Source organism: Acomys russatus, chromosome 5 (assembly GCF_903995435.1).
Source record: "Acomys russatus chromosome 5, mAcoRus1.1, whole genome shotgun sequence".
Taxonomy (NCBI): domain Eukaryota; kingdom Metazoa; phylum Chordata; class Mammalia; order Rodentia; family Muridae; genus Acomys; species Acomys russatus.
The window spans coordinates 28427269-28495438 of record NC_067141.1 but is presented as its reverse complement, the minus strand read 5'-3'; the positions used below and the strand labels follow the sequence as shown (position 1 = coordinate 28495438).

General features: G+C 50.7%; 5 protein-coding genes across 6 annotated transcripts in view; 3 read left to right on the top strand and 2 right to left on the bottom strand.

Moving 5' to 3' along the window:
* The window catches only part of Batf2 (basic leucine zipper ATF-like transcription factor 2), a 7922-nt gene extending 239 nt beyond the window's left edge, over window positions 1-7683 (bottom strand). The window contains exons 1-4 of one of the 2 annotated variants that reach the window (XM_051145958.1): window positions 7409-7683; window positions 4782-4886; window positions 70-500; window positions 1-15 (exon numbers count right to left, since the gene is read on the bottom strand). The exon at window positions 1-15 is cut by the window's left edge and continues 239 nt beyond it. In XM_051145958.1, coding sequence (XP_051001915.1) covers window positions 1-15; window positions 70-500; window positions 4782-4886; window positions 7409-7447 — 590 coding nt within the window. In that variant the 5' untranslated portion in view covers window positions 7448-7683. Of the gene's footprint in view, window positions 16-69; window positions 504-4781; window positions 4887-7408 lie in introns of both variants that reach the window. The other variant, XM_051145957.1, reaches the window with a different exon arrangement.
* A 17919-nt stretch (window positions 7684-25602) lies between these two features.
* Arl2 (ADP ribosylation factor like GTPase 2) lies at window positions 25603-32672 on the top strand. The gene is made up of 5 exons (XM_051145956.1): window positions 25603-25896; window positions 29028-29138; window positions 29227-29389; window positions 30771-30851; window positions 32245-32672. The coding sequence occupies exons 1-5, from the start codon at window positions 25832-25834 to the stop codon at window positions 32377-32379; spliced, it is 555 nt and encodes a 184-aa protein (XP_051001913.1). The 5' UTR covers window positions 25603-25831; the 3' UTR covers window positions 32380-32672.
* Window positions 32673-35736: 3064 nt separating this feature from the next.
* Snx15 (sorting nexin 15) lies at window positions 35737-45198 on the top strand. The gene is made up of 8 exons (XM_051145955.1): window positions 35737-35951; window positions 40021-40056; window positions 40290-40410; window positions 42277-42392; window positions 42478-42625; window positions 42907-43053; window positions 43789-44046; window positions 44787-45198. The coding sequence occupies exons 1-8, from the start codon at window positions 35853-35855 to the stop codon at window positions 44876-44878; spliced, it is 1017 nt and encodes a 338-aa protein (XP_051001912.1). The 5' UTR covers window positions 35737-35852; the 3' UTR covers window positions 44879-45198.
* Window positions 45199-45553: 355 nt separating this feature from the next.
* Window positions 45554-48303, top strand: Sac3d1 (SAC3 domain containing 1). Its single transcript, XM_051145953.1, has 2 exons — window positions 45554-46521; window positions 47724-48303. Exons 1-2 carry the CDS (start codon window positions 45606-45608, stop codon window positions 48218-48220), a joined length of 1413 nt encoding a protein of 470 aa, XP_051001910.1. The 5' UTR covers window positions 45554-45605; the 3' UTR covers window positions 48221-48303.
* A 6-nt stretch (window positions 48304-48309) lies between these two features.
* Naaladl1 (N-acetylated alpha-linked acidic dipeptidase like 1) lies at window positions 48310-59954 on the bottom strand. The gene is made up of 18 exons (XM_051145954.1): window positions 59755-59954; window positions 59498-59670; window positions 59300-59421; window positions 58858-58980; window positions 56397-56680; window positions 56211-56315; window positions 55406-55491; window positions 55173-55292; window positions 52494-52579; window positions 52314-52377; window positions 52166-52233; window positions 51929-52020; window positions 51750-51840; window positions 49609-49690; window positions 49350-49523; window positions 49183-49273; window positions 49006-49098; window positions 48310-48774 (listed from the first exon to the last, which is right to left on the bottom strand). Exons 1-18 carry the CDS (start codon window positions 59952-59954, stop codon window positions 48591-48593), a joined length of 2238 nt encoding a protein of 745 aa, XP_051001911.1. The 3' UTR covers window positions 48310-48590.
* Between the last annotated feature and the right edge of the window lie 8216 nt (window positions 59955-68170).

The following is a 68170-nucleotide window of genomic DNA, read 5'->3' as shown; positions in this document are numbered from 1 at the left end:
GGTAGGGAATCGAGCCTGGAGCCAGAGGTCAATGCAGACAGGACGGTGCTGGGCGGTAGGGAATGGAGCCTAGAGAAAGACTCTAACACGCTGGAGCCAGAGGTCGATGCAGACAGGACGGGGCTGGGTGACAGCTGGGCTATAGATGTCCTCACCATGAGAGGGTCAAGGGACAGTGAGGGCACGGGGGAAGGGAGGAGGCCAGGAGACTCATGATAGTGTGGCCCTGGAGAGAGTTGCTGGGCTCGGGGAGAGGAGCCAGGAGTCTGGAACAGGCCCAGCTGTTGCTGGCAGCCATGGCATCCATGGGGGGCAGGCTGTCCTGAGAGTTGCTTGACCTGGCCTGGGCATCCAGAGGGCAGCAGAGCAGGACAGGAAGCACAGTCCACTCCACACAGGCGTTCATGCATATGCAGTGTCTGACCCCACTGTGCCAGCTCGGCCTTCAAAGCCTGGATCTCCTTCCGCAGGGCATGGTTGTGTTTCTCCAGGGACTCGTGCTGCTGCGGGGGAGAGAAGCGGGTGACAGAGAGGGACTTCAGCATCAAGACCCTGTCCAGGGTACCTCAGTGCTGTAGGAGATGCATGTCCAGATAGTGGATGGCTACTCTCTGGCAGACTTGTCACAGTCCCCTACCCTGCCCTCCACAGAGCTGGGACTTGGCTCTCTGCTCCCTATGGCTCCTCTGAGAAGTACCACTTACCACCCAGGATCTCCGTCTAGCTTCTAATTGCCTTGTCCCCCACCCCCACCCGTCACTTCACTGGTCCGTTCAGTGACTGGACTTTGTTTGATAGATTTGGACTGAGGGGGCCACCGTACACAAATGAGGAGGAAATAGGAAGGCAAGTGCTATCTTCCTCTCTCGCTCTCTGACTTACAGGCCCTTGAGCCTGGATCTCTCACGTTTTGACCAGCAAGCTCTTGGGACATGTCTGTAGCGCGGCAGTTAGAGGGCCCAGGTGGCCACGCGCCACCTTTTTATTTATTTATTTATAAATATATTTTTTATTATTTATACAGTATTCTGCCTGCATGTGTACCTTCCCGCCACTGGATCTCATTACAGATGGCCGTGAGCCACCCTGTGGTTGCCAGGAACTGAACTCAGGACCTCTGGAAGAGCAGCCAGTGCTCTTAACCTCTGAGCCATCTCTCCAGCCCCTTTTATTTATTTATTTTTAATTTTAATTTATGTGCATTGGTGTAGGGGTGTCAGATCTTGGAGTTACAGACAGTTGTGAGCTGCCATGTGGGTGCTGGGAATTGAACCCAGGTCCTTTGGAAGAGCAGGCAGTGCTCTTAACCACTGAGCCATCTCTCCAGCTCCCTTATTTATTTTATTTTATTTACTTCTGGTTTTTTGAGACAGGGTTTCTCTGTGTAGCCTTGGCTGTCCTGGACTGGCTTTGTAGACCAGGCTGGCCTCGAACTCACAGCGATCTGCCTGCCTCTGCCTCCCTAGTGCTGGGATTAAAGTTGTGCACCACCACCGCCTGGCTTGTATTAGAGATTTGAAATCTGGTCCTCATGCTTGCACAGCAAACGCGCTCACCTGCTAAAGCATCTCCCCAGTATCCAGGTTTTTAGAGACAAGGTCTTCCTCCATAGCCCAGGCTAACCTCAAACTTGCTGCAGCCCTCCCTCCTTGCCCCAGCCTCCCAGATTCTGGGGTGGTAGGCATGCATGCCTACCATGGTGCTCAGCCCCTGGGTCCCCGGAAGGCACCAATAAGACACTAGAAGGGACTCAGGACGCTGCTGCATAAGCTGGCAGGTGCCCCTGAGTCAGCACTTTCTAAGCTCTGTTCTGCTGAGCACTGACCAATCATCAACATGCAACTTTGTTTTGTTTTGGGGAGAACAGCTATAGCCCAGGCTGGTGGCCTTGCACTCACAGTGACCCACCTGCCTCTGTCTCCTGAGTGCTGGGATTAAAGACGCGCACCACTACACCCAGCTTGGCCTTGAACTCTTGACCTTCCAGACTCTAGCTCCCAGACCTTGGGCACATGCCAACTTGCTCATCCACCTCTCTTCTCTTGGTAAGGCTGTTGATCCTCTTGGAGTAGAGCCTATCTGGGCATGTGCCACCAAGCAAGGGTTGTGCGTGTATGTATGTATGTGTGTGTGTATATATATATATATATATTTTAAACACTTTTGGGTAAGTGTCATATGTAAAGATCAGAGGGTAACTAGTGGCAGTAAGTGCTTTCTTCCCCCAACATGAACGCTGGGCTTTTTGTCCTCTGGGACACCTTGCCTCCCTCTACTCCACACTTGCACTTCTGAATGCCATCTGTGGTGACAGTAATGGAAAAGATGCAGAGAGAATTTTATTTCCATATCTTGTAAGTCTGAATAGCTCAAACAACTTCCTTCAGTCCCCTTGGTGGGAGCACTTTAAGAGGAGACATTTCAAGGGCACTTTGCATAAATGTGGTATAAGCCCTGGGCTTGCTTCTGAAGGCCTCAGAGCTATTAGTGGTCCCCATTTGCACAACAGTTTCTGCAGATGGAAAGGCCGTTTCTTTTTTCTTTACAGATTTTTGTTTTGTTTTTCAAGACAGAGTTTTTCTATGTAGCCTTAACTGTCCTGGACTTGATTTATAGACCAGGCTGACCTCGAACTCACAGAAATCTGCTTGCCTCTGCCTCCCAAATGCTGGGATTAAAAGTGTGTGCCACCACCACCTGTCTCTTACAAAAGTTTGAAGTAAGCTGGGCATGGTGGCACATGCCTTTAATCCCAGCACTTGGGAGGCAGAGGCAGGAGGATTTCTGTGAGTTCGAGGCCAGCAACTGTTCTACAAAGTGAGTCCAGGGCAGCCAAGGCTACACAGAGAAACCCTGTCTCAAAAAACCAGAAAAAAAAAGTTTAAAGTATATTTTATTTATGTGCATATTTAGTGTGTGTGTATGCATGTGGGCACATCCATACCATAGTTTGAGTGTGGGGGTCGGAGGACAATTTTGGAACTCTGTTCTCTTCTTCCACTGTGTGAATCTTAGAGGTTTGACTCAGGTCCTTGGACTTGGCAGCAAGTGCTCTTACATGCTGAGCCCTCTCTGCAGCCCCAGAAGGGCTCTTTCTACAGCACTGTGGCTGGGGACACAGCTCAGTGGATAGAGGACTCCCCTAGCATAAATGGAGTCCTCAGATCAACTCCTAGCAGCACATAAGCTGCACATGGAAGCAGCACTCACCTGTAACTCTAGCATCAAAGAGGCAGAGGCAGGGCCTCAGTGGTTAGGATAGTGAACTGGTCTTCCAGAGGACCCAAGTTCATCTCCTAACACCCATGTCAGGCAGCTCACAACCACCTGTAACTCCAGTTCCAGGGGATCTGACATCTCTGGCCCCTGTGGGCACTACACGTAGACACACACATATACATAACAACAACAACAGTGCAAAAAAGCCAGGCATGGTAAGGCAAGTCTTTAACCACAGCACTTAGTAGGCAGAGGCAGACATATCTCGGAGTTCCAGGCCAGCCCGGTCTACATAGTGAATTCCAGGACAGCCAGAGCTACACAGAGAAAGCCTGTCTTAGAGAGACAGAGAGACAGAGAGACAAAGAGAGAGAGACAGAGACAGAGACAGAGAGAGACAGACAGACAGAGACAGAGAGACAGAGATACAAAGAGAGAGACAGAGAGACAGAGAGACAGAGAGAGACAGAGAGACAACGAGAGAGAGAGACAGAGGCAGAGAGAGAGACAGAGAGAGAGGGAGAACACCCCAGTCTAATGAGGTGGCTTAGCAGGTACAGGCACTTTGCCACACAAGCCTGGTGACTCAACCCTGATCCCTGGAACCCAGCTAACATGAAAGGAGAAATCTGACTCTACAAAGGTGTCCTCTGGTCCCCACATGGGTGCTGTGGTACATAGCCGCCCCCTACATTAACAACCAATTAAAATCTAATAAACAAACAAACAATCAAATAAAAACAGGGGCTGGAGATGGAGTGCAGTGATAAGAGAGCATCTGTCCAGCACCATGACCTTGATCTGGAGCTGTGATTTGTAGCATCCGGACACTAGACAGATGCTAAGACACACGTAGCTGAAGCCGTCTGTGGTGTTCGGCATGGCTGTCTCAGTGGGTGAGTGTCGCCCCCACCCTCCCCCTTTGTGTCAAGGACATGTGCTTCCAGAGCTCTTTACCCTGATGCTGTCATGAGGAGCCTCCTCTTTTCTGCCAGGCCGTTGTAGGGGACTGCAAACAGAACGGAATGGGAAGGTTCCCTGCCCTCATGGCACCTGGCGTCTCAGGAGAGAGGCGATGTGGGGGGTGCAAGAGAAGGCCACTGTGAAGGGTAGGCTGATCTACTCATGGATTAGTGGGTTTTGTTTCTGGCACATTCCTTTCTCACGAAGGCATGCCTCCCCAGGAGGCCCCCACTAGGGGCTGGACAGATGCTGGGTCATGCTCTGGTCTTCCCAGCCCCGGAAACCATGAGCTAAATGAAACTTTTCCGGGTCTACAGAGATGGCTCTTTGCTTAAGAGCACTGGTTGCTCTTCCAGAGGAGCCAGGCTCTATTCTCAGCACCCATGTGGAGACTCACAAACATCTGTAACTCAAGTCCCAGGGGGATCTACTGCCCTTTCTGGCCTCTGTGAGCATGGCACACATGCTGTGTACAGACATTTATGCAGGCCACATACCAATACCCATAAACGTAAAATAAACTTTAAAAAGAATGAGAAGAACTCTTTTTCTCTATAAGTTACTCAGTCTTTGGAACAAAAAAGCAAGAGCATCCCTACCTGGTGCAGAGCATCTGCCTTGTCGGTGTGCTTCTGGCGGCTGCGCTGGGCAGCCAGCCGGTTCTTCTGCTGCTTCTTCAGCTGCTTCTGAGACTCTTCAGGGTCCTGTGAGCACGAGGCAGAGCGTTCTGGGGTTCTGGCAGTGGCTTGCCCCTCTGCCCTGATCAGCTATTTGGAAATCTCTTTTTCAAGTCTAGTCCTGAGAACTCCTGTCCTCCCAAAGTCTGTCTCCTCCCATGGCATTCACAATCCTCCTGAAGACACTACACTCCTCACTGTAAAGCCAGGCCTGCCCCAGTGCCCAGCTCCCAGATTACATAAGTAGGGAGGCTGGGATTCGAACCCAGACTGTAGCAACCTCAAACACACATTCTCAAAAGCCAGCGCTGACTTTTTTCTGACTACAGTAATCTCAATGGTAGAAGAGAGGCACATGGCACTTTCCTAGCCATCCACAGCGACGGGGGACAGAAGCTGGGAGTATACACCCCACAGTGAGCTGCCATTTCTTTTTTTTTTTTTTTTTTTTTTTTTTTTTTTTGGTTTTTCGAGACAGGGTTTCTCTGTGTAGCCTTGGCCATCCTGGACTCACTTTGTAGACCAGGCTGGCCTCGAACTCACAGTGATCCGCCTGCCTCTGCCTCCCGAGTGCTGGGATTAAAGGCGTGCGCCACCACGCCCGGCTGAGCTGCCATTTCTATAATCTGAGAGTTGATGATCTTCCTAGCCTAGAACTCCACAGAAACAGGATCAGAGCCTGATGTGGTTCTGTGCACTCATGCCCAACTCAGTCTCAAAGCGCTGGTATTCACTTACTCAGAGAACATTTAATTTTTTTTTTTTTTTTTTGTCTTTTAGAGACAGGGTTTCTCTGTGTAGCCTAGTATGTTCTGGACTCACTTTGTAGACCAGGCTGGCCTTGAACTCACAGCAATCTGCCTGCCTCTGCCTCCCGAGTGCTGGGATTAAAGGCGTGCGCCACCACGCCCGGCCCGAGAACATTTAATTTTTAGTGTATGTGTTATGTGTGTGTGAAGACAGACACATGTATAGAGGCAAAGAGGACAGCCTTAGGCATCATTCATGCTCAGAAGTCATCCACCTTATTTTAAATTTTTGTTTGTTTGTTTGTTTTTGTTTTTTGAGACAGGGTTTCTTTGTGTAGCCTTGACTATGCTGGACTCACTTTGTAAACCAGGCTGTCCTTGAACTCACAGCAATCTGCCTACCTCTGCCTCCCTGAGTGCTGGGATAAATGCCATGCCTGGCATTTTAAATGTTTTAAATCATGTGTGTGGTGTGCGTGGTGTGTGGTGACATGTATGTGCATATGGGTGTAAGTACCCTTGGAGACCAGAAGAGGGTGTTAATCCCCTGTTAGGTTGTGAGCTGCCCCATGAAGCTGCTGACAAGCAAATTCAGGTTCTCTCCAAGAACAGTAAATGCTCCTAACCGAGGGACCGTCTCTCCAGCCCCTACCTTATTTTTTGAGACATAGTCACTCATCGGTCTGGGGCTCACCAATAAAGCTAGGTTGCCTGGTCAGCAAGCAGAGACCTGTTTGTCTGTCCTTCCCCAGTGCTGGGATTACACGAGCTTGACACCCACCAAGCTTTTTAAAGGGATGCTAGGGACCAGACGCCGGTCTCCATGCTTATAGAGGAAGTACTGCATTGACTATGCTATCTCCTCATCTCTTCAACAGACATCTACCATGCACCCACTACATACCAGGCCCTAAGCAAGGAGGGCACAGAAGTGGCAAGAAGAAGGAGGAGGAGGAGAAAGAAAGAGAAGAAGAAAACAGGCAAAGTGTCCAGATGTGGTGGTGCTCGCCTCTAATCCCAATGAAAAGATTAGTTCAAGGCCAGGCTTGGCTACATAGTGAGCTTGTGGCCAGCATGGGACACACGAGATCTTTTCACAAACAAAGGAGGAACGTAGCTTAGGGGAAGAGTATTTGCCTGGCTTAGACAAGGTGAGCAAAGCTCCATGCACACAGAGAAGTGGGGTAGCTACCTAGGATTAGTGGAGAGTCCATCTGACAGAGAAGGGACTGTGAGCCTTCTAACTGCAGGCTCTACCGCTGGGGACCGCAAAACTTAAATGGAACCTTGAAGCCAAATGCAACAGAGCTGGACCCTGCCTCTGTCACTCTGCCTCAGGCAAGCCCCTAGTGACTTTGCTGAGGACTCTGCATTTTCCTTGGTCTGTGGCTACCAGGTGGCTACATTCTCCCCAGGGCAAACTTCAGACCCCAGAGGACCAGCATAGAGGCTGGGGAAAGAGTTAGTGAGAAAAGACGGAAGCTGTCATTAGAGGGATTGAGGAGAGAAGAGAAGGGTCTGGAAAAGGCAGCAAGCTGAGAACAAATGGATCCAGAGTCAGCAGGTGTGCAGAGTCCAAGTACAAAGCCGGAGGCTGCTCTGCCGTGTGACAGCTGGGAAGGCTTCAGCCCAAAGCCCAGGAGGAACTGAATCCAGATGAGCCCGTGGGACCCAGTCCCAGGTCACAGAGACCATGGTGTGGCACTGGGACCAAAGCTCCTCCCTGCATCCTCCCTTGTCTGGGACTTGGGGCCCTCAGCTGCTTTCTCTCCATGACGCCTCTTAGTCCCCTGTACTCACTGTCCCAGTCAGCAGCGCACCACTCCCACAGAGTTGCATGGTTTAGGCAGGAAGAACAGAGAGGTTCAATCCAGTCCTGGGTGTCTGTCCCCTCAGCAGCTGTCCCCTCCCAGTGACCTCTGGAGGCCCAAGGAAGTGGTGGCTCTTTAAATCCCCAGTGACCACTCCGCCCCCGGAACACCCAGTTTCGGTTTCTCCTAAAGCCTTGGGCTGCCCAGAATCCCTGGCTCTTGCTTGCTCACGTGGCTGGAACTTCCTAACATGAGCTGCCTTCCTGCCTTCCGGTTGGGCCCTTTCTCTGGAAGAAAGACGGTGGAGGGTAGACAGGAGGAACAGAAAAAAAAAAAAGGTACCCTGGGGAGGGCTGGCAGGCTGCCAGGGACATAGCAAGGAGGAGAAGCAGGGTAGAGGGTGCAGGAAGGAGCCCCTGTAATCTCTTGGGGAGGCCAGGTTCACAGTCCACACAGAATCCTTGTCTTCTCTGAACTTTGGTTCCCTTCTCTATGAAGGATCTGGGTAGGATGGAGTGAGTGCCCAGGCCTGGGACTCGGTGTGCTTGGTGCAGTGCTTGCACAGGAGAAGCGGATGTAGGAGGGTCATGCATGAGTTTAAGGCCAACCTGGGCTACATAATAAGAACTAAAAATCCTCACAATAAACCGGGCGTGGTAGCACACGCCTTTAATCCCAGCACTCGGGAGGCGGAGGCAGGCGGATACCTGTGAGTTCAAGGCCAGCCTGGTCTACAAAGAGAATTTCAGGACAACCAGGGCTATTACACAGAGAAACCCTGTCTCGAAAAACCCAAAAAAATTAAAAAATAATAATTAAAAAAAATGTCCCCAGGCCAGACAAAGGAACTGAGACGCTACAACCACTTCACTCTGAGACCAACCTGGGAGGCATGACTGCTAACATAAGCAATCAGAGCTGGCCTGGGGCACAGGCTTTGAAATTCCAGCAGAGCCAGGCATGTATGTGTGAGTTCAAGGCCAGCCTGGTCTACAGAAGAGTTACAGGGCAGCCAGTGCTAAACGATGAGACCCTGTCTCAACAATGATGATGATGAATTTAAACTTTGTAAAATTTAATTTTATACACATGAGTGGTTTGCCTGCATGTATGTCTGTGCACTACTTACATGCCCAGTGTCCTCAGAAGCCAAAACAGGGTGTTAGATCCCCTATAAGTGAAGTGGAGTTTCAGATATTTATAAGCAGCCATGTGGGTGTTGAGAATTGAGTCTGGGTCTTCTGGAAGAATAACCACTGAGCCATCTCTCAACTCCCAAAATAAAACATTTTAAAGAGTCCTTAAGTCCAAGTTTACATATTTTTTTAAAGTGCTAAATCAGGGCACAGGGGCAAATGCCTATAACCCCACCACTTGGAAAATGGAGGCAAGAGGATCTGAATTTCAAAGCTATTTATTAAGAGACCCAGAGAGTCCTGGGCTATAAAAGACTGTCTCTTTTTTTTGGGGGGGGGGGGGGAAGTCCTTGTGTAACCTTGGCTGTCCTGGACTTGCTTTGTAGACCAGGCTGACCTTGAACTCACAGCGATCTGCCTGCCTCTGCCGCCCGAGTGCTGGGATTAAAGGCATGTCCCACTAGGCCCAGCTAAGATAGTGTCCCTTAATAAATAAGTAAAATGAACAAAAATAAAAGAAATTGCAATTGATTAGTAGTGTCTGCTATGCTATGATTGATTGATTGATTAGTGATGCCTGTAATGACCAGAATTATGGAGCACAGCCATCCTTTGCCATCTCTAGAACTGGTCCTGAAGCCAGCCTGGGTTAGGAGTTGGAAGATTTGACTGAGCACTGGTACTCTGCCCACTGGGGGAATGGCCTGTAGCTCCAGTGTGCTCATCCTTTTGCTGCGGATAATAAGATCAGTCCTGGTTTACAGAGCTGCTTGAAGGAAAAGAGTGGGCTGAGGAGAAAGCCCTTCCCCTATTAGAAAGTGCTGCCAGGCTAGGTGCAGCCCCTCTTCTGAGACTTGTAGTGAATCTGGATCTAGGATCACTGGTGTATGTTCATAACTAAAAATTGTTGGGGGCTGGAGAAATGGCTCAGAGGTTAAGAGCACTGGCTGCTCTTCCAAAGGTCCTGAGTTCAATTCCCAGCACCCACATGGTCGCTCACAACCATCTGTAGAACTGTAAAAACTGTCTGGGCAGGTAAAATTGGACATGACAGCTGGACCCTGTCACCTTGCTTCTGAGAGCCCTGGGGGCAGAGGCTGAAATGGGATGAGCCAGTACAATGAGGCTGCCCATTTCCTGGAATAATAAAATAATAATAATAATAATAATAATAATAATAATAAAAGTATTATTATATTATTATTAATACTAAAGCAATAAATGATGTTAATAAACAATAATTAATTATTATTTATTCATAAATGTAAATAAATAATAATTATTTGTTGTTATTATCATTTTTTGTTTTGTTCTTGGTTTTCGAGGCAAGATTTCTCTGTGTAGCCTTAGCTGTTCTGGACTTACTTTGTAGACCAGGCTGGCCTCGAACTCACAGGGATCCTCCTGCCTCTGCCTCCCAAGTGCTGGGATCAAAGGCGTGTGCCACCATGCCTGGCTTACTTCAAACTTTTGTAAGAGACAGGTGGTGGTGGCACACGCCTCTGTAATTCCTATCCTGGAATTATTTTTGTTTCCCAGTCACGAGGTAAGGCCGCTGGCTTGAGACAGGCACTTGAGGGGTTCACTGAGCCAGCCTGTGAACTCCACAGAGGAGGCGGCTTGGGCATGATGTCACCCAAAAAATACCTATGGGGGAGGCTAGGCCTAGTGCCCCTTCTTCAGCACCTATGGGGGAGGCTGGGCCTAGTGCCCCTTCTTCAGCACCTATGGGGGAGGCTGGGCCTAGTGCCCCTTCTTCAGCCGGTAGCTCTAACTGGAGGTAGCCTTCCTGGAGCTTCTAGGGCAGTGGCTTCCAGCAGAAGGTGGACAGTCCTCAGGAGCGCCTCCTCCTGGGAGAGCACAGGCCCAGAGGAAGGGGAAAGGGGGGTGTTTATGGCTTGATCTTCAGAAGGAAGGAGTGGCAGGCAGGGGGCGGTTTGGGGTAATATTTAACTTAAATGATTCTCAAGGCTTCCCTGAGAGACAGATGGAACCACACACCCTGACCCCTCAGCCACACGGTGCCCTTTTCACTACACACCAGCACAACACTGGAGCCTGGAGAGCTGAAACGACATTTATTTCCCAAAGCTTGAAAGGCAGAAAAGCCCCAAAACAAAAATGACAGCAGATTCAGCTCCTGCTGAGGGTTATCAGGGAGGGCCTCATTTTTAGCCCAGGCTAGCCTTAAACTTACAGAGATGCTTCGGTCTTAGCCTCCAGAGCAACGGGATTACAGGCTATGGCACCAAGCTCGGTGGTCTGTGACAGTCCTTTTGTTTTTGGTTTCTAGGACAGGATCTCATTAGGTAGCTCTGGCTGGCTTAGAACTCTGTGTAGACCCGGCTGGCCTTAAATTCTACTGCCTCTGCCTCTGCTACAGTGCCTGGCAGCTCCTCCTCCACCTCCTCCTCCTTATTTTTTGGAGACAAGGTCTTAATTATGCAGCCCAGGCAGGTCTCCTGAGGGTGGTGCAACTACAGGTGTGTGACATCATGGCTAACTGAGGGCTTGGTGTTTGGAACGTGAATTAGGCTTGAACAGAGACATTCAGAACGTTCCTGAAGGAGAGGGCTGTAATGCCCAGAGAGCTAAAGTCACCCACCCCAGGGAGGCAGAGCTGGAAGGGAAACAGAATCTCTCTTCCAAGCCCTCAATCCTCTCCTCCAAGCTCCTGGTGGGTGCCAACTGGAGGCTCCCCAGTACCTGAGCTCCAAAGCAAGTACTCCAAAGCAAGTCTTGCTCTCTGAAGTGACCCTATGTCTCAAACACTTTACCCAACAGATGCTCAATCAGCAAATGAATGAGTTTAAGCTGGGAGCCTGTAATCCCAACACCCTGGGAGGCAGAGGCAAGAGGGTCTCTGTGAGTTCAAAGCCAGCCTGGTCTACAAAGTGAGTCCAGGACAGCCAAGGAGACACAGAGAAACCCTGTCTCAAAACAAAAAATATAAAACAACAATAACCAAAAGAAGCAGCCAGCTTTAATGTGGGGCCTCTGCACATCCAGGATCCCCAACATTTCCCTGAGAAAAGAAACTTCTGAGGGGGGCACACACCTTTAATCCCAGCACTTGGGAGGCAGAGGCAGGTGGATTGCTGTGGGTTCGAGGCCAGCCTGGTCTACAAAGCAAGTCCAGGACAGTTAAGGCTACAGAGAGAAACCATGTCTCAAAAAACAAAAACAAAATAAAAATAAAAAGAAGAAGAAGAAAGGGAAGGAGGAGAAGGAGGAGGAGGAGAAGAAGAAACTTCTGGAAGACTAACTTTTACAGGACCTACATATCTAGAAGCCTCTTCTAGGCAGACTCGTCAGTTTGCCACTGAGGAACCGGAGGCACGGGGAAGGATCATTCGGTGATCCAGGATGTGTTGGTGCTTGGTCCCGAGGCCCTGCCACACCTGCTCAGTTGGAACAGATGCTCAGGCCTCCAGCTGCGCAGGACAAGGATCTCTCGTTTAAATCGTCCCATCAAGTGCACTCCTTGTTTTAGGGCTGGCCTTCTCCACCCTTGGAGTGCACAGAAGAAAAAGGGGCTGAGGTTGGGCCCAACTTCTCAAGTAGAATGAAGGGCCTGCTGAAAGCTAAGCCTTAGCTGCTCACAGTCTGTAACTCGAAGGTGTGTGGGTCACTTCCTGTCCGGGAGGCCACTTCCTGGAAAGCTTTCCAGGGACAAAGCTCTTTGAGAGGATATTAGAGAACCAGCAGCCTCTGTGCCAGGCCTGGAATCTGTCTGGGACCAGACATGGAACTAACTTTCATGTCTCCTCAGAAAATAGGTTAATAAGGATTTGATGCACGCAGATCGCTGTGAGTTCGAGGCCAGCCTGATCTACAAAGTGACAAAGGGACTCTAGGACAACCAAGGCTACACAGAGAGTCACCCTGACACTAAACCAAAAAAAAAAAAAAAAAAAGGATTTGATGAAGCAGGAAACGTAAAAGGGCTAGAATGAGAACAGACAGTAAGTCAAACATTTGGGGAAGAAACAGGGTTTCTCTCCCCTCTCTCTCTCTCTCTCTCTCTCTCTCTGGTTTTTTGAGACAAGGTTTCTCTTGTGTAGCCTTGGTTGTCCTGGACTCACTTTGTCACTTTGTAGACCAGGCTGGCCTCAAACTCACAGAGATCCGCTTGCCTCTGCTTCCTGAGTGCTGGGATTAAAAGTGTGCACCACCACACTCAGCCTTTGTTTTTTATTTTAAAAATAATTTTCAGCTGGGCAGTGGTGGCTCACACCTTTAATCCCAGAACTCGGGAGGCAGACATAGGTGGATCTCTGTGAGTTCGAGGCCAGCCTGGTCTACAAAGTGAGTTCAGGACAGTCAAGACTACACAAGAAAAACCCTGTTTTAAAAAACCAAAATAAAAATAAAAGTAATTTTCATTCTCTCCCTGACTACCATGTGTGCCTGACCCTCACCAGCCTGGAACCCACTGGTTAGAATTTGTGGGTGATCCTCCTGCTTCTATCTTTTCAGCTATTCTTTAAGTTTTGAGATAGGCCCTCACTATGTAGCATGGAACTCACTCTGTAGACCAGGCTGGCCTTGAACTCACAGAGATCTGCCTGCCTCTGCCTCTCAAGTGCTGGGATGGAGATATATAGATATAGATATAGATATAATTATGGAGATGGTGCACTCCTTTAATCCTAGCACTCGGGAGGCAGAGGCAGGTGGATCACTGTGATAGAGGCCAGCCTGGTCTACAAAGTGAGTCCAGGATAGCCAAGGCTACAGAGAAACCCTGACTCGAAAAACCAAAATTATATATATATATATACACATATATATAATTATGTCATTTCCCTCTTTCCTTCAAACATCCCCCACATATCCCCCTTGCTCTCTTTCAAATTTATGGCCTCATTTTTAAAAATTGTTGTTATGCCCATATACATATGTGTGTGTGTGTGTGTGTGTGTGTGTGTGTGTGTGTGAAGCCTGATGATTCTGTATAATGTTGCATGCACATATATTATTCAGGGTTGACCACTAGGCATTGAGGAACCAGTTGGTGTGTCCTCCATCTGTTGCAAAGCGTTCTCTTGGTGAGGGGTGTGGACTACACTTACTGGGCTAGACCCTGGAGAAGGATGGCTGCCCCTCTTGATTTGCATGGTTTCGTGGGTCTTCTGGTGAAAAGAACAGTGAGCCACTTTTGCAGGTCACCTCACCCCGCCACTAAAGGAGCCTATTGCACTTTTAATAAAGGACTCAGTGGATAGCTGTCTTTTTGTTCATATCATCCCAGGCTTAGATTGATCCTCTTTGTCAACACCAGTGTCAATGGCCAAGCATGGTGACTCATACCTGTAATCCCAGACTTCAGGGTGCTGAGGCAGAAGGATTATCGGTAACAAGGACACAGACACAGCTCCCAGCCACTGCCTCTGCAGCCTGATAGGTTCCTTTAATCTTTTAGGGACCTCCATACGGGTAAAACCAGAAAACAGGTTCAGGACAAGGCAGTATAAAGCAGAATTGGAGTTTATTAACAGTAGTTTACGGCCAGTGAGATGGCTCAGCGGGCAAAGGCACTCGCTGCCAAGCCTATGGCCTAAAGTTAAGCTCCCAGGACCCACATGGTAGGAGAGAACCAATTGCACAAAGCTGTTCTCTGACCTCCACTCATGCATAATGTGCCAGGCATATGCATCCTAGCCACAGACATTCATACACACAACAATACATACATATATGTAACAGGGTTTTATTGAGAGATTTGTCTGTATGTGCACCTGCATGAGTTTATGTGCGCCACATGTACACAGGTGCCCTCCAAAGCTTGATGAACTGGAATCCCAGGCAGTTGTGAGTCACCTGACGTGGGCGCTGGAAACCGACTCACCCTCTGCAAGAGCAGTAAGCGCTCTTAACTGCTGACCCATTTCTCCAGGCCCACAGCTAGTGTTCTTCCTGCATCTCAGCTGGCACGATGCTTCAACCAGAATCCAGGGTAAAGTGTGCTCTTTTTTTTCATGTCCCCATAATGATCTTTTTCTAGCCTGCCTTTGGAAGATAGTCACAAGTTTAAAGCCAGCCTGGGCTACACAGCAAGATCCTACCCTCCCCCCAATTTTTCCAGAGTGTAAGAACAGAGGAAATATCCATGTTTAATGAAAACGCCCCCCCCCAGGTGGTGGCAGCGCATGCCTTTAGTCCTAGCACTCAGGAGGCAGAGACAGGTAGATCTCTGAATTCAGTGCCAGCCTGGTCTATAGAGTGAGTTCCATCCAGGACAGGCAGAGCTACACAGAGAAACCCTGTCTCAGAAGAGAGAGAAGGTTGGGAGGAGGGGGAGGAGGAGAAAAGGCCCTCAAGGACACATGGCAGCTTAGCTACACTCTCAAGCAGGGGCCCTGTAACACGCTGTCCACAAGAAGGAGCAGCTTAGCTGCCCTGGGAAGGGACAGTCCACCCACACTTTCCCAATAGGTAGGACAAATGCCCCCAGGCTTTTCTCGCCTTGGTCTGACTGGAGCCTCATGTGCATTCCTGATGTCCGTGAACTGGGCAAAGCCAGGGTTTCAGGCTCACTCTTTGGCAGGGGCTAGGGTCAGCCTTAGCTAAGCCACAGGTACTAGCAACTCCCAAGGCCGTCAGGATGCTGCTGTCAGAAGGGAAAGAAGATGCCTGGGTCTGCTGGGAAGTTCCTGGGCTCAGAACAGTCAGACATGAGAGTCTAGGTAGCTTCACTCACAGGACAGTCTCTTTCCCCCAGTCACCATGCCAGGGCAGGACAGACTCTGTTGACTGAAACAGGGTCCCATATACCCCAGAGTGACCTCACATTATCTATGCAGCTAAGGATGACCCTGAATTCTTTTTTACCATTTTTGTTATTTTGTGTGCATTCCTATTTCGCCCGTGTGCATTCGTGTGTACCCCTTGCATGTCTGCTGCCCAAGAAAGCCAGAAGAGGACTCTCTGAAACTCGAGTTAGATATGGTTGCGAGCCATCATATGGGTACTGGGACTTGAACCCAGGTCCTTTGGAGGAGCAGCCGGTGCTCTCCAGCACTGAGCCACCTCTCCAGCCCCCAGCCCTTGAATTCTTGATCTTCCTCCCAAGTGCATGTGTTACCTGTCCCTGCAGGGACTTTTATCCTTACCCATTTCTTCCCATTCCTTGCCCACAGCTAGAGTTAGGAAAAGGGGTCTTAAGAGTAGTCTATGCAAACCGGGCGGTGGTGGCGCACGCCTTTAATCCCAGCACTCAGGAGGCAGAGGCAGGTGGATCGCTGTGAGTTTGAGGCCAGCCTAGTCTACAAAGTGAGTCCAGGACAGTCAAGGCTACACAGAGAAACCCTGTCTTGGGGGTGGGGGGTGGGGGGAAGTAGTCTATGCACAAGAAGGCAAAGGCTTGCCGAAGGGGACCATCCCAGGCAGGGGACTGCTGGCCAAGGGCCTGGGGAAGCCACTCTTGGGGACATAACCCAGGAAGGACCAGTTTCGGTTTCAGCACAGCAGTCAAGGATGGCTAATGCAAGGGCCTCCCAAGGGCACCTGCAGCTCTATGAAGTCACCTCTGTCATCTGTCCTTCCCTGGTGGTGGGCGGTGCCAGAGGAGAGGAAGTGGGAGATGACACGTCCCAAGCCCCAAGTGCTCAGCTCTCTGCAGAGCCCTCTGCTGCCTGGGGAAGCATTGCCTGTGCTTTGCTGCGCATTCCTTAAATCACGTGTGTTTCCAGGAAACTCACTGGAACTTCTGGAGGAAGGCAGCAAGTATAAATAGTAAAGAGTGGAGCTGCACAGGCGGCAGCTGGGACCCCAGCTCCTAGAGTCTCTGTCACCTTTGTGACCTGAGCCAAAGCCTGGTTTCTCTGGGCCGCAGTTCTCTTGTCTATAAAAGGAAAATCCCAGGCTGGAGAGATGGCTCAGCAGTTTAGAGCACTGGCTGCTCTTCTAAAGAACTCAGGTTCAAATCCCCGCACCCATATGGCAGTTGGCAAACTCTCTGTAATTCTAGTTCCAGGGGATCTGACACCCTCACACAGACAGACATGGAGGCAGAACACCAATAAATTAAATAAAATAAAATAATTAAATTTTCGTTCTTTTTTGTTGTTGTTGTTTTGTTTTGTTTTGTTTGAGACAAGGTCTCTCTGTGTAGTCTTGGCTGTCCTGGACTCACTTTGTAGACCAGGCTGGCCTCGAACTCACAGCGATCCACCTGCCTCTGCCTCCCGAGTGCTGGGATTAAAGGCATGCGCCATCACGCGCGGCAAAATAATTAAATTTTTTTAAAAAATGAAAACCCCACTGGGTGGTGGTGGCAGTGCATGTCTTTAATCCCAGCATTCAGGGAAGCAGAGGCAGGCAGATCTCTGTGAGTTGGAGGCCAGCCTGATCTACAGAGTGACTTCCAGCAAAGCCAGGGCTACACAGAGAAACCCTGTCTCAAAAAACCAAAATATAAATACAAACAAAGGAATGAATAAATAAAGGAAGTGAAAACCCTTCTCCTTGCCAGCACTATCGTCATGACTGAAGGTCACCAGGGAGCTCAGGAAGAGCGAGGCCCCCCGTTCTTGGCCTTTGTGAGAAGCCAGCAAGGGTCAAGGAGCACGCACCCAGAGACCTTGCTAGGTTGGAGCAGAATGCAGACTGCCCATTCCAGGGAGGTCAGCACCTCACAGGCCCCAACATGAGAGGCTGTCTTTGGCCAACCCAGCACCTCAGCCAGTGCTAAGAGGGCAGGGATGGACAGGGACACCTGGGCTAGGCAGGCAGCCAGATGGTCACAACCAGAGGATCGAAAAATTGTCTACCAGCACTCGGGAGGCAGAGGCAGGCGGATCACTGAGTTCGAGGCCAGCCTGGTCTACAAAGCGAGCCCAGGACAGGCAAGGCTACACAGAGAGACCCTGTCTCGAAAAACCAAAAAAAAAAAAAAAAAAAAAAAATGTCTATCCAGTCTCCTGGCTTTGTAACTGGAGGGATTGAGGCTCAGTAAGAGGAGGGGGCATCATATATAAAACTTAAAGCGGATGGTAGAATACAAGGTACCAGGCAGATATTATGTTATACAGCATTTATTAGATGAGCACGGGGTGGGGGAGGAAAAGAGGGTAAAGGGTACCCCAAAGAGAGAGAGAGAGTAAAGAGGGGGAGTAGAGGCAGAGAAAAGGGAGAGAGAGAGAGGACATGTGGGAGGTCTGTTTTTTATATGGCCCAGGGCAGGGCCACGCCCCTGTGGCAGGTAAGCAGTGATATCACAGGCAGGCAGACAAGCAGAATCCTAACAGGGGGACCAGCAGATCAAAGTGGGAAAGCCACTCTCAGTGGTGTGTGTGTGTGTGTGTGTGTGTGTGTGTGTGTGTGTGTGTGTGTGTGTAAATGCTCCTGTATATGCATGAATGTGGAGGTCAGAGGTCATTCTCAATTCTCAATGTCTTCCTTAGTCCTCTTTACCTTGGTCAGTTTATTTCATTCCTCCCTTGCCTCACTGTGTACCCATGTGCCATGTATGTGCATATGTTTGTGGAGACCAGAAGCGGGGGTCAGATGTCCCAGAGTTGGAAATACAGGTGGTTGTGAGGCACCCAGCATGGGTATTGGGAACCGAACTCAGGTGCTCTGTGGGTGCAGTCAACACTCCTAGCCTCGGAGCCTCCTGACCTTGGTTTAGGACAGGTGTCTGAGCCTAGGCTTCACCCATTAGGCTAAGAGGAAGACCACTGGGCCTTTGTGTAAGTGTCACCAGGCCCTGTGGGGGTTTTGTTTAATGGTTGGCTGGTTGGTTGGTTGGTTGGTTTCAATTATTGTGGGTTGTGGGGATCCAACTCAAAGTCCAAATGCTTGTCCTGAAAGCTCTGACCTGTCCCCCAGCCCTGGACATGGGCTCATCTTGTTCACTGACCCAGCCCTCACTGTCTCATTTCTATTTTTGTCCTCATCTCTAGCCATGCTAACCCTCTGTCCCTGTGTTTATTACTTAGTGAAGACTCTTTGAACATCTACTACAAGGCAGATCCTGTCCTAGGAGACTGGAAACATCTATTTAAGAATAATCCAAGGTCATCCTTGGCTACATAGGAATTTGATTTGGGGGGATTTTTGGTTTTGGTTTTTCGAGACAGGGTTTCTCTGTGTGGCCTTGGCTGTTCTAGACTCACTTTGTAGACCAGGCCGGCCTGGAACTCAGCAATCCACCTGCCTCTGCCTCCCGAGTGCTGGGATTAAAGGTGTGCACCACCATGCCTGACGTGGCTACATAGGAATTTGAAGCCAGACTGGATGACATAAAACTCTTGTCTTTAAAAAAAAAAAAAAAAAGCAGGAAGCCCTACACCTTTCTCGACATGGGGAAAGAGCCTCCTTTTTGCCAGAGCTGACACCCCTGCCCTGAGATGGAAGATGAGCTGGAGAGAAAAATATCAGGATTGAAGACCTCAATGGCCGAAGGCAGGGTGACTGCCTTGGAAATGATCCAGGTGGCTGGGACAGACAGACAGTGTGTGACATTTGTACTGCACGAGGAGGACCACACCCTAGGAAACGCTCTGCAGTACATAATCATGAAGAACCGGGAAGTGGAATTTTGTGGTTACACTATGACCTATCCTTCTGAGAGCATTTGGGGTGCACTTCCGGCTGTTTCAGAGAGGCCCACATGAGCTGTTGAATATCTGCCAGCGTGTGCTTGTCAAGTTTGAGGCCAGCATAAAGGACTATAAAGACCAAAAGACAAGCAGCAACAAACCCGCACTCCAGTCCCTCACGAAGACACCAGGCAGGGCCCCCATCGTGATGGTGCAGAGCCCAGAACTAGAGTTTGTGATTGCATCTTCTGTCCCGCAGAAAAATGCGGTTCTAACTGGTAACTCATTACAGCTGTTGGAATCTCTCTGCAAGTAGATTTGCCTAATAAATTCTCTTTTGTTTAAAAACAAAAACAAAACAAACAAACAAAAAACCAGGAGCTGGGCACACGCCTGTCATCTCAGCACTCACAAAGGCAGAGGCAGGCAGATTGCTGTGAGTTCAAGTAGGTCAGTCTGGTCTACAAAGTGAGTCCACAACTGCCAACACTACACAGAGAAACCCTGTCTCAGAAAAACAAACAAACAAACAAACAAAACCCAGTGGGGGCTGAAGCGATGCCTCAGCAGTTTAGAGCACTGCGGCCCTTCCAGAGACTTGGGGTTAGCTCCTAGCACCCATGTGGGGCAGCTCACACCTGCCTGTGACTCCTGCTTCAGAAACCCAGTGCCCTCCTTCGGCTTCCACAGGCATCAGGCACACACATGGCGCACAGACACACATACCGGCAAAATACCCATACACATAAAATAAAATAAAAATACATTTAAATTATTATTTACTTTGGTTTTTTGAGACAGGGTCTCACTATGTGGCTCTGACTGTCTTGGAACTCACTTTGTAGACCAGGCTGGCCTCGAACTCACAGAAATCTGCCTGCCTCTGCCTCCCGAGTGCTGGGATTAAAGGTGTGCGTCACCACCACCCAGTGGACTACAAGTTTATTTGGTTGGTTGGTTGGTTTTTCAAGACAGAGTTTCTCTGTGAGGACTACAAGTTTATACTACCATTCCCGACTACTTTAATGAAGAGACTGACTGACTGACTGACTGACTGAGATGCTGGAGACTTAACCCTGGGCTTTACGCATGCCAGGTAAGCACTAGACCATGGAGCTAAAGTCCCAGCCAGTCTGGGACAGTCTGCACAAGAACGTGTATCTTAAGACATTGTACATTTGAGCAAAGAAAGAAGGGGGAGGCATCGGGTGGCGGGTGGAGGAGGGCAGTGTAGTGCAGTCAAGGCCCAGGTGGAATTAAGGTGGAGGGAGGGCAGTAGGCAAGGACTGATCTAAGAGGCCAAACATCCAAGCTCTAGAAGACAGGCTTACGGTTTGGAGACACAAACCGACAAGGTTAAAAGGACCCTATGGAGCCAGGCACGGTGGGCACTCCTGTAATCCTGGCTCCCAGGAGACCGAGGCAAGAAGATGGACAGCCATAAGTCCAACGACAGCCTGGACTACAGGCAAGAAACAGGAGCAGAGCAGTCCCAGCTCTCCAGGTGACTGGTGGCTGTGTGGGTAGAGACAAAAGCTGCTTTCCTCTCAGGCTGCCAAGTGAGGCCCAGCAAGGAGGGACACCTGGAAACACAGCCATTCCCACTGGCAGGCATCATCTGGCCCTTAGGCATCATGAGCAACGGCTGACAGGGACGCTGTGATAGCTCTGGTCTGGGGGAGGTGCTCTGGTTGTTCACTTCTTTAATAGCTTTTTCTGTTGTTGGGGTTTGGACTTACGTTGCTTCTTTTTTAAGACAAGGGGGGGAGCTATGTAGTCCTGGCTGTCCTGGAACTCCCTATGTAGACCAGACTGGCCTCGAACTCACAGAGATCCACCTGCCTCTGCCTCCCAAGTGCTAGACCTAAAAGTGCAGGCTACCATGCCCAGCGTGCTTTGCTTTGTTTGTTTTGAAGCAGGGTCTCACTGTGTAGCCCAGGCTGGGTTGGAACTCACCATGTAGCTCAAGCTGGCCTCCAACTGGTATCAATCCTCCTGCCTCAGCCTCCTGAGTGCTGGGATTACAGATATGCAGTACAGGCAACAGATGAAGGGGCCGCGGAAGTGTCTGCTGGCAAGGCTAAGTTTTGAGTACTTTCCAACTCCTGAGGCTTCGGTGAGGCCTGAGGCTGGCATAAGCTTGCCAGGGTTCTGCTGAGGGTGAGTAATCGCTCCTTTCCTCACCTGCAAGTTGGACAGGATGCTGCTCCTGCCGCCCACGTGAGGCAGCTGGACTGACCCATAATGAAGATGTCCCAGCTCTCTGACCTGTCTTTGGAGGTGTTTGACAGAGTCCTGACTGGTGCGCACACCCGCTGAAGTCAGGAACCAACACCGGGGGCAGGGTTTGCCCTCGGACACTGGAGGCTCCTTGGGGGAGGAAGGGTGGGAGTCTTCAAGCAGGCCAGGCCAGGACTGCTCCGTACACAGCTCACCCGTTCAATATTCAGGTTGCACATTCTACTTTGCTGTTCTTTGTTATTTAACAGAACAAAAAAACTGTATTTGAGTATGCTTCCACCAGGTGCTGGTTGGTACCGCTATTATGGGCGTGTGACAGGAAAAATAAGACAGGCTCACATGTCTTACCAGAGAGAAAACCAGGTTTTTCTTCTTTTCTCTTCACTCCCTTACTTATTATTTCAGCTGGTGGCTGAACAGAGGCCTTAATCTAGGAACTCCACCACTGTGCAAGCCTGTCCCCAGCCCCCGAAGGTTTAAATATGCTAATATGTGCATCACAGTTCTCCCACCCAAGAACTAACCAGGCCTGACCATGCTTAGCTTCCAAATTCAGATGAGATCAGGCATTCAACGTGGTGTAGCTACAGACAGCATTACAGTTCTAAGAAGAATGAAATAGAAAACTTGGCTACGGTCACCTTAAAAATAAATGTTTAGTTTTTTGTTTTTGTTGTTGTTGTTGTTGTTGGTTGGTTGGTTTTTTGAGACAGGGTTTCTCTGTGTAGCCTTGGCTGTCCTGGACTCGCTTTGTAGACCAGGATGGCCTCGAACTCGTAGTGATCCACCTGCCTCTCTGCCTCTCAAGTGCTGGGATTAAAGGCATGTGCCACCATGCCCGGCCCTAATGTTTAGATATTTAAAAAATGAGAAAAATATTTCAATATACTTCTAACACTTAATGATTAGCAATTTTCATTTAAACGGGGATCTTTGTGACTTCATAGTTTTCATTTTTAAAAAAAGATTTATTTATTTATTTATTATGTATACAATGTTTGGCGTGCATGTACAGGTGCAGGCCAGAAGAGGGCACCAGATCTCAGTATAGATAGTTGTGAACCACCATGTGGCTGCTGGGAATTGAACTCAGGACCTTTGGAAGAATAGACAGTGCTCTTAACCTCTGAGGCATCTCTGCAGCCCCTGTAGCTTTCATTTTTGTTCCAGAATAAAAGGTTGGTTATATTCACTTCTGACTTCAAAGATGACAGAGGAGTAGAGCAGCTCTTTGAAATGTGACCCCTGCTTTACTGACTTAAAGTTTTGGGAAGTCTCACTCTAGTCATCCAGATAGTCCTGAAACCCTGTTCAAGCCACCTCAGCCTCAGCAAGCCCTTGAACTGCTGGTTCAAGACACTCTCCCAGCAAGCAGCAGCCACTTTATCCAGCAGAAGTCGAGCTAAGCTGCTTCCTTCTTTGGGCAAACTGAGCCCTCACAGGACCCTTAGCTCACTGCCCTCTGATCTCAGCAGCTCTCACAGCTGTGGAGTTTAGTTAGACTGTTTTGTTATCTGTTTTGAGACGGTCTCAAATAGCCTAGGGTAGCTCTTCATTCTCTAAGCAGCTGAGGGTGGACCCTGGAGTTCTGACTGTGCGCCCACCTCCAAGTCTCCTGACTGTGTGCCCACCTCCAGAGTGCTGGGACTGGAGGCATGCATTGGCACACTCCACTTGGCTATAGTATTTAGAACCTTGGCTGTCTTGGAACTCACTCTGTAGATTAAGCTAGCCTTGGACTCACTTGGGAAGTGAGAGGAAGATCAAGAGTTCAAAGTTACTGTCAACTACACAGTGAGGCCAGCCTTGGCTGCCTGAGTCTCTGTTTCAACAAATCACAACGATAAGGGGGGAGGGGAGCACTGGGAAGAGAAGCTAACTCTTTCGGCCAGTGAGAAGTCTCTGCTGGTAAACGCAGTGGCTGAGCAAGTCTAACGCCCTGAGCTCACTGCCCGGAACCCACATAAAGGTGTGAGGAGAGAATCAGCTCCAAAGTTGCCCTCTGACCTCCAGTGGTGTGTGCAGGCGCACGCACATAGTCCACACATGGAGCCGGCCTTTCTTTTCTTTTCTTTTTTTTTTTTTTTTTTTTTTTTTTATTTTCGAGACAGGGTTTCTCTGTGTAGCCTTGGCCATCCTGGACTCACTTTGTAGACCAGGCTGGCCTCGAACTCACAGTGATCCGCCTGCCTCTGCCTCCCGAGTGCTGGGATTAAAGGCGTGTGCCACCACGCCCAGCGAGCCGGCCTTTCTTATACCCCTCTTTTTCTTCTCTGTCAGTCCCCTAACACTAGATAGAAGAGAAAAAAGGATAGAGAGGAAAGGAAGTAACCGCATCATTGGACTACTTCCTGCTGATTAGGGACGCAAGCTCCTTGGGGCAAGTGTGCGTTTTGCTGTCGGGATATCTAGTTTCTTCTTATTTCTTCTTTGCCCATGACTACTTAACAAACCGCAACCATCAACAACTGACAACCCCCCTCCAAACTGGGGCTCTAGCATTTATATGCCCTCTGAAAAGTCCCCAGAATTCCAAACATCACACAATAGCAGAAATTATCTGCAACTGGCAAAAACATACCTCTGCCAGAGCATGAGCACAGCCTCTAGCACAGCCGCTTTGAGGCAGTCCCATAGCCGCACCCCGAGGATTAAAACGAAAATATAGTCTTTTATTTGTTTTTTGAGACAGGGTTTCTCTGTGTAGCCTTTGGTTGTCCTAGAGTCACTTTGTAGACCAGGCTGGCCTCGAACTCACAGCAATCCGCCTGCCTCTGCCTCCTGAGTGCTGGGATTAAAGGCGTGTGCCACCACAGCCCGAAAATATAGTCTTTTTAAAAAGATATTTATTTATTATTATGTATACAGTGTTCTGCTTATATGTACACCTGCAGGCCAGAAGAGGGCATCATATCGCATTATAGATGGTTGTGAGCCACCATGTGTTGCTGGGAATTGAACTCAAGACCTCTGGAAGAACAGACAGTGAGTGTTCTTAACCTCTGAGCCATCTCTCCAGCCCCAAAAATATATTCCTATAATATTGCTGTAGGGGAGCTGGGTGTGGTGGTGTACACCTGTAATCCCAGCACTCAAAGAGGTACAGGCAAGCAGATCTGAGTGAGTTCAAGGCCAGCCTCGTCTACAAAGTTGAGTCCAGGACAACCTTGGTGACACTGAGAAACCCTGTCTCAGAAAAAAAAAAATTGCTGTGGGTCTTTTTCGCTTTGTTTTGGTTTTTGTTGTTGGTTTGGTTTTTCTAAGACAGGGTTTCTCTGTGTAGCTCTGGCTGTCCTAGAACTCTCTTTGTAAACCAGGCTGGCCTCAAACTTACAGAGATCCACTTACCTCTACCTCCTGGGGGATTAAAGTTGTCTACCACCACGACCAACAAAGTAAAAAAAAAAATTTTTTAAAACTCGGGGCTGGAGAGATGGCTCAGCTGTTAAGAGCACATAGTGGCTCACAACCATCTATACCCTCTCATGCCCTCTTCTGGCATGCAGGTGTACGTGCAGATAGACCATTCATGTACATAAAATAAATAAAATCATTAAAAAAAAAACTAACTCTTGGTCAAAGTCATTTCTTGAACATACTCTGATTGAACACCTATTATACGCCAGCTCCATGAGACTAAGCACCAGGCGGTCTTACACGGTTTTCTTGTTTTCTTTTCTTCTCCTTGAGACAGGGTCCTCTACTGTCTGTCTACTACTAGCCGTGGCTGTCCTGAAATTTTTGCAGACCAGGTTGGCCTTGAATTCAGAAATCCACCTGTCTATGCCTCCCTAGTGCTGGGATTCAAGGCTGCGCCGCCCGGCCAGTTTTATTCTGACAGTTGGAATCAAGCTTCCCAACCTTATAGCGTCGTAGCTGAGGCAAACAATCCTTCGTGCTGGTCTGATCCCTGCAATGCGGGGAACTAGCTCTAAACGACCATCGTGACACTGAAACAACCCAAAGACGTCCCTACTGCTAAAGTGGCCCCTAGGGGCATCATCACCCTCAACTGAAAGCACGGAGCCATTTCCGACAGAGTCCGGAGCTAGGATCTACCTGTTCTCCGTCACTAGCAAATGCGGATAATGCAAGTCACGAGATGCGCGGGAACCGGGCCATATTACAGTCCCCGAATGATTCCTCCGCCCTTTGTGGAACTAGGTTCGGACTCCTGGCCCAGAATCCCTTCGCCGGTACGCTCTACCTAAACGAGATTCAGCTCGAGAACGTCAGCTTCGCATCGCAGACCGAGGCCTGGGAGTCGGGAGGCTTGGGAGACAAGTGCACCAACCCTGAGCCGTCCGGAGGCGAAGGGTTAACGTAGCAGGCCGCAAATTCGCCGCCGCGCCGCTAGGGGGCGACGCCCTGCAACCCCTGTGGTCACGTGATAGGGAGGGCGGGACCAATCGCCAGACTGGCCAATAGGAATCGGGAGCGGGGTCCCGGGACTAGAAGAAACGGCGGCCGGGTGGGGGCTACGGGATCATGGGGCTTCTGACCATTCTGAAGAAGATGAAGCAGAAAGAACGAGAGCTGCGGCTGCTCATGCTGTATCCTCCGAGCGCCCGAGCGGTCGCGAGGGTAGCGGGGGGTCCGCCGGGTGGGCGGAGCCGGGCGCGGGGGCGCGGCCGCCGTGGGTACCAGCTGCCGGTGGTGCGTCACGCACGCGGCGCTACCACTGTTTGGCTCCGGGCCGGGGCGGGCCGTACCACTCTGCGGGGTAGGGGGTGGCGTTCAGAAGCCAGCCCGGTGGTCTCAAGGCCGGGCCTGGACAGGGGACTCCATATCACTGGGAGGCGCGACGCGGCGGTGATGACTCGGACGTCACGGTCCCTCCGGCTGCCTCAAGCGTGGGCGCCGCTCCTCCCCGGCGCTGACTCCCTCCCCTTCCTTCCCCGGTGTGTGCCCTGGCGGTTCCCTTAAGGTCGGAATCCCGGGGGCGTGTGGACCGCCTAGGCCCCTGCGGCTACGCGTGGACTCTTGGCCACAGGTCCAACTGTCACTCAGCGCCCCACCCGACCTTCCATTGTATTACCTGGTACCTGCATCACCCACCCACCCACCTTGCGCTGTGCATGGCTGCCTGGAAATCTGCGGTCCACACACTGGCAAGGGGAGAAGAGGGAAATTAATGTGTACTTAGATCTTGGCCACTCTTGTCTGTTTTAGACAATTCTGAGAAAGACAAGCGTTAGATGACTTTATTGAGCACCTGTGTTAGGGAATGCGATAAAACAGGGGCATGAAAACGCCTTCATTGTGGGTATGCTGTAATGGGAAAGAAGGAAAAAGTTATAAGCAAATAAAATGTGTAATGTGGGTAGAGAGATAGTAACTGTTGGACAAAGAGTTGAGGGAGGTAGAGATACCTGAGAAAACTTAAGCAGAGGACCTACAAGTGCAAACGCATGACCAAGTAAAATCGAGGAGTAATGAGTAGCTGGAGGGGGCAAGCCCCGTGGACTGGGACCATTTAGGCAACTGTACTGTGGAAACAACACAGGATGGTGGCTTGGACCACGATGGGAGGATAAATGGCAGCAGTGATGGGAGGGGATGAAGCCAAGTCTGAACTCCTGGAGTCTGGCGAGTTTAAGAAGAACAAGGACCCATTTGCTGAGATAAGAGAGGCAGTTCTAGAAGAGGAAGAAGTTCCTGGGAAGATACCAACCCTGACTGTTTGGGGTAGGTGGCAGCCATCAGCCTAGAATGACTATGGGATGACCCAGCTGGGGAATGGTGAGACCCAGGTGTCTACCGACACTTGTCTACAGGAATCTGGGAGAGGACCAAATAAGAGTGGCAGTGCTGGGGTGGATCATAGATGAGCCACCACCTGTCGGGAAGAGAGCAGTGAGGAGGTCTTTAGAGACCTACCTGGCAAGGTAGACCCGGGAAGCATCAAGACCCACTCTGATGAGAGTAGATTTAAGAAAGCAGGAGGAAGCCGGGCCGTGGTGGCGCCTACTTTTTTTTTTTTTTTTTTTTTTTTTTTGGTTTTTTGAGACAGGTTTGGTGGTGCAGGCCTTTAATCCCAGCACTCGGGAAGCAGAGGCAGGCAGATCACTGTGAGTTCGAGGACAGCCTGGTCTACGAAGCGAGTCCAGGACAGCCCAGGCTACACAGAGAAACCCTGTGTTAAGTAAAGGTTAAGTAAAGATGGCTCAGTGACTAAGAGCACTTGTTGTTCTTACAGAAGACAGGGGTTCAGTGCCCAGTATCCACTTGCTGCCTCACAGTCCTGTGTAACTCCAGTCCTGGAGTCCTGATGTCCTCTTTGTGGTTCAGTGGGCTCTGCCCTCATTTGTTGCACATACATACAGGCAAAACACTCATAACAAATGCAAAGCAAAAACAAAGCAAAACAAAAAAAGAAAGAAAGAAAGAAAACCCGGCTTATCAACACCTTTAATCCCAGCACTTGGGAGACAGAGGCAGGTGAATCTATGGGCTCAAGTCCAGCCTGGTCTACAGAGTGAGTTCCAGGACAGCCAGGGCCATGTAGACCTTGTCTTTAAATACAAAAGTGCAGGAAAGGTCTAACACATTGTTACATGCCTGTAATTATAGCACTCAGGAGACTGAGTCTGGAGAATCTCCAGAAATCTGAGGCCAGTCTGCTCTACATGGAGTACCAGGCCAGATAAAAAAGTCCTGTGTAAAAAAAAATAAAAGCAAAAAGATGGAGGTCTGCGCAGCTGAGTTTAAACACCTGTTCCAGGACGCACAGGGAAGCAGATGATGGGGAGGGAGTGGAGACAGGATGCGGCTGCTGCCCGTGAGGTGGGAGCGGTGGGTGGCACTGGAAGGATGGGGTAGTCAGGGCTGGCTTTGCAAGGCTAAAGGTGGCCTGCAGCCACTGAGATGTACTCTGCTCGCTGCTCTCTTGCAGATGGGCTAAGTGATCAGGAAGAGGTCCTAAACGCAGAACCTATCCCTTCCCTGTCACCCCTCAACTCAGTCATCGGCTGTCCCATTGTGCTGTTGAGCTCACCAGTGGTCTGTTCTCTGCAGCAAGGGCTGGAGAGCATTCCAGGTGCAGGTGGCTATCCCTCTAGATGTCCGCACTCTACTCAGTCCCCCAAAAGACTGGGCCTCAAGACCCCACAGAGGCTTCTCTGGTCCCTAACCTGAAAGCCACCCCCTCCAGGAATGTCCCTCAGTGGTTTCAAGTACCCAGCTTTCTCTTCTGCATTATTTAATCTTTTTTAGGCCTGTTTATGCATGTGAGTACTTTACCTGTATTTATGTATGTGTATGCGCCATGTTGAGTGCCTGGTGCCCACAGAAGTCAGAATTTGGCTGTGAACCATCGTGTGGGAACGGAACCCAAGTCCTCTGTAAGAACAGCATGTGCTCTTTACTGCTGAGCCATCTCTCCAGCCCCATTATTTAATCTTTTGCTAGTGTTTAAGTTTCATAAGGGTGGAGACTTTGTCCACCAACACCTGAGGAGCCTGGTTCATAATAGGTACTCAATATTTGTTCCATAAGTTACTTTGAGTTGGCCAACATGATAAAATTCTATTTTCATACTTCCACATTTATCTTAAGCCAGTTATGGCATGTGCTCAACTCGCTTCAATATACAGTGGGAAAATACTAGTGCCTAAGAAGTGGTAGTGTGGTGCCATGTCCTCCAGCAGAGCGCAGGGACTTCTCCTTAGCCTGTGTGCCCCAGTGGCTTGGACAATGCTGGCAAAACAACCATCCTCAAGAAGTTCAACGGGGAAGATGTGGACACCATCTCCCCGACCCTGGGCTTCAACATCAAGACCCTGGAGCACCGGGGGTGAGTAGGGTCACTGAGGGCCGTTGTGGGGCTGGGGAGGGCAGGGAGGGCAAGGCCAGCCTGACCTTCACCGCCTCTTCCTTCCCAGATTCAAGCTGAACATCTGGGATGTGGGTGGCCAGAAGTCTCTGCGCTCCTATTGGCGGAACTACTTTGAGAGCACGGATGGGCTCATCTGGGTGGTGGACAGTGCTGACCGCCAGCGCATGCAGGACTGCCAGCGCGAGCTGCAGAGTCTGCTAGTGGAGGAGGTGTGCCCCGGGCTTCCACCTGGAGCCAGGACAGATAGCTGCCGCATGTGCCATCTACCGGGACACTTGGGGAGGGAGGGGATCCCTTCGTTCCCTGGGCCCTGGGCTGAGATCTGGACTCGCATCTCTCTGGTTTTACTGATTCACCCTGAGTTTCAGCCCCATCACTGCAGCTGCCGCCTCAGGGCCAGGACAAGGGCAGAGCTCAGGGAGGCCATGAAGCCTGCACAGGGATCTGACTTTGTTGTGCGGCTTCAGGGAGACACACAACCTCCCTGAGGCTCAACTTCACATCCTAACATTATAATTAGGCTGGCTTTGCCATTCCTTGTCTTGACTAAAGGCCCATTTTTATTTTTATTTTTTCTTTGTCTTATTGACACAGGGCACAGGGTTTTACTCTGTATCTCAGGCTGGCCTTAACTAGCTAAGGCTGGCCTTGAACTCCTGATGCACTGCCTCTACTTCCCAAATGTGTATACCACCACACTCCTTCATTATTGTTTATTTTGGCAGGTTTGGATTTTTTGTTTTGTTTTGTTTGTTTTTGGCAATGGGAGGTGGAGTGGGTGTTTGAGATCAAGTTTTCTTATGTAGTCCAGGCCGGCTCCAAATTGTCCACCCCCCCTGCCTTAGCCTCCTGAGTGCTAGAATTACAGTTGGGCACCACTATGCCATGCCAGGAATTACATATCTGAAGCTATAGGTTCTATTTGGAACTGCCACTTCTCGATTAATGTGCTCTGTCCATCCCAGGACTTGAATTTTGTTGCCACATTTCACTTGGTTGAGGGTCAGGGCACGTTTGAGAGAGTACGAGGGCATTGCTACTGACTGTGCAGGACTGTCAGGCTCACAGAGACACATGCCACTGGTATGACTATAGCCCCTCCTGGAGTATTGGACAGGTCTAGAGAGGTCACTGTTGCCGGAGGCTGGGCCTAGGCCCAGAAGTTACATTTCTCTTTGCACAAGGAGAGGTTCCACAGCACACCAGGGAGTTAAGTAGAGAAAGCGGTCAGGAGGGCAGTCTACTGGAAGTACAAGTTAAAGACTCTGAGGACTTGGAGGAGGGGCAAGTGGTTGTGTTCCAGTGTCCCCAAGGCAGCCCCAGCATGCTTATGCTTCCTGTGCCTGGCCAGAGCTACAGGAGGCAGGAGATTTTTGTGGGCCACACCCTTCTCTGGTTGCAGAAGAGGAGACTGAGACATGGAGGGGAGAGATGCCTCAGCTCTGTCCACTTTGCCCACCCCACCTGGACCTCCCCACATCCTGGAGCTCTGTTCCTGACCTACCTGCTGACCACTGACTATGGCTGTAAAGGAGGGGTCAAGCTATACTCTAAGCCTCCCCACCCCCAACCCGTCTTCTCTTTCCCCAGCGCCTGGCTGGAGCAACCCTCCTCATCTTTGCCAACAAGCAGGACCTGCCTGGAGCACTGTCCTCTAATGCTATTCAGGAGGTGAGTCAGGCCCTGGTGCAGGCTCGCTGAGTAAAGCTGAAGGGTCTTTAGAACTTTACATTTTTTAACTTTACCTATTTTGGGCTTTTTGAAACTGGGTTTCAGCAACCCTAGCAGGCTGCAGACCTAGGAAGCTGAGGACGACTCTGAACTGCTCGTCCTCCTCCCTCCGCCTCCAGGGCACTTGGGATTACCCGTGTGTGCCGCCCTGTCCAGTGTCTGCAGTGCTGGAGGCTGTTCCCATGTCCTCCTCCCTCCGCCTCCAGGGCACTTGGGATTACCCGTGTGCCGCCCTGTCCAGTGTCTGCAGTGCTGGAGGCTGTTCCCATGTCCTCCTCCCTCCGCCTCCAGGGCACTTGGGATTACCTGTGTGCCGCCCTGTCCAGTGTCTGCAGTGCTGGAGGCTGTTCCCATGTCCTCCTCCCTCCGCCTCCAGGGCACTTGGGATTACCCGTGTGCCGCCCTGTCCAGTGTCTGCAGTGCTGGAGGCTGTTCCCATAGCCTTGCGCATCTAGGCAAACACCTACTAACTGAGCTACATCCCCAGGCCCAGGCCTATTTTTTTTTTTTTTTTCTCATTTATCTATAAGACAGGATTTCTGCAGCCTAAGCTGGCCTAGAACACATTATGTAGCCCAGGCTGGCCTCAAACTCATTAGCAGTCCTCCTGCCTGGAGCTTCAAGCATGCACCTCCATGCCTGGCTAACAATTGGTATTAAAAGCAATTATTAGCTCCTGCTGTGTGGCAAGTCCTAGGCCGGGCACCGGGAATGTGACGGTTAATAAGGTAGAGTAGCCCAGTCTGGGCCTAAGTAGGTGATTTCACAGGATTCTAGCCGCCAGACCACAGCGAGTGCTTCCATTGCAGTGTTCTCTGTGTGGACTTGTGAGAGAGAGACTGTCACCTTACAGAGGGTGCAGCAGACACAGGTTAAGTAACCTGTCCAGTGTCACATAGTAGGTAAACAAGCCAGGATCGTGGTCATGCTGACCCAGCCCTAGAGCCACAGTGCAATTCTTTAACTGTGATTCCAGCTGGCTTCATGTCACCCCTCCTGCCCCTCACCCCCATGTACTGTATTATAGGTGTGCTCCACCACACCTGGCTTTAGAGTCTTGCTGTCACCTTTGAACTAGCTGTGTGATAGGAAGGTTGCAGTTGGATTCCCTCTTTGGCTAAATGGACCACATCATCCCTGGATCAGAAGGCCTTAGCAAGACAAAATAATTTCTCTAGCCGCTGCACGACACCTGGCTCCTAGTACACACTCAGCCACCCAAGCTGGCTTTATGTCCCTGAGAGTGGCACTGGTGTGTAGCTAGAGTCACCCCCTGGGTGACAGGAAGGACAGGCTGAGACCTGCTGGTTCCACCAGTCCTTTATGTCCCCAGGCCCTGGAGCTGGCCTCCATCCGCAGCCACCACTGGCGCATCCAGGGCTGCAGTGCCGTCACCGGGGAGGACCTGCTGCCTGGCATCGACTGGCTCCTCGATGACATTTCCAGTCGTATCTTTACTGCTGACTGAGCTTCTTCAGTGTCCTCCAGCTCACTGTCCAGCCCCTGTTCTCATCAGACACCAGCCGGGAGGGACCAGCACCAGCCGGCCAGACTAACACTCCCACCCCCACCCTGACCTGCTGCTGCTACTGTTGCCCACTGCTGCTCCCCCCAGGCGAGGGCTGTCACCCTGGCTCCCAAAGTGGCCTGCAGCTGTCATGCCAAAAGGAAAGGCTGGGCTGGGAGGGACTATGTGCTGCTACCAGGGTCCTGGGTGTCGCCTCTGTCCAGCAGTAAGAATAAAGTACTCCTTGCCCAGTTCCTGGCTGAGCCACTTGTGAGTCATTGACTGTAGCACTCACCTGGGATGCAGAGTCCAGAGGGGACAGATCAGAGCGGAGGACTAACTACAGTTCTGTCTCTTTGTTGTTTTTTGTGTGTATTTTCAGTGCTGGGGATTGAACCCAGGACCTTGTACATGCTAAGCAAGTGTTCTACCAGGGAGCCCCAGCCCAGCCTCAGTGTCTAACTGCAGTTTTGTCAAAGAAATGTATAGAGCCCATGGAAGCTCAGGACTGTGCTAGCGGCTTCCATCTACAGGAGATCAAGCCGGCTACCCAGAGGAGGTGACAGTAAAACAGGGACTCAAGGAGAGAAAAGTTTCTGAGAAGGTGCTGCTGGTTCCTGTAGGAACACCTGCCTTCATCAATATGAATTAACAAAAACCCCAGACTTCTCCCAGTCCTGCCTCCCCTTGTTTGTTTGTTTTTTTTTTTTTTCTTTTCTTTTCTTTTTTTTTTCTCTCTGCCCCGCCCCCAAGACACGGTTTCTCTATGTACCTTGGCTGTCTTAGACTTGCTTTGTAGACCAGGCTGGCCTTGAACTCACAAGATCTGCCTGCCTCTGCTTCCCAAGTGCTGGGATTAAAAGCATGTGACACCACTGCCCAGCTTGATTTTGGTTTTCCAAGACAGGATTTCTCTGTGTAGCCTTGGCTGTCTTAGACTCGCACTGTGGACCAGGCTGGCCTTGAACTCACAGACATCCACCTCCTCTGCCTCCCGAGTGCTGGCCAGCTTGGTCTACAAAACAAGTCCAAGATAGCCAAGGCTACACACAGAGAAATCCTGTCTTGAAAAAACCAAAATAAGCCAGGTGGTGGTGGCGCACACCTTTAATCCCAGCACTCAGGAGGCAGAGGCAGGTGGATCGCTGTGAGTTCGAGGCCAGCCTGGTCTACATGGTCCAGGACAGCCAAGGCTACACAGAGAAAACCTGTCTCGAAAACCCAAAAGAAAAGAAAAAAAAAAAAAAAAAGATAAAACTAGATACAAAGCAACAGCCTTATTTGGATCAGCTGTTTTAGCTTAGTGTCATACTGTCCTTAGGGCAACTTCTGAAAACCTCATCAACTCATGTCAAAAACCCTAGAAGAGGCTTAAGTTTATAGAAGATGGCACTAAGCCCTCATCTTCCAAGATGGCTTGTTATTTAAAACAACAACAACAACAACAAACCCTCTGCTAGCCAGGTGGTGGTGTTGCATGCCTTTAATCCTACCACTTGGGAGGCAGAGGCAGGTGAATCTCCGAGTTCGAGGCCAGCCTGATTTACAGAGTGAGTTCCATGTCAGCCAAGGCTACACAGAGAAACCCTGTCTCCAAAAACCAAGCCAAACCAAAACAAGATAAACCAACAACAACCACTTTGCCCCCAACCCCTGCACTGTGTGTGTAGAGAGGTAAGATCTCCAGTCATCAGCTCTATCAGGTGGCGGCGGCAGCTGCACTTTCCTTCACTACCTGAGATCCGCTCTCAGTCCCATCATGAATCCAGGCCCCGGAGACACCCATAGCTCTGCTGCACACTTGCTAATGCTGACAGAACTGCCTGACCCACCTGGGCTTCTGTCTATCTGGCGAAAAATAATGTCAACCCCCGCTAAGATAGGAACAAGCTGGTGTCAGAGGCATCCTGAGCTTCAGGTAAGTGTCAGCTAGAATTGTGATTTGAAACAATGGGAGCTTAAGCGTTCAGGCATCGGTACAATGGAGTCGCTCCAGCGCCAGTGCTCCTGAGCCTTGAGCAAGCGGGGAGAAGTGAATTAAGCACAAAGACCGGAAAACAGCAAGGTTATGGTCATCACAGGACTGCGGAGAGAGCAAGTGCTGAGGTGCAGCGCTCACTTCATGCCAATGGGCAGAAAACATAGGCCATAGAGCAGCTGCCACCTTCCCCTGTTGCTTCTGCTGGCATCTGGTAGACCTGGAGATCTGTGCCAAGCAGGAACTACACTGCTCTAGACAAAGAGCTTAGCAAGGACAGAGAGAAAGAGACTGACCCAGGAAGCTAGGCATAGTGTAACCCCAGCACGTGAGAGTGGTGGCAAGAGGACGTGGAGTTCAAAAACACCCTCAACTACATAGAGGTTAAGAGCATTGTCTGTTCTTCCAAAGGTCCTGAGTTCAATTCCTACAACCAACCACACGGCGGCTCACAACCATATAATGAGATCTGGTGCCCTCTTCTGGTGAGCGGGCACACATGCAGACAAAATATTGTAGAAGTAATAAGTAAATTTTAAAAAGAAAGAAATTTAAAGCTAGCCTCGATAGTAAGTCTGAGGCCAACCTGGGCTACGTGAGACCATTTCAATGTCTCACCTCCCCAAATTTTAAGGGGAATTCAAACAGCTGGGGTTTTTGTTTGTTGGTTTGGTTTTTCGAGACAGGGTTTCTCTGTGTAGTCTTGGCTGTCCTGGACTCGCTTTGTAGACCAGGCTGGCCTCGAACTCACAGTGATTCGCCTGCCTCTGCGTCCTGAGTGCTGGGATTAAAGGCATGCGCCATTACATCTGCCCGGCTGAATTCAAACAGCTGTAAAGCGTTGTGACTTCGGAGCGTCTGTCACTCTCCAGCTTTTTCAGCATCAGAAAATGTCAGTCACCCAGCCAAGTCGGCACAGGGATGCAGGGAATTTAACTTGACTCCGTCTGGCACATTTTTAACTCAATGAAACTTGCAAGGGTTCGGCCCTATGCCAAACACCTGGAGTTCCAGATACTCAGGAGGTTGAGGCAGGAGGATATTTTAAGTCCAGAAGCTCGAATGGGCAACACAGCGGAGACCATAGTTCAAAATAATTCATAACATAAATAATAGGCTGGATGGATGTAAAGAAGAGAGGGAGAAGTTCCGGAGGTCTATAAGGAGTGTTTACGTTGGGGTGAGGCGGGATCAATCACACCTACAGCGCCAGCTGGTTAAAGCTCCCCCAAACAACCAATCCTTACTCTCTACCTAGATCACCGCTTTACCAAGGACCTAGGACTTGTCAGACACTCCCTTAGCCACGCCCCTAGGCCAAGAACAGCTGTGTCACTTGCGACCAGGTCCCTGGGCCTGAAGAAGGGCGCCGGCCGGATCCTGGCGGTGGCAGCAGGCGGAGCACGGAGAGCCGGGCGACGTGCAGGAGGAGGAGCCTGCCGCCAGCTCCGCTGTTATGTCGCGACAGGCAAAGGATGACTTCCTGAGGCACTACACAGTCTCAGACCCCAGGACCCACCCCAAGGGTTACACAGAGTACAAAGTAACCGCTCAGGTGAGGTGGGACCCAGCGCGAGGCCTTCACCCTTTTAAGAAACCCCGGACCAATGTTGTACCTTAAAGGCAAAGGGCTGAGGGAGGTCGCGGTTTGGCCTAGATAAGTGAATTTCCCCTTTAAGAGGAGCCTGAGGCGGAAGCCTTAAGGCGGGGCTAAGGGTCTTTTTTAAAGCCGGTGGACCACTACTCCGCGCCGGGTCAGGTGCCTGTGGCCTGTTGATGGTGGTAGCTACATGCAGCCCGCGAGTTTCTCAAAGCAAAAAAGACTCCGGATTAACCCAAATAGTCCTACTCTAATCGCTTGGAGTAACTTTTGGTAATTAGCTCTGCTTGATACGTCAAAAAAAAAAAAAAAATCTACCTTTTTTTTTCCCCCTTTTTTTGAGACAGGGTCTGTCTATTTAGCTCCTAGCAGTCGTGGAATTCACTCTATAGACCAGGCTGGCCTTGAAGTCACAGAGATACCTGCTTCTGCCTCCCAAGTGCTGGGATTAGAGGCATGCGCCGCCATGCCCGACTATAAAAAGATTTGTTTTGCCCCCCCCCATAAAAACATCTTTTAAAGAGTTTATTTTTTCTTTAAAAATTATATTTGTGTGGTTTAAAAAACTCAAGCAATTCAAAAGAACTCAGGTGTCCCATCTTCAGAGCAGTCTAAGGAAGTCAATAAAAGCTCAAGTTGGTGTTTGTAACAATAAAACTTTAAATGTGCACGTAGGGAGAGACATGGGGAAAACTGAAAATAAATCAGCAGAAAAGAATGCTTTTAGAATTTTACCCAAGGGCTCATAACTGTAGAGGCTTTCAGTGGGAAAAACTTGGCTGCTGCCCGAACACTGACTATACGTTTCTTTTTTGGGGGTGGTGTGTGTGTGTGTGTGTTTGTGTGGTTTCAAGACAGGGTTTCTTTGTGTAGCCTTGGCTGACCTGGAACTCAGTCTATATGTATAGCCCAGCACTCACCTTCAATCCCAGCACTTGGGAGGCAGAGGCAGGTGGATCACTGCAAGTTCAAGGCCCGCCTGGTCTACAAAGCAAGTTGAGGACAAGTCTAGGACAGCCAAGGCTACACAGAGAAACCCTGTCTCGAAACAGACGCCCCCCCCAAAAAAAAAGAAAGAAAGAAATCCAAGTCAGAATCCTACACGTCTCAAGAGTGTGCTTATGCCCAGTAACTTGCTTTTTCCCGAGCCAAAAACAACAGAATAATTGTCTTGAGGAAGATGGCTAGAGGGTAGGAAGGATGAACCAGCAGTTATAGCTCTTTCTTCTATGTCTTCCTGTTAGCTTTTTAGACCTAGTCACATGCCTTACACATGCGTTTTTCCCCCCTTCAGTGCTAGGGTTGGACTCAGGTCCTTCCACATGCTAGACATGAAGTGCAGCGCAGACCTCTCTCACTCGTTATGTAGCTGAGGGTGATCGTGAACTAATGCCTCCTCCCCTTGAGCGCGGGGACCACGTGTGCCAGAGCACCCAACTGGGTGATCCATGTCTTTATTTTAAAGATTTATTTACTTAAAACCCCTCCTCCCTGACCCAGACAGCCTTGGCTGTCCTGGAACTCAACTCTGTAGACCAGGCTAGTCTCGAGCTCACAGAGATCCTCCTGCCTCAGACTCCTGAGAGCTGGGATCAAAGGCAACGTGCACCAACTACACCTGGCTTGCTTACTTACATTTTGTTTAATGTTTTAGTTTTATGTCTATCTGCGCTATGTATGCAGTGCTCAGTGAGACCAGAAGAGGGTGCTAGATCACTGTGGGTTGGAATCGCAGGCCATTGTATGCTCCCCTGTTGGTGCTGTCAATAGAACTTTGGTTCTTTTTTTTTTTTTCTTCTTCTTTTTTTTTTTTTTTTTTTTTTTTGTTTGTTTGTTTTGGTTTTGGTTTTTTGAGACAGGGTTTCTCTGTGTAGCCTTGGCCATCCTGGACTCACTTTGTAGACTAGGCTGGCCTCGAACTCACAGCGATCCGCCTGCCTCTGCCTCCCGAGTGCTGGGATTAAAGGCGTGCGCCACCACGCCCGGCCAGAACTTTGGTTCTTTAGAAAAATAGCCAGTGCTTTTAACATCTGAGCATTCTATCTAGGTCCGGATTTATTTTGTTTCTTTGTTTTTGAGACAGGGTTTCTCTGTATAGCTCTGGCTGTCCTAGAACTCACTCTGTAGACCAGGCTGACCTCAAACTCATAGAGATCCCCCTGCCTCTGCCTCCCAAACGATAGGATTAGAGGAGCATGCACCGCCACCACCTGACCAGATTTATTTACTTTTACATATACAAGTGTTTTGCCTGCATGTATACATGTATGTCAAATGCATGCCTGGTAGCCTCAAAAGTCATAAAAGGTATTGAGTCTATTGGGATTGGAGTTAGAAACTATTTCCATCTGCCCTCTGTGTGCTAGGAACCAAACCCAGGTCCTCTGCTGTAGCAGCAAGTGCTTTTAACTGCTGAATCATCTATCCTGCCCCCTTATTTTTGATTTGTGTGTTTGTGTGGGTGTATAGTACAACTGTGCTTGGATACCTGTGCATCAGATCTGATCCCCTGGAGCTGGAGTTACAAAAGATTGTGAGCCACACAATGTGGGTACTTTCTGGGCACTGAACTCCGGTCCTTTTAAGAACAGGACACACTCTTAACTACTGAGCCATCTCTCTAGGCCCTGTTCTTAGCTTTTAAATAGGCATCTTAATCATGTCTGATTTGCTGAGGTCTAGAAAAAAAGAAAGGATGTTTTGACAACTACTAATGATTCTAAACTGTACAACCTCACTGTAAAACTTCTAGAAACATAACAGTGAAAGATCTGTCTTAGGCCAGTTTCGCTCTTCCAGAGTGCCCAACCCATGTCGGCTGCTTCTTGTCTTCATGGGATTGTGACCTCAGGGCTCCTCTTAAGGGGGAACTGAATCCTGGGAGAGACTCACTTCTTTTGTTTTAATGATTTATTTTTATTTTATGTGTATTGGTGTTTTGCCTGCTGCATGTCTGAGTGAGGGTGTTGGAGTCCCTGGAACCAGAGTTGCAGACAGTTGTGAGCTGCCATGTGGGTGCTGGGAATTGAACCTGGGTCCCCTGAGTCATCTCCCAGACTTTCTTTAGAGAAGCAGAGGTTTTTGCTTTCTGAATACCAGGACTCGGCCGTAGGAAGGAATTGGGAGAAAAGTTAAGTTGGAAGCCAGGCCTGGTGGCACATGTCATTACTCCCAAGTTCTCAAGAGGCAGAAGCAGGCAGATCTCTGTGAGTTTGAACCCAAACTACTCTACACAGCAAGTTCTAGGCCAGCCAGGCTGCATAGGGAAACCTTGCCATCCCTCAAAAAAAGAAAAGTCCAACTTTTAAAAAGTAATAAAATTGAGCATGAGGCTACCTAGACAGATAGTCAGTACCCTCACTTTTACCAGATGAAGACACAGGTGCACAACAGAAATGTTTCTCAAGGAGCTGAGGATGTAACTCCATGGAAGAGTGCTAACCCAGGTTGCAAGAAGTCCTGAGTTCAATCCTTAGTACCAAAAATAAATACCAAGATAGGGGCTGGAGAGATGGCTCAGTGGATAAGAGCGCCGCCTGCTTTTCCACAGGTCCTGAGTTCAATTCCCAGCAACCACATGGTGGTTCACAACCATGTGTAATGTGATCTGATGCCCTCTTCTGGCCTACAGGTGTACACACAGGCAGAACACTGTATACATAATAATAAATAAATTAAAAATAAATAAATAAATACCAAGATAGCTGAGCCTAGTGAGACATGGAGGCAGAGGTAGGCAGAGCTCTGTGAGTTCAAGGCCAGCCTGGTTTACAGAGCGAGTCCAGGACAACCAGGGCTACACAGAGGGACCCTGTCTTGAAAAAACAAAAAGAAAGAAACCCTGTGTCCAGAAACCCAAAAGAAAACTTGCTCAAAGCTTTAAAACCAGGACCCTTTTATTCCAGCAGGCACTTTGCTTTGAGAGATACTAGAAGGCCCTTGAGGCTTCCTCAGCTTTTGAGGAGTAATGCAGTGTTGCCTGTCAGACTCTGGTCTCACCTGGCTTTTGCCTTTCCTTTCTCAGTTCATCTCAAAGAAGGACCCAGAGGATATCAAAGAGGTAAGGATCCTGGGAAAGAGGGACTGTTCCCATATACATATCCAGCATTATAAGGGAATAGCCGGTAACTTCAAGGACCTGCCTCCTTCCCTGGCCTGTGCAGGAGAGGGTGTGTGCAGTAGACCCTCTCAGCCCCTAGGACATACAGAACATGGGAAGGCTCGCTCCCCATCCCCCACCCCACCCCACCCCCATCCTGGCCCAGGTCAAGTCTCACACGCCTTGCCTCATAGGTAGTAGTCTGGAAGAGATACAGTGACTTCCGTAAGCTCCATGGGGACTTGGCCTACACTCACCGCAACCTCTTCCGCCGCCTAGAGGAGTTTCCAGCTTTCCCTCGTGCCCAGGTGTTTGGTGAGTTTATATGGGAACCACTGGCCTCAGTATGCAGGTGGACTTAGGTAAAGGGGACCTGGACTGGTGGGGGCTGGTGAGCCTCACCCTGAAAAAAGACACTTTAGAGAAACTGGATGGGCCTTCTAAGATGCTCCCATTGAAATATGGGGAAACTAGCCGGGCGTGGTGGCGCACGCCTTTAATCCCAGCACTCGGGAGGCAGAGGCAGGCGGATCGCTGTGAGTTCGAGGCCAGCCTGGTCTACAAAGTGAGTCCAGGATGGCCAAGGCTACACAGAGAAACCCTGTCTCAAAAAAAAACAAAAAAAAAAACAAAAAAAAAAACAAAGAAATATGGGGAAACTGAGGCTCAGCACAACCTACCCCTTGTTGTGCGTTGGGCCGTTAACATTCCCTTCAGGATGAGGCTCAGCAAGGTGGAGGGCCTTTGTCTGAGCCTTAGTCTGTTTTCTGCTGCAGTAACATAACACAATATCACAGCTGGATGCATTAGTTCTTATAGAAGAGAGGCTTATTTTAACATAGGGCTCTGGTCTAAGGTTCAGAGGCCATATCTGCTGATGGCTCTGTTGCTGGCAGAGCCCCAGGGTGGCAGGGAGCATCATATGGAGCATCACTCATGTTAGGGAGGACATGAGTGACAGACTAAGCCAGTTTTTTGTTTATTTGTTTTGTTTTTCGAGACAGGGTTTCTCTGTGTTATCTTGGCTGTCCTAGACTTGCTTTGTAGACCAGGCTGGCCTCGAACTCACAGTGATCCGCCTGCCTCTGCCTCCTGAATGCTGGGATTAAAGGTGTGCACCACCTTGCCTGGCTGTTTTTTTGTATTGTTTATTATTTATACAGAATTCTGCCCTCATGTATGCCTGCACACCAGAAGATGGCATCAGATCGCATTATAGATGGTTGTGAGCCACCATATGGTTGTCAGGAATTGAACTCAGGGCCTTTGGAAGAGCAGCCAGTGCTCTTAACCTCTGAGCCATCTTTCCAGCCCAACTAAGCTAGTTTGTATAGCAGAGAACCCAGGAGTCCATTAACCCATTAATTACAGGAGTTCCCAGAGGTATATGAATATTCCTTTGCAATGAGGTGGAGAGTTGTTGGCAGGTCATGCCAGGCCAATGAGACCATCGTGGAGAGTAGGGTGGGGTATAAGCTGTGCCCCTTGCACAACTAAGGTAGAGTTAGATTACATAGCATGTGGTTTTGTGGTTTGTTGTTGTTGTTTTCTGCTTTTTGAGACAAGGTCTCAAATGTAGCCCAGGATAGCCTTGAGCCTCTAATGATCCTCGCATCCCAGCCTCCCAGGTATGGAATAACAGGTGTGTGCTCCACTGTACCCAGGAGGAAAACAGCCCCTTGTCTGTGACCTTGGGAAAGTCACCTCCCTTTTCTGAGCTCTACTTTCCTCCTAATTGTATCCAAGCCTCTTAAAATGGCCTTTCTTGTCAGACATGGTAACACACGTCTGTAATCCCAGCACATAGAAGGCAGAGGCAGGTGGATGGACCTCTGTGAGTTTGAGGTATACATAGCAAGTTCCAGGTCAGTCAGAGTTATATAATGAGACATGGTCTAGGAAGGGAGGGAGGGACAGAGGGAGGGAGGAAGAAAGTTTTTGGCTTCCCCATCTGTGGTATGATACCCTTGAGACCAGGGCGCTTGTTTCTCTCCCTGACCTGAAGCCAGGAGGAAGCAGGTACCATAACACATCTGGAGGAAGAATGAGGTGAACCGGGCGGGTGATGCTTCAGGAGGAGCCAGGGAAGGTTAATGGGAGGATGGACGGGGAGGCCAGCCGGCTGCTCAGGGACCGGAAGCCCCTGTTATCACCACTCTTCTCCTGCCCCGGGGTCTGCAGGTCGGTTTGAAGCCTCCGTGATTGAGGAACGGCGCAAGGGTGCGGAGGACTTGCTGCGTTTCACCGTCCCCATCCCTGCACTCAACAACAGCCCCCAGCTCAGGGAGTTTTTCCGGGTAAGTCCACCTGCCCACCCCACCTCCCTAGCTCCTCTACAGCTCCCTACCAGCTACATTCCTAACTGCCCTTTGTCGCTTGCAGGGTGGGGAGGTGACCCGGCCCTCTGATGTGTCCAGGGACCTGCGAATCCTGCCACCCCCTCTCATCCCCACACCACCGCCTGATGAGGCCCGGCTACTCCAGCTGCTGCCTGCGGAAAGGAGAGGCCAGGAGGAGTTGGAGGTGCCAGGTATGTCAGGGTCAGGGAAGGGAGTGAGTCCTCCCCAGAAGTGTTAGGGAAAAGGGTAGGGGTGAGGGGTGGGCAGTTCTAGTGCCCACCTACGGACAGCCTCTAAGCAGGTCATTTTTCTTTTCTGGGCTTCAGTTTGCTCAGCTGTCAAATAGGCCCGAACCTAATAGTGGCCTTGTGTATACCCATGGTTGCTGCAAGGATTAATCAAGATGTAGATTCTGTTTTGAAAGCTGAGAAAGAATAATTGCAGGCATCAGTGTCCCCTGGTCTCTCCTCAGTGGATCCCTTACCATCAAGCCCCGCCCAGGAGGCCTTGGATCTTCTCTTCAACTGTGACAGCACCTCCGAGGACGCTTCCAGCTCCCCAGCTCGAGGGCCCCTCTCTGAGGCTGAACTTGCCCTTTTCGACCCTTACTCCAAAGAGGGTAAGGAGCAAGGATGGCGTGTGAGGAACCAAGGGGCAGGAAGGGAGAACATGGCCTCTATGAGAACCTTTGAGCAGCTAGCTGTGGAGGAAGGCGCTGAGCCCTCCTCCCCGCGCACACTCGGAGTAGCACAGCATCATAAGGGCCATGTGCTCAAGGGCCTGTGGTGGTGGCACACATCCAGAATCCTAGCACTTGAGAGGCGGAAGCAGAGGCAGGAGGATTTCTATGAGTGTGAAGCTGGCATGATCTACATAACAGCCTAGGTCAGTGAGGGTTACATAGTCTCAAAAACAAAACAAAGGCGTGGTGGTGCACGCCTTTAATCCCAGCACTCAGGAGGCAAAGGCAGGCGATCACTGTGAGTTCAAGGCCAGCCTGGTCTACACAGAGAAACCCTGTCTCAAAAAACCAAAAAAAAAAAAAAAACAAAACAAAGCAGGCCAGGCATGGTGGTGCATGCCTTTAATCCCAGCACTCGGGAGGCAGAGGCGAGTGGATCACTGTGAGTTCGAGGCCAGCCTGATCTACAAAGCAAGTCCACAACAGCCAAGGCTACACAGAGAGACCCTGTCTCGAAGAAGAGAGAGAAAGAGAGAGAGATCACAGTTGCTCTACTCAAGTGACTTCTGTTCCCCTCCTATGGGCTGAAAAACAAAATAAGCCTGGAATGGGCAACAGGCCCTGGGGAAGGAAAGGGCCAGCCTGGCCTGAATCCTTCCTGTTTTATTGCAGAAAGTGCAGGCCCCAGCCCCACTCACACAGGCGAGCTGGCAGCCATGGAGGTGCAGTCTAACAGGCTGGACCAGGAACCCTGGGAGCCAGGAGGACGGGAGGAAGAGGAGGCTGTGGACGGAGAACCTGCCCCAGCTTACCTCGGCCGGGCCACAGAGCTCATCACTCAAGCCCTGCGGAATGAAAAGGCTGGCGCCTATGCTGCTGCCCTCCAGGGCTACCGGGATGGGGTACACATCTTGCTTCAAGGAGTCTCGGGTGAGCAGGGCAGTAAGGAGGAAGGGAACGGGAAACGTTAAGCAGCTGTGGAGATGGTACCATGGGCAAGGTGCTTGCCGTGCAAGCCAGCATGAGGAACTGAGTTAGAAAGCCCAGAACCATACAAAGTGGCGTGCATCAGCACACCCAGGAAATGAGGTGTTCCTGTGGCGAGATGGGAGGCAGATACAGGAGACTCCCCAGAAACCCCAGGGCTGGTGAGCCTGGCATATGCAGGCAGAGAACAGAGAGACCCCATCCCAGACATGGTGAATGGGGGGGACCTACAGCTAAAGTTACCACATCTTCACATACTCACTCTCACACAAATTTTAAAAAAAGTTATTTTTAAAGATTTACTCATTTATTTAAAAAAAAATATTTACTCATTTATTATGTATACAGTGTTCTGCCTACATGTACGCCTACATGACAGAAGAAGGCGCCAGATCTCATTATAGAGGGTTGCTGGGAATTGAACTCAGGACCTCTGGAAGACCGACCACTGTGTTTAGCCTCTGAGCCATCTCTCCAGCCCCATACAAAATATTTTAAAGAAAAAATAAGGACCATGAGCTTTTGTTTCTCACAGGTCAACTGGAGACATTGGGTGAAATTTTTCCTTAAAAATTTAAATAGCCTTCTAAAATGGGGCAAAGACACCCCAGAGCCCAGGACACAACAAAATGCACATTATGACCAGGGGTTCTGAAGGTAGTTATGCCATCTGCTTTGTACAGGTGACCCATCCCCTGCCCGCCGGGAAGGCGTGAAAAAGAAGGCAGCTGAGTACCTGAAACGGGCAGAGATGCTTCGAGAGTACCTGCCCTGAGGCGGTGGACCCTTCCTGGGCCGTCAGCTCCAGCACTGCCAGCCCCTCCACGCCTCTCGGGACCTGGCCTTGTTTCCCGCTCCTTAACCCCAGAGGCCGTATCTGTATTAACTGGATCAAGTATGAGAAAAGCAAAGACTTCTCAGCTCCGACCTGCCTGCTGCCTCCTTGGAATCAGACTTGAACTTCTGGTCCTGCCTGTCTGTTTTATGTGAGTGGATTCTATCAATTCACCCATTAGAGCCAGGGTCTATAGCCAGACTTGGCCCACTGCCTTTTTTGTAAGGTCCTCTCTCCAGCTATAACTGTTTTTTCTTTTTCCTTTTATTTTTTTTAAATTTGTTTGTTAATGGTTGGAAGAAAAAGAATTCTTTGACAAGTGAAAAATTTATAAAGTTTAAATGTATGTGAATAAAAACTGTGTCAGAACACAACAGGTCCACTTGCCTATTATTGTCTATGGGTGAGCTTACACTACACCAACAGACAAATAAACTGTGTCTAGCAAATCATACTTATGGGTGTGTGGCCTATACCTTTAATCCTGGAACTAGAAGTCAGGGGCTGGCCGATCTCTATGGATTTCAAGGTCAACTTGGTCTATATAGTGACTTCCAGACCAGCCACAGCTATGTATTAAGATCTTGTCTCAAAACAAAACGCTTGTAGCTCCAGGGAAACAATGAAGAGCGACGGGTCCACAGCACTAGTTTAATGTGCTAAAGAGATGATGAACAAATACGCAAAGCAGGACTACCTATTTCGAGAGCCCCAAGAGCAAAAGCTAACCACTAAATCCCAGACCTGGGGAGATGTGGCCTCATCGCCGGACTACAAACCGGTGCATCATGGGATGTTTAGGAGCAAAGCCGAAACCAGGCGCGATGGATTGTGGGAGACGTTTCTAAAGCCCGCGGGAAAATCTCCGTGTCTAGGAAAATCCGGTGAGCTGCGGTGTGCCATCCACGCTGGGCCCCGCGCGTGTTCCCCGAGCCCACGGCAGGATGCGACGTGGCGCTTCCGTTGTCCCCGCGATGCTGAATGTGCGTCCTCTACCCACAGGCCTGCCATGTCTGGCTGCAAACTGCCCATGGGCCTGTGCCCAGACATGTGCCCGGCCGCCGAACGCGACCGACGCGAACGCGAGCGCCGCCTGCACCGACTGGAGGTGGAGCCGGGCGGCCGCAGGAACGCGCCCCGAGCCGACCCGCGGCGCACAGTGAAGGAGTACAGCCGGCCGGCAGCGGGCAAGCCCCGGCCACCGCCCAGCCAGCTGCGGCCGCCGCCAGTGCTCCTGGCCACCGTGCGCTACCTGGCCGGCGAGGTGGCCGGCCGCTCCGACGCGTCGTGCGCAGAGGTGGCGGGCTTCGTGGCCGACCGCCTGCGCGCCGTGCGGCTGGATCTGTCGCTGCAGGGCGTGGGCGACGCCGAAGCGGCGGCGGTGCTGGAGGCCGCACTGGCCACGCTGCTGGCGGTGGTGGCGCGGCTGCGGCCGGAAGAGGCGCGGGGAGACGCGGATCCGGTGCTGCTGCAGAGGCAGGTGCAGGAGGGCTTCGGTTCGCTGCGGCGCTGCTACGCGCAGGGCGGGGCCCCGCACCCTCGCCAGGCAGCCTTTCAGGGCCTCTTTCTGCTCTTCAACTTGGGTGAGTCGGGTCCCGGGGAGCAATGTGGGGACGTAAGGATCTTCGGGGAGAAGCAGTTCTAGCATCAGCCGCCATGTGTGGCTTAGGAGCACGGCAGCTTTTATCCCTCAGCAATAGTTTCTCTTTGGGAAAATCAGTTCGTAAGAGCCATCGAGTCCGACGTGGGACTTCAGGTCTGAGGGCTGTCAATTCACGTATCAGGCTGTTTTCTCCATTATAGAGGGAGGGTGGGATAGTACTGAAAGAGTTGGCCTAGAAAGCGCTTTAGCAAACCACGCAGTGGGTTGGCCCATAAATGTATCTGACAGAAGTTGCTAAAAGATCCTTTATGTGGGTGGTTTATTTAATTACAAGAAAATCCAGTGGGCGTGGTGGCAGGTCTTTGGAGGCAGAGTCAGACAGATTCTTTGGTCGTTTTATATGTGGATGTACACACCCAGTGACTCTTAAATTCACTAATCTACAAAACTGGCCTAAGGTTACAGTGACCAAGAGAGTCTTCCTCAAAAAAAGTGACTTTTCCTGAAAGAAATGAGTAAGTAGGGTAAGTAGCACTGAAATCCTTCCTGTGTTTCCCAGGGTTTCTCTGTGTAGCCTGGGCTGCCCTAGACTCACTTTGTAGACCAGGCTAGCCACGAACTCCCAGCGATCCACCTGCCTCTGCCTCCCAAGTACCGGGATTAAAGGCGTGCGCCACCACACCCAGCTGACCAAACTGTTACCTGTTCTCTCCCTGTCTCCGGTGTGACAGGCAGGGATAATCACCACTATATTAACAAGGAGGAGGGAGGAGTTAGGCACCTGAGCTGAGGAAAGCTACAGAGAGCAAGTAACTTGGGGGTTTTGGCAAAGTTGGAGTCAAAACATAGAGGGTTAAGAATAGACTTAAGCTGCTCAAGATTGTGTTGTGAAGATTTTTTTTTGTTTTTTTTTTTTGTTTTTTTTTTTTTTTGGTTTTCGAGACAGGGTTTCTCTGTGTATCCTTGGCCATACTGGACTCACTTTGTAGACCAGTCTGGCCTCGAACTCACAGCAATCCGCCTGCCTCTGCCTCCCGAGTACTGGGGTTAAAGGCGTGCGCCACCACGCCCGGCTGTGAGGATTATTTTTAAGCAAATATAAAAGAGTCTTTGATTATTTGTGTGATAGCTAAGAGAAACAACCACATAACCTCACCGTTTCTTTCTGCTTCTCGCCCTCAGGCTCTATGGAAGCCCTGCAGGAAGTTCTCCAGCTGCCTGCCGCCCTGCGTGCCTGCCCACCCCTTCAGACGGCCCTAGCGGTTGACGCTGCCTTCCGTGAAGGCAACCACGCCCGACTGTTTCGCCTGCTCCGTGCATTGCCCTACCTGCAGAGCTGCGCCGTGCAGGGGCACATTGGCTACGCCCGCCGCAAAGCCCTAGCCCGCCTGGCCCGTGCCCTGAGCACTCCTAAAGGACAGACCTTGCCTTTGGACTACATAGTACAGCTCCTGGCACTGGATGGACTCCAGGAAGCACGGGACCTGTGTGAGGCCCATGGACTAACTGTGGATAAAGACAGAGTTGTATTCCTGAGGGGTCACTACTCTGAGGAAGGACTCCCACCCCCTGGGACCTGCCATGCGTTAGTGGGAAGCAAGCTGCAGGGTCATACCCTGGCGGAGGTGGTCATGGCAGAGGAAGGCAAGGGCGCGCACAGGCCTGGGTCTCCAGCTTGACAGGGTTTCGTCTCCTCCGTGACCGGATCAGAGCATAGAGTTTTCATGATTCCCAAACAATAAAAAGGAACTCGTTTTATACAGGTGCTTGTTAGACTTTGTTTATTTGAGGGTTAAGGGAGGGAGATGGAGCAGGAGACAAGGAAAGCAGGTTAGGCAGGGGCCTCTACACTCTACTTTAGGCCTAAGTTTCAGCCACAACCATGAGCTGGTGTCCTCGACTGCAGGCACCGCCCGCTGTTGCCTCAAAAGCTTGAGAGTTGTTTCTTGGTTGTATCTACTCCTGGCTTCAGAAAGGACTGGGACATGTCCCAGAGGACAGATGAGAGAGGTGCAAGATAAAGCAGAAGCCCACGGGACAGGACTAGGGTCAGAGGTCAGCCACAGGTTCCAGGGTGGCTGCTGCACCCTCCAGGGCCGTTACTACGATGCTAAGCTGCCTCTGTACTTCTGCCCAAGCTTCAGATCCAGAGCTGTTCTGGGCCTTAGCATAAGCGTTGGCCAGACCTGGGAACGTGGCCACAGGGCCCGTCTTGGGTGCCCAGAGCACATGGCTGAGGAGAAATGACAAGCTGAGGGTCAGAGAGGTGGTCTGGAATTCAGCACTGTCCATAGGCAAACATAAAAACTCCTGTCTGGTCTCTGAAAGCAAGGGCTTACAGCAGTGTGGGGTGGGCCTCACTCCCGGCCCTCAGTGCTGTGCATCATGCAGCGAGGCAGGAAACCTCTTTGGGTGGGAGGCCTTTGCTCCACCCCATCTCCCAGGAGTGGCGGCACTGGCTCACCTATAGTATCGCTCCTCCGGGAAAGCCCTCGGGTTCAGGAATGCCCGCTCCAGGAGCATCAGCTGGTCGTTGACCATCCGCACCTGCAGGGGGCTGGAGGGCATGTGGGTCACCAGCAGTCCAGCTGCCAGCTTGGTGCGTGCCCCTCTCCCAGACCTGCCCACTGGCCATGCTCACTCTGGGCTGCTGCTCTTCTGCAGTGTCAAGATGCGCTGGCCCAAGGCTGCAGCTGCTAACTCAAACATCTTCACTGCATTCACCAGGGGCCCTGGGTGGGGAACATCTGCCTTAGCCCTGCCTGGAGGTCCAGGGCTCCCCAAGCGTCCATGTTGGAATATGCATACCCAGGCTGATGTTATGCTGCCCTAACAGGGTGCTGAGGTCCCCTTGGGCAGCCTGCAGGAAACTGTGGAGTGTCTCAGTATAGTCACTGACATTGAGGGGCAAAAAGAGGCTATCGCTGAGGCGGAGAAGCACGTTCCCAGCAGTCCGTGCCACAGCTTGGTGGCTGGTGAAACCTATGTAGGCGACACAAGGCCAGGGCTAAATCTTAGCCCGTTCTTCTGTCAGCTTCCGAATGCCCCATCCCTGTCCCCTCCTCACCGGGGTCCAGAAACTTCTCAACGTAATGAAACGTGTCAAAAGCCGTGTGGTAGGTAGGGTAGATCCTGGCTGAGGTCTTGCTCTGGAGGAATAAGAAAGAGGGGTTAGGCTTGGGGTGGGGAATCTGGGTACCAACAGTGAGCCACACTCATCACATCTAAGATGTTCCAGAGGAGGAACAGGGCTCAGGGACTAACCTGCCTAGTATCCCCCAAATAGGGGGAGAAGCCTGGGGCTTTGGAGTCAGATACGGGAATCCCAGCTCCACCACCCACGGGCAGCATAGCCAGAGGGAAAGGGCTTTAGAGCACCCACTCAAGTGTAGGCCAGATGAACTGTAGCTCCCAGCTCCCGACTCAATTCCCACAACAATGTACAAATCCTCTTTTTGTTTGTTTTTGAGACTGGGTTTCTCTGTGTAGCCCTGGCTGTCCTGGAATTCACTCTGTAGATGACCAGACTGGCCTCGAACTCACAGAGATCTGTCTGCCACAGCCTCCCTGAGTACTGGGTGGGATTAAAGGCATGTAACACTGCACCTGGCTCCTAACATTTCTTCATTAGTGCTGATACACACACAAACGTTTCAAATTCAATTCTGCTTAGTCACTGCCGTCCTATAACTGATTGACAGCAGTCTCCTTCCTCCTGAATGAGGCATAACATGACATGACAGAGCATTGTAGAATGCTTAAGGTGGAGCGTCTTCAAGTCCATCCAACCAACAGAAGTATCTGAGGAGCAGAAACATGCTCACAGAGCCTAAGAAAGTGGGCCTGTGTTGCCCGGTGTTGACGGTTTTGGTTTTAATTGTCAACTTGACACCATCTAGAATCACCTGGGGAAGAGTCTCGGTAAGGGATTGGCTGAGTCAGGACAGCCTGTGCAAATGTCTGTGAATGTTGATTGCATCCCTTCAGGTGGGAGGTCTGAGGGGACCTTGAGTGTGGAGAGCACAGCTCTGGCAGGCTTTGCCTTTCTCCCCCATTCCCTCTGCCTTGCTAAAAAAACAAAAAACAAAAAACCCTTAGATTACATTCCTAAAGCTAGCTACCAAGGTCCGGTCCCTTATTTGGCCACTTCCCCATACGGCTGACTTCCAAGGTCCAGCTAGCAAAGTATTGTAGTCCAGCCATCAGAAGACCCCTTTGGAGCCAGGCGTGGTGGCGGACGCCTTTAATCTCAGCACTAGGGAGGCGGAGGCAGGCGGATCGCTGTGAGTTCGAGGCCAGCCTGGTCTACAAAGCAAGTCCAGGACAGCCAGGACTACACAGAGAAACCTTGTCTCAAAAAATAAATAAATAAACAACAACAAAAAAAGAAGCCCCCTTTGGCTCACCTAATTAACACACCCAACTAAAACTAAACACCAAGGTATCCTAACACAGAGTTTCCCCTCTTTACTTTTATAAACTATTTTCCTATGTCGGTCTCCTCTGAATCCAGAGGCAGTCCTTTGTCCTCTGGGACAAATACCTCCCCTCCCTTGTTCCCTCTTCCCTCCCTCCCCCTTCTCCCTCTGTCTCCTGTCTTTGTCCCTTTTGGGGGGAGGGGTTCGAGACAGGCTCTCTCTGTGTAGCCTTGGCTGTCCTGGACTCACTTGGCTGTCCTCGAACTCACAGCGATCCGCCTGCCTCTGCCTCCGGAGTGCTGGGATTAAAGGTGTGTGCCACCATGCCCGGCCTGTCGTTGTCTCTTATTCCCCACCCCCTGTTTGGGACAAATCTTTGCACTGAAAACTTAGTCTGGGTGTCCCGAGCCCATACGGTTCCTTTCAAGGACTATCCTGTGGGTAGCACCTTTCCCTAGGCCGGGGATGAAGAACTTAAACTGAGCAGTAGCAATGAGCGGTGCTGGTACTCATTCCTTTCTGCTCTTAACTGTGAAGATGATGTAATCAGTTCTCTGGAGCTCCAGCCACTGTGATTGCCCTGCTATCCTGGGCTGGGACCTGGGCTTGTGCTAAAAGCTGCTTTTGTCTGGGTGTTTTCTCACAGCAACAGGAAACAAAACTAAGACACACACAGCTGACAGCTGTTTGGTGAATGACCCTGATCCGGTCTGGACTAGATCTTCCCCTGGGAGCTGTGCAGCAGAACTGGGGGGCTGCGGGGGGGAGTCGGGCGGAAGAGGCTGCTCACCCGGTCATAGGTGTAGGCAAGATCCATGGAAGAGATGCCCAGGAAGTGGATGAATGCGGCATAGTCGCTGCCTGCTCCCAGCGTACCCAGGCTTGAGGAGGGAAGAGGACACTGTTGCGGGGTGCTGGGTAGACATGCTGGGCCCGTGCTCCCCCTGCCTGTCTTGTTTCTGGGCTCACCTGGGGACCAGGCCGTACACTGGACTACTGCGGTTAGTATGCCGGAGCCAGTTGTCATAGATACTGAGGCCGCTGGGACCTGGTGCACTGATCTGGTGCAGAGAGGGACATGCGACGGCTCAGGCCTCAACAAGCAGATGGGGTCTCCACCAGACCTCAGTCTCTAGATCAACTGAGATCCGTGGGCCCCGGTCCTGCCCACCCTACCTGACACAGCCCCACCATACCCCCTTGCACCTCTTTGGTGGCAGCGAAGATCACGCTCTGTACTGGGGGCGTCCCCTGTGCCCGGAGGGTAGCGTTGGCTGTGGAAGGAAGCAAGGAGGCCTGTTCAGACCCAGCCCCTTCCTTTCCCAGCCCACTCCCAGCTGCAAGCCTCCCATACCGAAGACGGAGATGTCCACATTGATGTAGGCTGTGGTGCGCTCCTGCAGCTTGCTGAGGAACTCCTGTGCAGAGAGAGGGGCCGGGGAGCGCGGGGCGGGGAGCGCGCGCGGGGAAGAGACCTCAGTCCACGCTGCCCCATCCAAGGACTCCTTCTACCCACTTTGTGGGGCTCACCCACCTCTGTGTATTCCGTAGAGCCGATGAGCCCGAACTCCTCTGCCCCCCAGCTGGCGAATATAATGGATCTGCGGGGTCGCCAGGTGCCTGGAAAGAAGGCATAAGGAGTCAGCCGCCAGGATCCTCTGGCCCAGGGTGACTTAGGGAGTAGACTGAGGACACTGAAGGGAGGGAGGAGCTAGAAAAGATGGCAGTCCTCACCACCTGGGACCCTTCTCCCAGCCTTCCAGGAGGTGGTCCTCTTTCTAGCCACCCAATCGTCCCCTGAGACTCCCTGGGTCAGGGGGTGTGCCAGGATGCCCCGCTTCCTCTCTGGTCCACAGTAGACCTGCTTTAAGGAAATCTGAACCTCTGCCCTCAGTTTCCAAACATCCCAGGAAACATTTGTTGGTAATACATTGATAGTCACCCAATAGTTTTGTCCCAAATCAACCCTTACAACAGTATCTTTCCAGGGCGAGGCTGGTGAAATGGCTCAATGATTTTTGTTTATGTGTTGTCTGTTTGGTTGAAATGGCTCAGTGGTTAAGAGCATTGGCTGCTCTTCCAGAGGACCCAGGTTCTTTTCCAAGCACCCACATGGAGGCTTCCAACCTCCAGTTCCAATGGATGCAGCACCCTCTTCTGGCCTCTGAGGGTACTGCATGCACATGGTGCATAGACACAGAAGCATGCATACACCTCTACACATAGAAAATTAAGAGGGGCGGGAAGTATCTTTCCATTTCACGGTTGAAGAATTGGAGGCACTGAGACGTTAAATGACTTGCCCACGGTCATAGCCAGGGCCAGCAGAGCCACGTTTAAATCCAGGATCCGGGGGCCCCACCCTGCCTGCTGCAGCAGCCTGCAGCCTGGCTTCCATCTCCAGGCTACCTGCCCGCAGTCCCCAGCCACACCACTGAGACTCTGAATCTTGCCCCTCCATCAGCTCCATGTCTCCTCAGCTCCTCATGCTCCCTGACTTATTGCCACCTCTGGCTGCAACTGGATTGTTTGGGTCTTACTTTGTTGGTTTCTGAAGCAAGGTGGTGCCGTATCGTTCAGAACTACCTGTGTAGCACAGACTACTCATCCTCCTCCTGCCTCTGCCTCCCCAGTGCTGAGATCGTAGACATGTGCTACAATGTGGGATCGCACCTTTCGGCCTCAAATTCACTATGTAGCTGAGGATGACCTTGAACTTTGATTCTCCTGAACCCACTGCCAAGTGCTGGGATCAAACCCAGGGCCTCCTGCACGCTAGGCCAGCACTTTACCAACTGACCTACAGCCCTAGCCCTTCCTTACTCACTTATTCATTTACTCATTGAAATGGGGTCTTCCGTGGCCCTGGCTGGTCTGAAACTCACTGTGTAGACCAGGCTGGCTTTGAACTGAGGGTACTCCCGTTGTCCTGGCCTCAAGAGAGCTGAGTTACACATATAAGCCACCACACCTAACACTCGCCTTTTGGCAGAAGGGGGGGACACTTTAAATATAGCATGGTTACATGGTTGTGGCTATGAATCACCACACTTTTTCTTGCCAGAAATGTATAGCTTGATCGTAATCAGGCTAACCCAAACTGAGGGAAATACAACAAATGCCAGCATCTTGAAAGATAAAAGGCAGCTGAGGAGCTGCTAGGGACAAAGGGACACGAAGGAAACACACACACACTGTGTGGTCCTGCATCAGGTCTCTAAGGCTGTCCTGCCCGCCTGCCAGTGCTGTGTGGGTACAGGTACAAAGGTTGGGTTTTTGTTCTGTTTGGGGCTTTGGTTTTTTGAGACAGAGTTTCTCTGTGTAGCCCTGGCTGTCCTGTAGGCCACTCTCAGGCTGGCCTTGAGCTCACAGAAAAGGGCCTACCTCTGCCTCCTAAGTGCTGGGATTAAAGGTGTGTGCCACCATGCCCAGCTCTCCCCGCTACTGTTTTTGTTGTTGTTTCTCTTTCTCATTTCCAGAAGGCCCACATCTCTATCCTATTTATTATTCCTGACAATCTAAATCCATCATTTAGATTCTGCTCCTTGAGGGATTAATTATAATAAATGTATGAGGAAAAGATAAATTATGCCCAGGTAGCCACCTGCTTTTTTGATATGAGTTCTCCATGGCTTTGTACTCACCCAAGTGGGGTAGACTGGCTGGCCACACACCTCCAGGATCTACCTGTCACTCCCAGCTCACCACTTGATCTCCTCAGGTGGTTTTGGCCACAGCTGCTTGACCTCCCATCATTGCTAACAGCCCTCCAGTTCATCTCACAAGTGTCTTTTCCAACCCAGAGACAGGTGCCCTCAACCTCCATCCTGCCCTCTCCTCTCCTTACCCTGACTGTCCCTGGCCACTCAGCTTCCTCCCTAGCTATGACCCCTGTCCTACCTGAGGATCCAGCACTCCCTCCCCTGAGGGTCCAGTGCTGGAATGTCACCAGATCAGATAGACTTTCCTTCAAAGACATGGCAGCCTATGGGCAAAGCCTGGGCAGGCCATATTAAGGCCTGTGTGGCTAGACTCTCCCAGGACACAGAAGAGGCTCCTGGGGATAGCTGCATAAATCAGCAATTTGCTCCTTGAGCCCTGAGGCTCCTAAGACCAGGGACTGGTACCCAGGGACTTATGCCTCTAGGGTTCATGGCCTGACTCAAGTGAGGCCTGGAGGTGGAGGAAACAGCAGGAGAGAGGATGGCCTCACCTTTCTTTAGCAAGGTCCCCAGGACTCGAGAGATCTCCAGGAGGACAGCAGTGCCGCTGCTGGGGTCCACTGCCCCATGTACCCAGCTGTCACGATGGTTTCCGTAGATCACGTAACGATCTAAAGGGAGGACCAGAGTCAGAGGAGCAGGGAAGGGGACAGCAGAGACAGGCAGGCCAAGGTGGGCTGCAACCGGGGCAGGGCCCAGGGAGACTTGAAGGGGAGTGGCTCACCAGGCTCCACAGCCCCCCGGATGATGCCCAGGACATTGGAGGAAGTTCTCAGCTCCAGACTGTTGTGGACACTCACTTTCACCTCACTAGGGGTGGGTTGAAGGATAGGATTAGAATTTAAGCTCCCTGTCAAATTCAATACAGGCTGTGGACATGGTCTGCCCAGGCTCTGCCCATAGGCTGCTGTGCCTTTTAAGGCAAGTCTATCTGGGTTTTTGTTGTTGTTGTTTTGTTTGGTTTGGTTTGGTTTGGTTTTTTCGAGACAGGGTTTCTCTGTGTAGCCTTGGCCATCCTGGACTCACTTTGTAGACCAGGCTGGCCTCGAACTCACAGCGATCCGCCTGCCTCTGCCACCCGAGTGCAAGGCAAGTCTATCTGACTGAGGGTTGGAAAGTGAGGCTAAGAGAAGGAAGGTGACCCCATCAGTCACTTGCCCAGTAGGACCAAGAAAGGCAGTAAGCAAAGCTGCCCCTCTTTTAGTTGGAAGCCTCCTTGCCTTGGGAAGAGGGGACACCTGGTGGCCAGGGACAGAGATGCTCAGAAGGGGAAGCTGATAGTGGTCAGAGTGCACTGCCCAGGAATTGGAGCATGTTCAAAGGAGGGAGGGGGTGGCTGCTGCGGGAAGTGGGTGGGAGGGGCATGGAGACCCCATGGGTCTGGTGGGTCATGGTCCTTTTAGTAAGAGTCCCCCAAGGACTAAGCCATTGTGGAGAGGGCGCCGCCTTGAAGAGGAAAGAGGGAAAGTCAGGGGAGGAAGTCTCAACGGAAGAAGGGAGTTGTGGCGAAGGGAGAAGCCCCGCCTCACCTGGCTGTGGGGAAGCTGCCGCCCTGTTTGAAGCCCGGTCCCATCTTGTAGTCACAGCCCAAGGCTCCCTGCCAGCCGCCTGGGGCAGACGGTCCATCGAGGTTACTGGGGAGGAGACAGTGCCTGTGAGGGTAACTTTGACATCTGCCGGTGTCAGGGATCAGGATAACCTGGGTATAAGCTCACCAGAGCAGGGCTTTAGCATCCTCAAAGCCTATAGGCTGGGCGGGAATTGGGGAAAATCCAGGAATGTTGTGAAGATCCAGGCGGAAAGAAGAGGGGTGGGCTGGAAGGTAGGGAGTCAGAGGATCCCCAAAATATGTTTTGTAGGAGCCTCGCTCCACACCAGAGGGAGGCAGGCCCCAGGAGTTGGGAAAGGTTTCATTGGGCAGGCTCTTCCCGTCGTTGATATCACCGGGGTCCGTGTACACCAGCACTCCTGCCACTCCGTGTTTGGCAGCATTAATGGCCTGTAGAAGGCAGAGGAGGCTGTGTGTGACAGGAGCTACAGACAGTTGTGAGCTGTCGTGTGGGTGCTGGGAATTGGACAGCCAGTATTCTCAAATGCTGAGCCATCCCTCCAGCCTCAATGACCCACACCTTTAATCGCAGCACTCAGATGTCTGTAAGTTCCAGAACAGCCTGGTCTACAAAGTGAGCTTTTGGTTTTTTTCTATTTTATTTTGGCTTGGTTTGGTTTTTCGAGATAGGGCCTCTCTGTGTAGCCTTGGCTGTCCTGGATTCACTTTGTAGACCAGGCTGGCCTCAAATTCATAGCGATCCGCCTGCCTCTGCCTCCCGAGTGCTGAGATTAAAGGCGTGCGCTACCACGCCCAGTTAGAAAGTGAGTTTTAGGACAGCCAGGGCTGTTACACAGAAAACCCTGTTTCAAAATACAGAAAAGAAAGAAATACACATAGTTAAAGCACCAATGTACATACAAGTAAATAAAGGCATGGACCACCATGCTTAGTCTTTTTTGAGGGGTGTTATTATTTATCTTAATTTATTTTTTGAGACAGGGTTTCTCTCTGCAGCCTTGGCTGTCCTGGACTTGAATTGTAGACCAGGCTGGCCTCAAATACACAGTGATTCACCTGCCTCTGTCTCTGAGTGCTGGGATCAAAGGTGTGCACCACCAAGCCCTGCTCACTTTCCACCTTATTTTTGTTTGTTTATTTGGGTTGCTGCTTTTGCTTTGTAGCCCTGGTTGGCTTAGTCACACAGAGGCTCCAGTCAGGGATTAAAGGCATGAGCCACCACACCTGACCTGGAAAACCCTGTGTAGACCTGGCTGGCTTAGAACTCACAGAGACCTTTCTGCCTCTGGCCCTCCCCCCCACCCCCATCAGGGATTAAAGGTGTGTTCCACTTCCACCTTATTTAATTTTTTTTTTTAAAGATTTATTTATTTAGTATACAGTGTTCTGGCTGCATGTAACACCTGCAGGCCAGAAGAGGGCAGCAGGGCAGCAGATATCATTGTAGATGGTTGTGAACCATCATGTGGTTGCTGGGAATTGAACTCAGGACCTTTGGAAGAACAGGCAGTGCTCTTAACCTCTGAGCCATCTCTCCAGCTCCCACCTTATTTTTTTAGAGAGACTCTCTCTCTCCCTGAAACCTCAAGCTCCCCAATTCAGCTAGACTGGCTGGCCATCCATTGAGCCTCCGGATCCTCTGTATTGCAGAAAGGGGCCTATGGGACACGTCACTAATGGGCTGTTTGCTTTAGTTAACCCCAGGCCCCAGAATACAAAGTTGGTGTCAATAGACACAAACTAGACTCAGGGCCTGAGCTCAGTACCCAAAGAATGAGTGGATAGTACAACGGATGAAAGGAGAGAGACACAAACATTGCAAGTCTCAGAAGCATGGCTGGCTCCCTTAGCAGAGGGCAGGCCCCACTGAGCTCCAGCAGGACTGCCTGCCTGGGTTTCTCCTCCCTTTTCATTGTATAATCTCCTGGCTGGGGAGGAAATGCCAGTTGTTCTGGTCTTTTTTTTTTTAAAGATTTATTTATTTTATTTATTGTATATGGGTGCTTTATCTGCAGAAGAGGGCACCAGATCTCATTATAGATGTTTGTGAGTCACCATGTGGTTGCTGGGAATTGAACTCAGGACCTCTGGAAGAGCAGGCAGCGCTCTTAACCACTGAGCTATCTCTTCAGCCCAGTTTGCTTTTTCTTTTCTTTTCTTTCTTTCTTTCATTCTTTCTTTCTTTCCAAGACCAAAAAAAAAAAAAAATTGCCAATGGGGGTGGGGTGGAGGAGGCACACCTTTAATCCTAGCACTCGGGAGACAGAGTCAGGTGGATCTCTGGTCTACATAGTGAGTTCTAGGACAGCCAGGGATATAATTATGTCCAATGAGAAGTGGGTTCACCCAAACAAGCCCCTGTTAGCCAGAGGTCTCCCCTGCCCACCCTGCAGAGAGGAAGGGAGGAACCCTGTCTCAAATAAATAAATAAATAAAACCTTTGGTTCTTGCCTCTCCCATTGGTCCCGGCAGCACGACAAACATAGGCTCACAGCTCCACATCTTTCCACTCCCAACATTGCTTCTTGTCTGCCCTCTTCCTCCTGTTTTCCTGTCCATCCCTGGCCCTTCTTCACCCAGATCCCCACATGATGGATACCACTCACCTTGGCCCCACGCCCCACACCCCCATATCGAGTCAGGGCGATGGTGCCGTTGAGGTTGATGCCCTGAGCCTCTAGTGCCTTGTAGTCCTCTTCCGAGCCCTGGTTGGCATAGACGAGGAGTCCCTAATCCCAAAAAGAGAGTCCTGTAGAGCCAGGCTTGGCCAAAGGCAGGTACAAAGGGGTACAGAGATGGAGTAGCAGCAACGAGAAATTTGGTTCTGTCTCCTCCTTACGTAAAGCTTTATCTTCTCCTCTGTCTGGGTGTCCTGTACAAGGTTTTGGGCAGGGACGACTAACTAGTGTGTTGTTGACTGACTGACTGATGGAGGATGGTAATACCAGCATGTGTAAGATCAGCGGAGGGGGTTTGGGGCTCTGCTCAGAGCGAGAAAGCAGGGGAGCAAGGAGATCTAGAATATGGCAGTGGTGGTTCCCAGCTCACCTGTGGGGTCCCAGGGGGAGCGTAGGCAGCGTAAGGTTGCAACACATTGGGCCCCACCTGCTCCCCAGTCAGATTCTTCTCGAAGGGTCTGAAGGAGTGGAAGGCTGTTCCATTGGGGCCCACTGTGCGAGAAGGTAGAGTCAGTACCCCACCCAGCAGTAGCCCTCCCCACCCCAGCACTCCCGGGCAGGACCTCACCGACTTCCACGGTGTTAGGCTGCTCGGCGCTGGGGAAGGAGAGCAGGACCTTATACTCAAAGGTCTTGGCTGCATCCAGGCCAGTCGTCGTGTCTTTCCAGCGCTCCAGCAGCAGCTGCACCAGGGCCTCATCCCGAGGGCTAGTAGCCACATGCGGTTCCTTGGAGAGTTCTCTGCAGGGTGGCCAGGGGAGGGTGGGGTGTGTCAGGGGAGGCCTCTGGCTAACAGGGCTTTGTTTGGAGGGACCCACTTCTCACCGAAGGTTCTCTCGGATCCTGCCGGCATCCAGCTGTTCCATTACAGAGTCAAGGATTGCCATGTCCAGGTCCTGGGAGACTGAGGTACTGGGGGCCGGAGAGTCAGTTGCTTTAGGGATGGCGAAGTGGCCCAGGATGATCCCTAGCCCCAGGAGGGCCGCAGCCCCAATGCCCACTCCCAGTATTTTTGCCCAGTGCATCCTGTGGAAACAGCCCAGCAGCCCTAGTCGGGCTTTCTTATATATGAGGTGTCTGGCTGGTTAACTATTACTCAAGGGTGGTGCTGTTCTTTTGCCCCTGTGGTGAAGAGCCAGGGAACATCCTGCAGTACCTACCTGGAGTTGACACTTGGACCCCGTTTTGCATTATTCACTTGAAAGTGCCCTCTCAAGGAACCAGGATCCTGGGGGTCAGGATCCTGAGTCCATACATGGCCCTGCAGACTGCCCCACTGTGAGCACCGTTACGTCCTGTGTCCTCACTGTGGTGGTTCGGTACTGGTACCTTTGCCGTCTTAAGCAGATTTTTTTTTTTTTTTTTTTTTTTTTTTTTTTTTTAGTTCAAATGATGCCATTCTGCTAGGCAGGCTGTGTGATGTTGGACAACTCACTTAAGCCTCTCAGAGGCCACTTTCTTTGCTAGAAATTGATGGTGATAAAGGCCTTCTGACGAAAGCTTGCTGCTGTCTCCACGCCATCTGTAGAGATGCTCAGTCCAGGGTTAGAGCGTGGAGGTAAAGGGAGAAGCAAAAGGCTGGCAGCATGGTCTGTTTCTGCCCCTCCGAAGTTCCAGTTGGTGGGAGGAGACGGTGATAGGTATTCTCCGCCAACAAAACAAGCCAATTCAAGCCAAATTATTTTGTTGTTTTGTTTTTTGTTTTGGGGTTTTCTTTTTCTTTTCTTTTATTTTTTTCTTTCTTTTTCTTTTTTGAGACAGGGTTTCTCTGTGTAGCCTTGGCTGTCCTGAACTCACTTTATAGACCAGGCTGGCCTCCAACTCACAGTTATCCACCTGCCTCTGTCTCTCGAGTGCTGGGATTAAAGGCGAGTGCCACCGCACCTGCCTGGCCTCAAATTAAAGTATTGAAAAGCAGGCTTATTGGGGGCAACTCTCAGGCAGGAGAGGACGCAAATGCATAGAAAGGAGAGAGGAGAGAGGGAGGGAACCAAATAAATAGTGAAGAGCCTCTGGGGGAGAAGCCCAGCCCCTGGCCTGGAAAGCTCAGGTAGGGACTGAGGGATGATGGTAGATGGTAGAACGTGGGGGGGGGGCCAGGTCTGCTTTGGTATGTTAAATAGACACCTCAGTGGTGGTGGTGCTCCCTGAGTTCGAGGCCAACCTGGTCTATGGAGTGAGGCCAGGGCTACACAGAGAAACCCTGTCTCGAGAAAAAATAAAAATAAAGCACCTCATCCACTAGTCCCAGGTCAGAATGACAACAGTTGAGACTCCTGAAGGGTAGTCTGTTGTAGAACCTAAGCCAGGAAGCCCGCATCGCCCAGGCAAAGCAAGGTTCTCCATCCCTGACGCGGAAAGTACCTATCAGTCTTTCTTTCCAAAAACAGGATCTTACTGTGTAGCCCTGGCTGGCTTACAACTCTCTAGATCAAGATAGTTTCAAACTCACAGACAGACACCTGTCAGCCTCTCCTCCTTAAAGGCTGCACCACCATGCTCTTTCCTCATTCATCTCATCTGTCCCCCCCGCCCCCGCCACAGTACCCCCTTCCACATCTCCCTCGCCTGCATCCCCCTGCCCCTTCCATCCTTTCACTTGACCACTTACTCCCACGCACCCCTCCCCCATCAATCTTTACCCACTCCTATGCTTTTACCTTCACTTATACAGCTCTGGGCCAGCTCTGGGACAGGCCCTGGGGAAGCAAAGTCCAGCAGAAGAGATAGACAGCTTTGATAATTATCAGGGCTCAGGCTATGGCCTTGGGTCTTATCAGAAGACTGGCAATTTGGAGTGAACACACCTTTCTTAAGAGGAACAGGAGGACAGTTGCTAAGGTTAGCTGATAAACTGAGCAACACAGGTTATGATGCCACCCGGGGCATAGCCACGCCAGTCCTGGGAGGACATTTGAAGCCACAGGTGGACACAGACAAGGAGCGAGTGTGCAGTTGTGCTTGAGTCTGGCTTGTGCCTCAGAGCATGGTGATCCATATCTGTATGTGCAACATCCGAGAAATCAACTCAAGCCAGACATGATGGGATGTACAATCACCGGCCCCTGGAGGTAAAAGCGGGAGTTCAAGAGCAGCCTAGGGGGGCTGGAGAGATGGCTCAGCGGTTAAGAGCACTGACTGCTCTTCCAAAGGACCCGGGTTCAATTCCCAGCACCCACATGGCAGCTCACAACTGTCTGTAACTACAAGATCTGACACCTTCACAAAGACATACATGAAGGCAAAACACTGATGCACATAAAATAAAAATAAATTATTTTTTAAAAAAAAGAGCAGCCTAGGAAACAGTGAATTTAAGACCAGCCCCATGAGACCCTGCACACACAAAAAGAGATGCTGGGAGGAAGGCTCAGTCAGTGAAGAGCTTCTGTTCTGGCGTGAGAACCTGAATCCCATCCCCAATATCTCTGTACAAGTCTAAGCATGGCAGCTCCTGTTTATAAGCCCCAATACCAGGCTTAGGGGAGGGAAGAGTGGATGCTCGGGGTCTGCTGGCCTGCCAACGAAGCTGCATCTGGAAGCTCCAGGTTCTATGAAAGACCCATCTCAAAAAATAAGAAGGAGGGACAGAAGAGATGATTCAACTTGTAGAGGACCCAGGTTCAATCCCCAGAACCAACAAGGTGGTTCACAACCGATCGCTCCTGACTGCAGTTTCAGAGGACCTGACTCTCTCTTCTGACCTCTGCAGGCACCAGCATGCACAGACACAGTGCACAGACATGCATGCATGCAGACAAAACACCTGTATACATAAAGTAAATGATTTTTTTTTTTTTTTGGTTTTTTGAGACCTCAAACTCAAAGAGATCTGCCTGCCTCTGCCTCCTGAGTGTTGGGATTACAGGCATGTGCCACTGAGTCTGACTCAAGTAAATAACTTTTTTTTGGAGACAGGGTCTCTCTGTGTAGCCTTGGCTGTCCTGGATTCACTTTGTAGACCAGGCTGGCCTCAAACTCACATCAATCCACTTGCCTTTGTTTCCGCCTCCTGAGCGCTGGGCTTAAAGGCGTGTGCCACCATGCCAGGCTCTATTTATTTATTTTTTTGTATTTTTTGTATATGAATGCTCTGTTCTCATACATACCAGAAGAGGGCATCAGATCCTTTTACAGATGGTTGCAAGCCACATTTTTGCTGGGAATTGAAGTCAGGACCTCTGGAAGAATACCCAGTGCTCTTAACCACTGAGCAATTCTCTTCATCCCCTCCCCCCTCTTTTTTTTTTTTTTTCCCTGTGAGAGGGTTTCTCTGTGTAGTCCTGGCTGTCCTGGACTAGCTTTGTAGACCAGGTTGGCCTTGAATTTACGAGATCCGGCTGCCTCTGCAGGTAGTGATGGTAGTGCGCCATTATACCTGGCAGTAAATAAATCTTAAAGGGCCAGGCAGTGGTGGCACATACACGTGCATGCATGTACACACATACAAACACTCACTGGTGCATATACAATACTTCATACATAAAAAAGAAATAAGCTGCAGGAATCAATTTGGTGTCTACACTTCCATAGACACTGTAACACTTTGGCTGACAGACACTATATTCCTGGCTCTGAACATTCTAGACTGTGAGCACTGGTGGAATTCAGTGCAGAGAGCTAAAGCATGTGAGTTCTCTCCCTCCCCCTCCCCCTCCCCCCTCCCCCTCCCTCCCTCCTTCCCTCCCCCTCCCCCTCCCTCCCTCTGTGGTGGGAAGGCCTCTGAGTGGCTTTCCTTTCTCTCCTCTTTGCTTCAGCCACCAAGAGTGGGAAAACCACATCTTGGATACACTCTGTACTTGTGCTGTACATAGCCCTTGTGGGGTCAAGCCTAGAAGGTATGGCTCAAGCCTCAAGTTTGGGGGCGTCTGTTTAGACCTCAGCAAGCAGCTGGATCTAGCTTCGCCTTCCAGTGGCTTCCCTGAGCACAACCAGAAAACCATGTTAAGCTTCATCAAGTCCTAAAATGGGCCCTCCCACTGCCAGCCTTACATTCCTGCCTCTCTGCTTTTAAAATACTAGGTATTTGGGTTGGGTGGTGGCCGCCCATGCCTTTAATCCCAGCACTCTGGACATAGAGGCAGGTGGATCACTGTAAGTTCGAGGCCAGCCTGGTCTACAAAGCAAGCCCAGGACAGCCAAGATAACATAGAGAAACCCTGTCTCAAAAAAACCAAACCAGGCTGGGCGTGGTGGCGCACCCCTTTGATCCCAGCACTAGGGAGGCTAGAAGCAGGTGGATTGCTGTGAGTTCGAGGTCAGCTGGTCTACAAAGCGAGTCCAGGACAGCCAAGACTACACAAAAAAACCTTATCTCGAAAAAACAAAAAACAAAAACAAAAACAACCAAACAAACAAAACCAAAAACCCAGTTATTTCCATGTGTTCATATAACAAGCATATAGAGATCAGAGGACAACCTTTGGTGGTCTTTCCCCCCTTTTCATTGGGAGATCGAACGCAGGCCATCTGTCTTGGTAGCAAGGCCATCATCTGCTGAGCTATGTTCCAGCTCCCCCATCCTCTCTTAAGCCCACATGCCTTCTCCCCACCCAGCCCACACTGACCACTGCTTCCCAGGTCACTGCTCCTCCACTCAGTCTCCTAGCCCCGGCCCATCCCCTTGTCCTGCCCTCTTGGTGTCATGGCAGAAGAAGCAATCCATGTCCCCACCTGAGGTCAGCCTCCACCCTGGGAGCTGGAGCATGGCCCCTTAGAACTCAAGGGTGTGACTCAGCAGGTCGCCTAACCTCCTCCTACTTCTGTACACAAGCACCCACACATATGTGTGACATCTGTGTATGTATACAAATGATATGCACATACACATGTTCAACACACACACACACACACAAACTCTGCTTCTTCTCCTGGGCCTCTCAAGCCAGGCAGAGGGCAAATACCCAGAATTCCCTAGGATATGTCACACTGAATCCTTTGACCCCAACAGGAGCCTGAGGTATGCACTGTCATCAACTATGCTACAGACGAAGCCTGTCCCGTCATGATCCCACAGCTGCAGAGGCCTCAGCTGTGATTAGAGCAGGAGGCAGGGGTGAGGCTGCAGTTTCACTTGCACTCAGCAGTCCTGCGGCAGTCTCTAGGCAGGAAAGCATGTATTGGCTCTGCAAAGGACGGTTTGTGAACCAGCTCAGTGTCCTGAGGACAGAGCAGTCTGAAGGGATGGCACATGGTGCTTTAGTGGACATGAAACCTTCTTTTGACTACCAGATCTGGGGGAGCCCTGTGTGAACTGAGAGGCCCTGTAAAGCTGTCACAGCTTCCCTGTGGGACATGGGTTTGAAATAGGCTTTTAGCCTGGTACTGCCTGGCAGTGTCAACAGGAGTGGCCATAAGGACTGAGCTTAGAACAGCATGAGCTCAAGTTGGGACCCACAGGGCCAGGTGGATCAACTACATTGACATCGGTGCTCCTGTGGCTGGGAGCTAGCTGGAGCTCTCTAATTGACTTGATTCCTAGCAACCCGCAGCCATGGTAGTGCCTTAGAGCCCTTTCCTGGGTTCCCAGGCCTCAGGCCTTTCAGAAGGAAGAGGTCAGTCAGGTCACAATGAGGTCTGCTCTTAATGCAGTCCTTAAGCAGGCCGTCCTTTCCCGCAGCACCTCAAACTTCCCAATTTTCTTTCTTTTTTTTAAGATTTATTTATGTACATAAGCACTTTATTGAGTGTAGGCCCACATGACAGAAGAGAACATCAGATAGAAGAGGGCATCAGATCACATGATAGATGGTTGTGAGGCACCATGTGGTTGCTGGGAATTGAACTCAGGACCTTTGGATGAGCAGTCACTGCTCTTAACCACTGAGCCATCTCTCCAGCTCCTCTTTTTTTTTTTCAAATAAGATTTATTTATTATTTATACAGTATTCTGCCTGCATGCCAGAAGAGGACACCAGATTTCATCGTAGATGGTTGTGAGCCATCTACAATGTGGTTGTTGGAAACCAAACTCAGGATTTTTTGGAAGAGCAGACAATGACAGTTCTCTTAACCTCTGAGCCATCTCTCCAACCCCTCTCTCTCTCTCTTTTTTTTAAGACAGGGTTTCTCTGTGTAGCCTTGGCTATCCTGGACTCGCCTGGAGCCAGGCAATGGTGGTGCAGGCAGATCTCTGTGAGTTCCAGGCCAGCTTGGTTTACAAAGCAAGTCCAGGACAGCCAAGACAAAAGAAATCCTGTCTCAAAGGAAAAAAATATAATATCACCATTGGAAACAAATGTGTTTCTTTTGCATCAGAAATTGGTTGCAGGCTAGAGAGATGGTTCAGTTGGCCGGCCGTACAAGCCTGGGGAACCTAAACTTGCTCCGTGGAGCCCACACAAAGGTGAACAGAGACCTCTCCATAGAGGTCCCTTTATTATTAAATATAATTTAAGTTGCTCCTTATTAATATCAACCAATCTAAGGGTCCAAAAGACTTATGAGCAGAACCCAAATATAGTGTTCAGTTCTTTTTTTTTTTTTTTTTTTTTTTTTTTTGGTTTTTTCGAGACAGGGTTTCTCTGTGTAGCCTTGGCCATCCTGGACTCACTTTGTAGACCAGGCTGGCCTCGAACTCACAGCGATCCGCCTGCCTCTGCCTCCCGAGTGCTGGGATTAAAGGCGTGCGCCACCACGCCCGGCTTAGTGTTCAGTTCTTATGCTTCCAGATTGAGCCAATCTAAATCAAATAATGTAGATACAAATGAGGTGGGAAATGTTTTGGTGTCAAAATTATGAAAATTTTATATACATTGGAAAAATGTTTTGTACCTAATAAATGATCTTATAAATGTGGGAGGTGGTCCTTAACCTGACCAGTGGGTTCATCACTTAACTGCTGGCCATGACTTTCCTGGTCACCCTTAACACTGGGTGACTCTCTTAGGGAGAATGATGAGACCACTCACTGTACAGCTGGGCCTCTGGCCAAGGACCCAGGTAGTGGGTGACAGGAAGTAGCCTGAGAACTGTGGGAAAGATTAAGCTTTGTCACAGGTGGAAGCAATCTTGGTGGGCTTTACCCTTGGGGCACCCCATGAATACCTTGTGACAGACTGAGTGGAGCCATCCAGGGACTGGAATTCAGGAAGCAGACCTGGGAACTCCACCTGGGCTATTGTTTTTCTAATGGATCCTCAACGGGAGGAGACCGCCCTTCCCACATGACGCAGACAGGTGGGGAGGAGAGAGCAACAGGTTCAGCCCTTGAGCGCTTGTGGAGCAGCAGACCGGCTGGACCAGCACGCGGGCCAGAGAGACACATAAGGACCCATCCCGTGGAACGGATACCGCAAGGTTCACTCTTTTGTCCCTTTAACCTTTTTTCCTTCTTGTGTAAGCTAGTTGGGTTGTATAATAAAGTTTAATTATTAAGAAACAGAGCCAACAGAGAACTTCTGGGATTCTTCTGTCTCCACCTCGCAGTGGGAGTGCTGGGACTACAGCCACTCATGCTGTCAATCCCACTGTGACTCAGGTCTTCCAGCCAGCTTGTGTGCCAAGAGTTTCGCTCCTTGAGTCACTTCCCCAGTCCAGCTTTGGAAATCAGGGCTTTCCTTCACAAACACATTTTATGTCTCTCATTTTAGGAATTGTTGGAGCCTAGTGAGGGCCCCAGACTGGACACATTCTGAAGGGCAAAGCTCTCAAGTAGTCACAAAGCAAATCTAAATGCATTTCCAGGCCCTAGGGTGTTCACATCGTCTTTCTGCTCCCCATCCTGTGACCTACAAAAGGATGGTGACTTGTCCAAGGCCACAGGTGGCGAGAGGTTCTTCCCATATCCTTAGTGTCTGTCTGTACCCTGAAATCACAGCCTTGATCCTCAGGGATTGCCACCCCGGCAACCTCTTCCTGTCCCAGCCCAGAGCTTATCCTAGAACACCCTTGAGTGAGTCTGAGGGCAAAGGCTGTGAGGGTTAGGAAGGCTCAGACCTAGCTCTCCTTGGAGAGGCTGACTGTCTGCCCCACCCAAGTCTCAGGCCCATGGACGCTTGGTTCTGCAACTCAGTGGGGATCTTTATTGCTGGTGCTTAAAGAGGGGCTGACTGGTGGAACAACCTCCTGAGGAGGTGTCCTTTCTGTGGCCTCAGGCCTGGCCAGGGCTGGCTGCCATTCCAGTGAGACCCGATCTTCTGGGAATAGGATGGCTGTTGGCAAAGTTGTGGGAGGCTCAAGGGAGTAGCGCTGGGTAGAAGCCCTCTTAGGCTGCACGACACGGGCGGCTTCCTTCTGGGTG

Bases quoted from the DNA above. Each gene is read 5' to 3' on its own strand.
- Snx15 (XM_051145955.1), top strand. From the start codon at position 35,853: ATGTCGCGACAGGCAAAGGATGACTTCCTGAGGCACTACACAGTCTCA. The intron at 35,952-40,020 runs GTGAGGTGGGAC...TTCCTTTCTCAG, and splicing joins AGTACAAAGTAACCGCTCAG to TTCATCTCAAAGAAGGACCC. The intron at 43,054-43,788 runs GTAAGGAGCAAG...GTTTTATTGCAG, and splicing joins CGACCCTTACTCCAAAGAGG to AAAGTGCAGGCCCCAGCCCC.
- Arl2 (XM_051145956.1), top strand. From the start codon at position 25,832: ATGGGGCTTCTGACCATTCTGAAGAAGATGAAGCAGAAAGAACGAGAG. The intron at 25,897-29,027 runs GTATCCTCCGAG...TGTGTGCCCCAG, and splicing joins GAGCTGCGGCTGCTCATGCT to TGGCTTGGACAATGCTGGCA. The intron at 30,852-32,244 runs GTGAGTCAGGCC...TTATGTCCCCAG, and splicing joins CCTCTAATGCTATTCAGGAG to GCCCTGGAGCTGGCCTCCAT.
- Naaladl1 (XM_051145954.1), bottom strand. From the start codon at position 59,954: ATGCACTGGGCAAAAATACTGGGAGTGGGCATTGGGGCTGCGGCCCTC. The intron at 52,378-52,493 runs GTGGGTGAGCCC...CTCTCTGCACAG, and splicing joins GCTCTACGGAATACACAGAG to GAGTTCCTCAGCAAGCTGCA. The intron at 49,524-49,608 runs GTGAGGAGGGGA...TCGCCTACATAG, and splicing joins TGAGAAGTTTCTGGACCCCG to GTTTCACCAGCCACCAAGCT.
- Sac3d1 (XM_051145953.1), top strand. From the start codon at position 45,606: ATGATGAACAAATACGCAAAGCAGGACTACCTATTTCGAGAGCCCCAA. The intron at 46,522-47,723 runs GTGAGTCGGGTC...TCTCGCCCTCAG, and splicing joins CTTTCTGCTCTTCAACTTGG to GCTCTATGGAAGCCCTGCAG.